The 72,089-nt window shown below is 42.7% G+C and overlaps 1 long non-coding RNA gene across 1 annotated transcript; it reads left to right on the top strand.

The window, feature by feature from the left end:
• Positions 1 to 32,439: 32,439 nt before the first annotated feature.
• LOC133366302 (uncharacterized) lies at positions 32,440 to 63,624 on the top strand. Its single transcript, XR_009758376.1, has 3 exons — positions 32,440 to 32,516; positions 54,192 to 54,375; positions 63,083 to 63,624. It is a non-coding gene; the product is annotated as an uncharacterized LOC133366302 (long non-coding RNA).
• Positions 63,625 to 72,089: the final 8,465 nt, after the last annotated feature.

Below are 72,089 nucleotides of genomic sequence, written 5' to 3'. Positions count from 1 at the left end.
AGAATCAGATACTACTTTATGACTCAGAATGAGTTTGGGATCACCCAATATGGATTGCAAAGGGTGGTGGCTCTCTCACCACTGAGGCGGGTGGGAAGAAATTCAATTCAGTTAACATTTAAAGGTGACTTTGGTTTGCACTGTCTGAACGAATACATGAACTGAAACCCAACCATCCTTTGAAATTTGCATTTCTACCAATTTTGCAGCGCTGTTCTCCAGCCAAGTACTGTATGCACAAATGCCTATTCTGGGGTAAAGTGTGCAAATTAGTGCACATATTAGTGAACATAATATAAAAATGCATTATATTAGGGACCACCGCATACAAAATGTGCATATTAGGAGAAATTCACACTAAAATGCTGATGAATGTTCACAAGGGCTTCTTTTTTAAAAAGTGCAAACTGCTGTGGAAACATGAAATAAATTTAAGAATGGGAAAAGGAGAAACAGAGAAGCCAGAACTCATCACCTCCCATTTAATGAGGATTAGATACTTGTCATAGAGGCTATTACATAAATTCTGCATATTATTCCTTTGGGGATAAATCATTAAACCATGTGCTTCAAATGTGTCCCTGAATTAAAAGCGAATGTGTAGAGGTCACGTAATCCTGATGTTCCAAATCATGATTTGTTTATTTTGGAGATTTTAAAAAATAGACCTGCAACCACTTCCACTTCCTTTTGTGAGGAAAAAAACTCAGATATACCATAATCTCTCTAACATATAAAAGTCTGGTTAACTTCATATGAACCTAAGATGTTCTTTAGATAGGCAAAGAACAGGTGTAGAGATTACATGTATATTTTACAAGGAAATCCTGTCGGTTCTCTGAACAAACAACATACCTCCTGCATATTTCTAATGTTGTCCATGGGGGTGGGGATACTTCTATGAGTTTCAAATGTTATAGTACTGCTGTTTCTCACCCAACCTGTATACTGAGGGAGGGCCTTTTGTTTTAATTAGAACCTTATGCTGCAAACCAGTTCAAACATCCATGTACATTCCTTGATCTCTGTCACTTCATTATGCAACACTCAAGTACTCATATATCCAAGATAGCTAGTGGGTGGGACAACACCAAGTCTATAGTCTTATTGCAGGGGACTTAGAACAATGTAAAGAGTTCACTCCAGGCATCAGTGGGTGGGTCCTCTTAGTTCCATTATACTTGGGAAGTGCTGACGGATCATTCAAAATCACTTTTTGGCCAGATGTATTCCCTGGATCACCAGTTGGCCTTCTCTGTCCTACATCATGGCTATGCACCCAAGACCTCAATAATATTTAATTATCATGCCCAGCATCACCACATGATGTCATTGGGCAGCTGTTGGGAGCTTCATCAAGGGTCACAAATACCTGCCCTGACTCCCTTAATTTTTTCCCGTTTTCAGTATTGGGGAACCAGGCAGACTCCATTTTAATTTTCTCATACAATGTTCCTGCGGTAGTATTGTTCTGGCAGCTGATGGGTGATGGTCAGAAGGCTAGAGGGGACATTGATGTAGGAGAGGCCAGTGTCTAGGGCTCCCTCAAACCAGCATCAGACCCTGCTATCTATCTATCTATCTATCTATCTATCTATCTATCTATCTATCTATCTATCTATCTATCTATCTATCTATCTATCTATCTATCTATCTATCTATCTATCTATCTATCCAACCAACTCTTCCTCTCAGTAGGAGTCCAGGGCAGCAAACAAAAGCACTGAAAACTAAAACATCATAAAAAAAAGATTTTAAATATATTTAAACAAAACATGCTTAAAAATATATTAAAACAAAACATCTTTAAAAATTTTTTTTTTAAAAAAAAAAGCTTTAAAATAATCTAGAAACAAACAAGAAAAAATATTTCTGCTGTTCCTCTAGAAATATTTTAATCCAACACAAAACTGGCTCAATGCTTCTAAGGAGCTATGAGAGCTGGTGTAACATATTGATACATAGTGAGCCAGGAAGTTTCTGGCTTAAATCTCACCTTAACTGCAAATCACCAGGTGGCCTCAGGCAGCTCATTCTTTCAGCAACAGTCACAACCTCCATCAGCAATGTAGGAAAAATGGTACTGATTTATCTTACAGGGTATTGTAAGGATTACTGAGACATGAACGTGAAATGTGGTGCCTAAATGTTATGACCCTGTGTATGGTCTAAAAGTATTTCTTGAAATGCAGAGGAAGGAAGGAAGGAAGGTGATTTTAGTGCAATATTTGATAGCAGCTCATCTGCCATGATGCATTGTTCTTTATTTACATTTCTTAAAAAATCTGCACAAGCTAAGGAGGATGTATGCATCAGCAACTCCATTTGTGAAGCATAAATCCTGTTCCAATTACTCAAGAGCAGTGGAGTGTCCCTACTAGTGTCAATATTTTACCCACACTATAGACAGGATCTACAATAGTAAAAAGAGCATTGAGGTATGTTCTGTACTTCTCAAACAGCAAGGTCATTTGTTTTGGAACTGCTAGCCATGTGATGCCAAAGCGGACAGTCTGTCAAATTTCCACAAATGAGTTAATGTGCAATGGGGCAAACTTAGTAAGGTGAAGCTATCAGGGACTGGGGAAATGTACTTGACCCAAAATGTCAGCATGAATTTTGACCTTCTGAGTGAATGTGTGTGTGGGGAATGTGTAATAAGAATGTCCTTTACCCAAAAGTTCAATAGATCATTGTATTACATTTTAGAGGTTTTGACTAGACGCCATTGTGGAACTTAAAACTAGACAGAAGCTAGGATTCAGAGAAAAGCAAGCTGAGCTATGTGATCTGAATAGCACTTTCCCTCCATGTCTCTTAAGGCAGATCACATGTCATTTTGGCATCAATTCATTGGAATAAGAAGCCCATCCAACCTATGAAGATGCTTCTCCTCCTAAATGCTTCCCCCTAAGATCTCCCATGGAGATCTCACTTAGGGTGTACTTAGACTGAAGTTCAGAAATTACAAGGGTAAGGGCCTTCTTAGTGGTGGTGACCTTACTGAAACTCTGACCCCCTTCTGTCATTCTCATTAACACTTTTTTTAAATTTGTTTAGGAGGACTTTAGGCTTCTGGCGTATTGCTGTTAATCTTATGGTTGGATGCATTTGTTCATTTTTCTAAGTGATTTATAATTATATATATATTTATTTTTGGCAAGTAGCTGTGAGAACCCACTGGGTTAGATGGTGGGGTATTAACATTTAGGAATGAATAAGAGGGACCTGCAACAGAATGCTGCAGTGTGTTGCCACCTGCTAAAAAAAGGATCCCTGTTTAGGGAGCCAATTAGCTTGCAATGGAAGGCTTGTAGTGCTGTTCAGGCTTGTGGGATGGGAGTGTTTTAGGAGGCTTGACTCTGCTGTGCTGTGTAGCGCTGGAACAGGGGTTGTCAGCGTCTTGCCTGTGGGCACACATACCCCTGCATAGGCCTTCCCCGATGCCCACAAGCATTCTGTAGCCTATTTAATAGGTTGTGATATGTATGTAGTGCCCACAATTGCTTCTCCATTTGGCGAATGTGCCCACAGGCCCAAAAAAGATGGGTAACCCCTACACTAGAGGCTGGCTGCTTTGCTATATGGTGATGGTGTCCGGAGAGAAAGATCATTGACCCAAAATGGCACACACACACACATAGACACACCATTTGCCACCCCTGTTTCCTGAATTAGAGTTCACTTCTTTTGGGGTGGGGATAAAGCCATTGCATAAAACATTTTATGGAGGTGGGGGCACTTAGGTTTATGAAAGTGGCTGGCAAATTCCTTCTTTCCTTCCTGTTCAAAACGTTTGCTTTGGCGCTAGCAGCTCCGTAAAAAGACACATGCTGGTGTTGGACAGAGCAGAACAGATGATCCACATATCCCAGTGCTTTATATCTTACCCAAGATTCACAAAGGGTCACTCCCCCCCTCCCCCAGCAGTAGACCTATAGTTTCAGACAGTGCATTGGTTTCTGAACCTCTTTCAGTATGTAGGAATTTATTTAAGATGTTTTGCTCCAATCTTATAGAACTATATTAAGGACTATATGGATTTCATAAACAAACAATTTGGAAGTAGTAAAGGACACAACATTGTTAGCCACATTTGATGTACAGTATGTTCTAAATATTCTAAGTATTCAATAACCAGAGGCTCTGGAAGTTGTTGAAAGGGTGTTGGATCAATGTGTGGATAGTCTGTATCTTTCTACCCATTTTATAGTAGAACTGATATAGGTTTATGTCTATATATCTATATATCTATATATCTATATCTGTCTATATTTCTTTTTGTGGGTCGTATTATTGACAATTAAAGGGGCAATTGTGGGAACTCCTATGACAGGGTTTACTAACCTTTTCTGGACCAGAGGGCACATTCCAAATTTTAAGAGAGTGCTGGGGACACCAGTCACAAAATGGCTGCCATGAGGGAATGGCATAATGCAAAATGGCTGCCATAGGGTGTGTGGCATAAGACAAAATTAGAGAGTAGTCAGTGGTGAAGAGTTTCCCATAATTGTATTTCCATACTCAAATAGACTTGGCATATTGAATTTCTGCCTGCCATACTGCTGTTAAAGACACAACAGCCTTCCCCCCCAATACCAACGCTAAACAGAAAGAGGCTTATGTCTGAGTAGAGGTGTACTCACTAATAGGAAAAAACCTTGCAGTTTAAGAATGTACTTATAGCCAACAAATATTTCTATCGAACTTTTAAAAGCAGGGAAATTGGGTAGCAATGGGGAATGCACCAGGGGAGCAGGAGACCTGACCTCCTCTCTGAGATATTGTACTGTCCTACAAATTTGTAAAAATGCAAACACAATTTGGGTTGGTCTTTCACAGTCCAATCCATTTCCTGTGTAGCTTTGAAAAATTTGGTAACATGTGCCTCTGAGTATATGTTGTGTGGTGGCAACACCTGCAATCAGCCCAAATAACAGAAACAAAACCAAAGCTGTCCCTGGCCACATCCACACCAGACCTTTATTTGACTTTAGACAGTCATGGCTTCTCCCAAAGAATCCTGGGAAGTGTATTTAGTGAAGGGTGCTGAGAGTTGCTACGAGAGGCCCCGTTCCACTCACAGAGCTTCAATCAGAGTGGCTGACTGTGAAACCACTCTGGCCACTGGAGCTCTGTCAGGGGAATAGGAGTCTCCTCTCAACACCCTTCACAAACTACACTTCCCAGGATTCTTTGGGGAAGCCATTACTGTATAAAGTGAAATAAAGGTCTGATGTGGGTGTGACCCCCCCAGCAGCTATGAGTCTGGCTCTTAGAAAACTGAGTTTGTTCTTACTGAGCATGCTGGACATTATCATTCAGTTCAATGCTAAATTTCTTAAATTAATTGAAAATCAGACAGGCGTTTTTAAAACTTTTAAACTGTAGAAAATGAAGGTCAGAGTATAATAGGATTACTGGTACTCTGTGAACATGGCTGATTTTTAATTAATTTCAACTGATTATGAGAACTCTGACAGAAAAAAGTCCAAAAGGGCTCTGGGGTTTTTTTCTCTCTTTTTAGACTTTGAACTCTCAATTCTCTCTGACTGTGTTTTGTGAAAATTAAGAGGGTTGTTAAGCAACTGCAGTGAGCCGGGCAGCTTGGTATCAATTACATCTGATACGGAGACTGCGTCCCTATCTTCCTGTTCACCTGCTCCCTCAGGTGATACATGCCCTGGTCTCCTCTCGCTTAGACTACTGCAATGTGCTCTACGTGGGGTTACCCTTGAAAACGGTCTGGAAATTACAGCTGGTACAGAACGCAGTGGCACGCTTGATTACACATAGCCGTCGCTGGGATCATATCACCCCAGTGTTATTAGATCTTCACTGGCTACCAGTTGTCTACCGGGCCCAATTCAAGGTGTTGGTGTTGACCTTTAAAACCCTATACGGTTTCGGCCCAGTATATCTGAAGGAATGCCTCCAGAATCACCGATTGTGCCGCCTGATGAGATCAGCCTCGCAAGACCTTCTCTCGGTCCCACCGGTGAAAACAGCTAGGCTGGTATGGACCAGAGAGAGGGCATTCTCTGTTGTGGCCCCCACCCTCTGGAACTCTCTCCCTTTCGATCTCAGACATGCTCCCTCCCTGTCCAGCTATCGCCGAGCCTTGAAGACCTGGCTGTTCAGGCAGGCCTACAAGATTGGGACAGATTAACTTATGTTACAATTGAATTAATGAATGGTTTTTTAGCTTAAAATTTGATTATGTTGATCTATATGTATTGTTTTTATTCTTGTTGTTCGTCGCCTAGAGTGTCCCTAACCCAGACAGATAGGCGGCTGAAAAATAAAATTTATTATTAAATTTATTAAGCAACTGTTTCTGATTTCAGGACTATAAATTTTGTAAGGTTTTGTTTTAAAATGAGCTTATGGGAAGGATCAGAATGGCATGGGGGGTATTTTCAAGTTAACATTGTGGAATGCAAAAAATCCACGCTGACTATACTATACAGCCACTCTTGTGGCTATATAATATTCCAGTAGGGCACTTTCTGAGAATAAACAGATATTGTGTTGGGATGAAAGATTTTAAAAGAGAAGTCATGAGACTTTAGAAAGAGCAGAGCTTGGAAAAGTTACTTTTGTGAACTACAACTCCCATCAGCCCAATCCAGTTGCCACGCTGGCTGGGGCTGATGGGAGTTGTAGTTCAAAAAAAGTAACTTTTCCAAGCTCTGAGAAAGAGGCACTACCTGAAGGATGTCATCTTCAGTGCACACCAAAGAGGTCTTTCCACCTTGCATAGGGAGATTCTGACATCTAATGATAGACCAGGAGTGATAAATCAGAATGGCAAGCATATACAAGTGTGTCCTTTGACTTACAGTAAGGTCAGTATGTCCATCAAAATAAATATTTTGAAATACTGACACATTTCACGGGACATATCTATTTTTCAGGGGGAACTTAACTTTGCTTATAAAAGGACCAACTACATTAAAGATATACAAGTATACTATAATGCTAATCTAAATGATGGTAGAAAATGACAACCAGAATGTTACCAGGAGCTTCATGACTCCCAGCAGCTATTGTCCACTATATACACTGCAATATACAAATAAGAGGATATTTATTGATTTTAGTAGTCAACAGGATCTTAAAAAAACACACCAAACTTTTACTACATTTATCAATTTATTTATTTATTATTTGATTTATATCCCACCCTTCCTCCCAGCAGGAGCCCAGGGTGGCAATTATGGTGTGGTTTGCATTGTGAAATGTTTAGGGATAACAATGACAGACTGTAAACTGAAGATGAGAATTGGAGAACATTATAGTAACAGGAAAGGGAAAGGGAATCCGTCATCGGAAATTGTCTGCAGATATTATGTTTTGAGTGTTGAATTGATTGCTCCTATTGAGAAGGAGGAGACGTTGAAAATATATATAGGAAAAGAAAAGTTACATGAATTCCTTGAGTATACTTGTGCTCATTAGCACACACACATACACACATATTGAGTCACCCTAGCCTTTAGATTCCCTTGAACAACCAATTTTAGACTACGTCACACAGCAGACTTGAAATCAGCATCCATCAGCTGATCTATGCTGACTTCAAGCCCTGCTTTCAGCACAGGTCAGCTGTCCAAGGGAGTCAGAAAGTCAGTACCTGTTAGCTGACTGGCAGTGACTTCAAGGTCTTCTTTCAGCAGAGGTAGGCTGCATGAGGGAGTTCTCAGTGGAAAACTCTCTTTCACAGCCAGTCCCAGCAGACTTCCCATTAGCTGATCAGTGGTGACAACAAGCTTCCCTTGCCAAAGAACAATCGAGAGCAGCCTTTAAGGGTGCCAATTGTTTATTCACAGCTGTGTCTCTATCTGCCCACCTATGACATCACATACCAATAGTTTACAGCTATATACAAAATGTCATATAAATAGTACCAAACAAATTTAATAACATGTTTAAAATAGTATTGAAAATATCTAAATATGAAAATAGATATATTGTACAAATGTATCATACAAGTACACAAATTCATCTTTGCCCATATTATGATTTAAATTAATTGGGAATTAATAACAATTTCTTACCTAACCTTCTTAAAATCTGTGCATTTGTATTCTTTAATGAATTAGAAGCAGGAAACTGACTAGGGAGGTGGCTGAACCTTTGGATGACATAGGACCGAAAGGTGTACTGAAGGAGAAAATGGAGATTGCAGAGAAGCTGAATATAATATTTTAATCTGCCTTCACTGGGGAAGTTGTAGGACAGTTCCCTGTGCCTGAACTAACTTTCTAAGGGAGTCCAAGGAACTGAGGCAAATAGTTGTGATGAGAGTCAAAGTTTCAGGCCATATTGACAAAATAAAAATTAACAGATCACAGGGTCTGGATGGCATCCATCTGAAAGTTCTCAAAGAACTCATGTGAAATTGCTGATCTTCTAACAAACTGAACTGGAAAGTGGCTAATGTAGCAACAGTTTTTTTTAAAAAGGGATCCAGGGGAGATCTGGGGAATTGCAGGCTGGGTACCTTAACATCTGTTCTGAGAAAACTTGTGGAAAGCATTATTAAAGGGAAAATGAGCAGGCACATAGAACAAATCTTGCTAAAGAATAACCTGCATGGTAAGTCATATCTAAGTAGAGACTGTGCACTTGAACTCTGAAAAAGCTTTTGATAAAGCCCCTCACCAAAGACTCCTAGTAAACTGAGCTGTCAATGGAATAAGAGGGAAGGTCAGTAACTGGTTATTTATTTATTTTATTTATTTATTTATTTAGTTAGTTTCATTTATAAACCGCCCATAACCAATGGCTCCCTGGGCGGTGTACAACAAACAATAGTACAATAATAACAATAAATCAGCAAAATCAATCAATATAAAATACAGATGCACTAAACAATATTAGAAACAACAAAGCAATTAACACATTGGAATACATAAAAATATACAAATATATTGAAAATGTATTTAAAATGCATTTAAAATGCCTGGGAGAATAGGAAGGTTTTAGCCTGGCGCCGAAAGGATAACAACGTAGGCGCCAGGCATACCTCCTCGGGGAGACAAGGTTAAAGACAAGAAGCAGAGAGTAGGAATAAATGGACAGTCTGAATAATCAAGGAATATAACAACTAATAAGTGGGATCCTTCTAAGGATCTCTATTGAGGGAGGTGTTATTTAACTGGTTTATAAATGATCTGGAGTTAGGGGTAAGCAGTCAGGTGACAAAGTTTTGTGATGACACCAAATTGTTCAGGGTGGTAGAATGTGTGAGGAGATCTAACCGGAACTCTCCAAACTGTATTCATTTCATTTCTCCAAATGGTATGAATGGGCATTAAAATAGCAAATGTAGTTCAGTGTAAGCAAGTGTAAATTGATATACATTACAGCAAGAACTCCTGACTTCACATATATGCTAATGGGGCCTGCTCTGAACTGGTGGTGACTGGTGGTGGAAAGAGATCTTGAGATTGTGGATAGCTTGAGGAAAATGTCAACCAAATGTGCAGAAATAGTGAGAAAGCTGAATTCCATGTTGGGGATCATTAGCAAAGGGGTTGAAAACAAAACTGTCAATATCATAATGCCATTATACAAATGTATGGTGCAATCACACTTGGAATATTATGCATAGTTCCACTGATTGTATCTTAAAACGTTTATTGTAGGAAAAAGTTCAGAAAAGGGTAAACAAAATGATGATGGGGCTAGAGCAACTTCCCTATGAAAAAAGATTACAACACTTGTAATGAAAAAAAGATTATAGCATTTGGGGGGGGAAGATTACAACTTTAGAGAAAAATGAATCGGGGGCACATGATAGAGGTATATAAAATTATGATGTGGAGAAAGTGTTTCCCCCCGCCTATTACATAATACTAGAGCGTATGGCCACCCAATGAAGCTGGATGTTGAAAGATTCATGAAAGACAAAAGGAAGTACTATTTCACACAGCACATAGTTTAAATTATGGAATTTGTTACTGCAAGATGAAGCGATTGCCACCAATCTGGAAAATGTTAAAGGGAATTAGACAAAGGCATGGAGGATAAAGCTGTCAGTGGCTACTACTCATTCTGGCTGAGTACTGCCACCATTATCGGAGACAGTATGTCTCTGCATATCAGTTGTTGGGCATTGCAAGTGGGGAGATCCTGTTGTACTCAGGTCCTGCTTATGGGCTTCCAGTAGGAATCTGGTTACCGTGAGAACGGATTGTGGGACTTGATGGCCCTTCAGTCTGATTCAGCAGTTCTCTTATGTTTTTCAACATACATTTTTTGGTAAAGTTGGAACAGGGAAGGCTTTGCTCATTTCTCCCTTCTTAGATGGGGGAGAGAAGTTCTATTACCACTACAAAATGGTAATTATCTGATATACATATTGTACTATCATGTAATATACATATTGTACTATATTATGTGTGTGTGTTGGATCTGTATTGGATTTGAAAATGTTTTTATATATGCAGATGTTTAAGTTTATATATGCAATTCCTTTATATATGTTCTGAGGTCTTCATAAGAAGCGATTCATAAATGAAATAAATAAAGTATATAAACACTTGTGTGTACATATAAATAGATATAAATATAGATATATAGATATAGTGGTGTACTGGAAATCATCATGGCTTTCTGAAGATATAATGGGAGAACTTAAGACATAAGCATGTAAATTTGACTCGGTGTAACTAAATTTTCTGCACTGTCATGTTTTATTAGCACAGAAATGTTCATTGCTATGACATCTGAAGAAGACCACAAAGACCCTTCATGAAGATGATAATGAGAATAGGTTACATTTGTACCGATTTCCACATTCTCATTACAAGCTTTTTAATGAGAAGGGATTAATTTTCTGCCATCTTCCATTCTCATTACAACTCAGTCAAGAGAATGAGGTATCAGGAGTTTAATGCTTAATTTATATTCAATGAATCTTTGTAGTGAGTTATACTCCTTTGACCTTTTCAATATTTCATACTTTGATTGGGTGGCCATTCAGTTCTTGCCTTGTTTTTTACCTTATTAGAGTAACCTACAGCTTTGTGGGGAAAATAGTCCTGCAACACAGTGGAAATTGAGAATATCAGGAAGGACAGTGTAATATAGCATTATGTACCCCACTTCAATAAATACACAAAATGTCCTGCCGAGAGTCCAAGAGAGGAGACGGAGATGAGACTGGAATTAATTCTTGTTTTATTAGAGTAACGGTTATATCGAAAGCAGTGCGCTTCATAGACCTCTCTATGCTGACTCACTACTGACCCTAACTAGACTACCTAAGCATGCTCTTCAGCGTGTGGAGTAAGTTGACTCAGCACCCCAATGAGGGGTGCGCCTCCTTAAATAGGAGAGGTCTTCACCTGTAATCTCTGACTCCTTCGAAGTTCTACCTTCTGACTGACCTGCTTCTCATGGCGTCTCATGCGGGGCGAGGGGGGGCGAGCCTCCACCTGCTCATCTGACAGGTCAGGCTCGCTAGGTGCTGGCTCGACTTCAGGAACCCGCTGGCAGGGAAGTGTTTGAAGTGCCAAGTGGGGAGTCCTGGGGGGGTGGAGTTGGCGCATGCACAAGGTCATTCCCCAACAGCTCTGTTGGGGTGCTTGTAGGTGGAGCGAGCTCTGCGTTGATGGGAGGACTGTCCATGGGAACTGGTGGGCTGTTGACTTCACCCCCTCCCTCAATGCCCTCAAAAACCTCATTCACCTCTGGCTCCTCTCCCAGATCTATCTGGGGAGGCTGGGGCTCGACCGACTCCTCTCCCTGCTCCTTCTGGGGGAGTTGGGGCTCAACATGAAGAATTGACGTATTGATACACTGCTGCTAGTATAACAGCTAAAAACAAAGAATGCCAAGTTATTCAGTTTGGAACTTTAAGAAGAACTTGGAGTTGGAAAAAAGAGCAATAATCATACCCATCATTTAGACAGTGCATTTCAATGGCATGATCCATTTCCTCTCCTAGAGTGCATAGGTCTGTATGGACATGCATAGGAGCATGCATGGACAGGGATCCCCATCAGGCAGCATTGAACCCTTCCTTCCTTGGCTGATGGCCTTTGTCTGGGTGTGTATAATGCTGGGAATACTGCATTGCATGCTATTATTACTCAATATAGGGTCAGTTTGAAGTGTACTCCAAATAGAGAGATCCATTCTTCCCCAGAAGTCCACCTCACAAACTGCTCATGCTCAGAGTAACCCTAGGGAAGTATATTAGTCTTATTGAAATCACTCTTGTGTCCTCTGAAATTCCACAAATGTTCTAAGCATAGTTAATTTATGAAACTCACTGGCACAAAAGATGTAACAATAACTATTAGCCTCGATGGCTTTAAACGTGGATGAGACAAATTCATGAAGGATAAAACTATTAATGGCTATTTATCATGATGGCTATACGGAAACTGCAGATTCAGTATGCCAGTCAATACTAGATGTTGGGGAACAAGGGAGGGTTGTTGGCTTCAAGCCTGGCATGAACTGACTGGCCACTGTGGAAAACAGGATGGTGAAGTAGATGAACATTTGGTGTGATCCATCAGGGTCTTTCTTATATTTCTATGCAGGAACCCTTGAGTTTGTCTTGAATTTTTCTTTGCTTTAGTTGAAATTTTGTGGCCACTTTAATCCTCTGCTGGATTCTTCATTGGTCTCAAAAGTACTCCAATAGCTATGAAAGGCTGAGGATCTCCACAGTACAAACTGAATGAACAAACTGCATCAATGTTTGCTGTGGGTCCCAAATGTTGAAAGTGTTATGGAAACCCTCTTGAAACATCCCAACCCCCACCCAAGAAGGAAGCTCAGCATTTGTCTCCAAGCTGATCTTTAAGTGAAATTTGATAGAAACTCTTAATTGCAACAGATAACTGGATGGCTACTACTGGTGACATTGGAGAACTCGGGGAGGTTTTCTTTCCCCTAAATTCACCCATAAGTGCCAGCCCTCAGAGCCCCAAAGCCCCTTGTGGCAGCTGTAAGTGGCGGGGGCGACATCATTGGCTGCTGCCACCACCACCGCCACTCCTCTGTTGTAGTGGCAAAAAGGGATGTGTCTCTTTCCCTCCCTCTTTTCTCCCCATTCTGCACCCGCCACAACTGAAAAAATCCTGCTATGGTAGCATACAGATGTGGGGAATATAGTTCATGGGGGACCCTAAGAACATTGGGTGGTATTCACTGAAGTAAATAGACATGACTGACTTAGGTTCATTAATTTCAGTGGTTCTACTCTGAGTAGGCCTTAGTTGTATGCAACCCATTCCATCTCCCAGGATCTCTGTTGCCTGGAAGGCTGACAGAGCCATGTTCATTGTAGGTGCTAGGAACAGCTTTCTCCACCCTTGCGGTATGATTTCCACTTGCAATACTATGCAGCTGGGAGCTAGAAGTGACATATTTTGGCCCTAACGTACCTGATGCTAAGTCCCTGCTCTAATGTAACACAAAGTTGCCACTATACGCAGAATAAGCACAAGAGAAAGAAAGAAAAGTGCTACTTCACCGATCTGAGAGCTCTGTAAGGAATGAAAAGACAACCTATTAGAAGCCCTGGCCAAATAAAAATAAACTAAAAATCCTCCCAGTTCTGTCAATCCTAACAGAGCAAACCTAAGTATGGGAAGCTAGTGTGACTTCGGCTGGTGTAACTTACACCAGTATAAGTTATTCAGCTATTTCAAACTTGGTTCAGGAGCCTCTGGGAGGAGCTACTGCCAGCTGAGTCAGGAGGTGAGAGTGGGCCCAAATTTTTAGGAGTGGCTCCCAGGTAACATGACTGAGCTGAACAGGGTTTGGAATAGGTGTAAGTCTCTCCTTGCCTTATAATGCCCCCAGAACACCCCTTTATGTGACATTTATTTATTTAGTGTATTTGTATACCGACCCATAGTCGAAGCTCTCTGGGCAGTTTACAAACTTATGGCAATGTAAATTATGCTGGTTTAAGTTCCAAAAGCCATGCCTGAGCCGGGGTGAGAGACTAATGCCAACATATCTCCTGCTCAGCTGGGGTGAGGGATATTTGCTGTCACAGTGCTGGCTCACCTGGGAAACCCCAATATCTGCCAAATCCAAACTTTCTCATCTCAGAGCATCTTGTATTTGGATTGCTCTATAAATTTCGGAGACAGCCAGCATGGCGTAGTTAGAGTGTCGGACTACGACCTGGGAGACCAGGGTTTGAATCCTCACAGAGCCATGAAGCTCACTGGGTGACCTTGGGCCAGTCACTGCCTCTCAACCTCAGAGGAAGGCAATGGTAAACCACCTCTGAATACCGCTTACCATGAAAGCCCTATTCATAGGGTTGCCATAAGTCGGAATCGACTTAAAGGCAGTCCATTTCCATTTCATACATTTCAGAATATTTTCCACAGTAAGTAAGTACATTCCACAGAATGTAAGCAAAAAGACTAAAATATTTGCTAATTTGAAGATAGATTTCATAATAATGATGAAAATGTGTACTTTTTAAAGGTTTTGTGAGCATCTATTTATATAGTTCAGATAATTACCCTGGTTAAACCTACTTTTGCTTTCATTAAAATAATCTCAGTATGCCAAATAAAAATAAATTGTATGTAAATGCAAATATAATTGATGTGTAATAGTTCTATGTATGTAATAATCTGGACTCAGTATTCATTTCTTAATTGTTAATCTTCAGAAATGCTTTAAAAAATCAATTGGAATTAATTTGCCAGTGAAGTGGTCTTATTAAAAGTAAATTAAATGCATTTTGAAAACCATCTTTTAAAACATTACTCTGATAATGATTTCTTCATTCCCCTGATGAAACAATTATTAATGCTGCTGATTTTTGTCTCTGGCTTAGCCACTGAGGAGCACTTCAGGGCAAGAGAAGTCTGCATAAAAGACATGGGCCAAATACGAATTGACATGTATTTGGTTGGAGATGTTTCGTCCTAAGAGCAACTTCCTTATACTTTGTGAAGCCACTAGTTTAGATAGCATTTTAAAGGATTTTTAAAAATCATGGAGGAGTGATCTATCAACAGCAATTGGTTGATGAGTAAATGTATTGTTTTATTATTGTAAGTTGCCTAGAGTGTCCATTAACCTGGACAGATAGGCGACCAATAAATAAAATTTATTATTATTATTATCAGTGTACACAGGTTGAAAAAGTGGGGACCTGCTACAAAATGTTGAGCTATCCCCAAACTAAAGGATGTAGCGCTGCTGCTCAGGACTCCGGCTTGTGATTTTGCTGAGTGTGTCCCTCCTGAAACCACCTTTGAGGAATTCTTAGTCACAATAGTGGAATGAGGCCATGATATAGACATTATTGTCATTCTGCTTCAGTGCCATCTCTCCTGCTCCCCAGGATTATCCCCTTTCCTGGGTTAAATCATACAGGTGGAAGTAATCTCACACATTCAGGGACCACACAGTGAACAGGATGATCTCAGTATGCTGGATACCCAGGTTTGACATCAGTGAGGGTAAGCCTTGATCAGTTCCAGAATTCTTCTGAGCACCCAGTGCCATCAGTTGCAATGGGCACACAAACAGCATTGTATGAGTGGCTTTTTTAAACAAAACAAAACAAAACAGAAATGTGTGTGTCCAATCCAAATAGGAACCTTAGCAGGGGGTGGGGTTTAACCCTCCCCTTGCTGTAATTCCAGTCTGAACTAAGGGCCCCACATCTCCTATATGCTTTGGAAATAAAGTTCCCATTCACACACATGGATTTGATTTTCTCATTAAAAGAACAGGTTAAAAGGGTTAAAGCCCCTCGCCAGGGTTCAGATCCAGATTGGGTCCCACACCTGCTTTTTCATTAAAAACAACAACACAATTGCTAATTGCATAAATGGTGTCTCGTCCAGTCTGGCCCTTAGTTATGCGGATAAACCTTCAAGGGCTCCTGCTATGTTCTATATTTTTACAGAATGTCAATCAGCAATATTCCTTTGATGTGTGCATATGTGGGAGTGTATTGCTCACAATAACCTCTAAATGAATTTATAGAGTATGATGAGGTGAAAGCATCTGCTTTTCCTTCGTGTGGAGAAGACTGGAAGAGAATTCACTGAAGATCTGCCAGGTACTCCAATGAGCTTGTCATGAGAGACTGGTAGCTGACTTGCCTAATTCAGAGTCCTCTGGGTGAAAGAAAAGAAACTGGCCTGTTCTCGATACTGCAAGTAGGATTCCTTTCCACTTAATGTCAGTGTGCTCTATAGTCTGTTGTTCCTTGAGGTGGATTGATAACAATACTGGTGTATGTGTGTGAGAGGTGTGTGTGTGCGCCCACACACACACACACACACACACACACACACAGATTGATTTGGCTCAGCATTAACATTTTAGCTTCTGTGTCTGAAGAAGTGAGAGCTGGTAAGGAAGTTAGATCTATGGAGGCTCATTTAACTCACACAACTCATCCTTCCTCATGTGCCAATTTGTGCTGTAAGCTTCCTTGAGAATAGAGGGCTTAATGCCCTTACCACCACCACCACTTTAGATGGCACTGAATGTGACTTACTTCACAGTGTGGTAAGCCAGCCCTGCTATGTGTTGGTGACTTTCCTTGCTCATTCTGCTGAGTGGGGCCCTTACTTCTGCCTTTACAGCACCACTGTAAACCAACACACATGGTCTTCACAGCAGAGGATATAGGGCAGATCCCCATGCCTGAACTGACTTTTGCACCAAGGGAGTCTGAGGAACTGAGGCAAATAGTTGTGATGAGAGATGAAGTTCTAGGCTTAACGGACTAAATCAAAGCAAACAAATTGCCAGGTCCAGAGGGCATCCACCCAAGAGTTCTCAAAGAACTCAAATGTAAAGTTGGTGATCTTCTAACAAAAACATGCACCTTGTCCCTCAGACCTGCCTGCATACCTGAGGACTGGAAAGTGGCCAATGTAACACTGATCTTTAAAAAGGGATCAGCTGGATCCTTGAAATTACAGGCAGGTTAGTTAACATCTGTCCAAGAGGAAAAAACTGCCAATATCATAATGCTATTATACAAATGTATGGTGTGGCCACATTTGGAGTACTGGGTATGGTTCTGGTCACCTCACCGCAAAAATGATATTATAGATCTGGAAAAGGTTCAAGAAAGGGTAACCAAAATGATCAAGGGGATGGAGCAATTCCTCTACGAGGAAAGGTTGCAGCATTTGGGGCTTTTTAGTTTAGAGAAAAGGGGAGTAAGAGGTGACATGATAGAAGTATATTAGCCAGCATGGATTTTTCATGTTCCATCGTGTTAAATTGAAAATACCCCCCTGCCATTCTGCTGCTTTCCATAAGATCATTTCAAAACAAAACCTTACAAAACTTATAGTCCTAAACTCAGAAATGCTTGCTTACACTCAGAGAGAATCCAGAGTTCAAACTCCAAAGCAAGAGTAAAAAAATCCAGACCTGTTGGACTTTTTTCTGTCAGTAGTCTCATAAGTTGTTGAAATTAATTAAAAATCAGCCATGTTCACAGAGTACATGTAATACAATTATGGACCTTGCCCCATACTCTGATCTTCATCTTCTGCAGTTTAAAAATGCATGTCTGCTTTTTAATTAATTTAAGAAATTAATATTGGGGTCTATGATAGTGCGGGCATGCTCAGTAAGAACCAACTGTCAGTGTTCTAAAAGCCAGATTAACAGCTGTTCGGCTTGGCTAATCAGGGGGCCACACCCATGCCAAACCTTTATTCCACTTTGGACAGTCATGGCTTCCCCCAAAGTTTTTGATTTATATGGAATGGCAGGTGCTAGAGAGTTTTTAAATATTAAGTAGTTTATAAAAGTTTTAAATAAAGAAAAATAAAATACATACAGAAGAACAACCTGGGCAAATCTACCCCAGAGTGGTTTCAGACATTATATAAATCTTCCTGACAGAAGAGATCCAGGAGCTCTTTTTCTAAATGCACAGTAGTCCTTCCAAGCCTCCAGTCTGTGTTTACAGAGCACACACATGGTGGTGGGCTGAGGTTGGGGAGAAAGCAAGCTTCCAGCAACAAGCCAGGACCCCATCCTATGCACACTCCTTGGAAGGTTTGCAGAGCTTTTGTGCATACAACTCTCAGAGCTCCTGGCATGGCTATCAGGAAAAACAGAGCACTGGTACCTTGTTGGTTGGTTGGTTGATTTAAAAATTAAATGGTGTCATTATATGGCTCTGCTTATCTCAGTCTTTCAGACTGATAGAAAGGAACAGCATGTAGAAAAGAAAAAAAATATGTTAATGAGGCTAAAGTATTCCACAGAGTCGATCTCTGGGCTTGTGAACTCATAATTTTCAAATCTGTAAACAAGAGAGAGGACAGAGGGAGAACGTAAGTCTATTCCTTACTGCTTATGTCAAAGACATGTATCAATATGCATGGAGAGACCCTTTTCTTCATTGCAAGTCCCAGGGGAAAAGGACATTGTTCTGCCACCTGTTACCTAGACCAGCATTGTGCTGAAAGTATTAGCCTAATGGCCATAGATGACAAGGCCTTGCACACGTGAGTTCATGGAATTCCATTCAGGTGAGTGGATGGGCTGGTGGAGGACAGATGGAGAGCTCTGTCCCTCCTCTCTACTCAGCATAGAAATGTAACAGGCTTTTGTATGACAGGCAGGGAGCTCTCTGTCTCTCTTCTACAAGCCCCCAACAGACTAGTGGCATATTTGTCAGGCTAGTAACTTTAGTGGACTTATTTACAAGGCTGACCTAGACATAGTCAATTCCTTTTCCTACCATTTCAGGTTCTGACAATATGCCTTCTGCCTGTGCCCATAGGAAATGAACAGGCTCACATCCACTCTTGCAGACATTTGAAACATTATTATAAATATGTATATAGTGCCGTGACTAGACCTGGTACTATACAGAATAACAAATGCTAGAGAGAGAGAGAGAGAGAGATGCCTCTGCCCTCAAGCAGCTTGCATTGTAATTTTTTACAGTGCAGAAGTGAACAAATAATGGGTTGTAAAGACATGAAAAGAAGAGCCAATAGTAATAAGCAAGTCTACCACCCAATTAAATAAATCCTAGTCAATTAATATTACAAATTTAATTTATTGAATGTGAAATCTGCACCTGTTTTTATAAGAATAAATAATTGTTTTGAAGTAAAGCCATGCTTTGAAGTTTTAGATTATGTATGCATGCATTGCAGACTCCAGGCACCACCTACAAGATATCCATCCTTTCAGATGAAAGGAAAGGGAATGCTTCTTCTAAGACAGTACCCGTTGCCTAAGCATTTGTTTCAATAATTTTAATTTGATAAAAAGGCGGGGGGGGGAGGAAATCTGTTGCCTGGTTTAAATTGCTAATGTTTTTAATAGAAAAAAGACCTTTTGACTGATTAAAAAGGTGCTGCTGATTAACTAAAAAACAGATTTCTTTTTTAAAAAATTATGTGGAAATGATGACTCAACTAAACATTGCAGCTATAGAAACAAAGCATGAATGTGGCATTTAAAATTAAACAATTGTCTTGCTAATCAGCAGATGCAATCCAGCCAAAGATAACGACCTGTAAGGCCCAGAGTTAAACTCATGCTTTATTATTCCACTGAAATCAATGAGAATTGCCATTGCTTAACTTTGATTCTATCCTACCCATTCTTTATGAAAACCTATAGTTCAAGCAGATAGACACCTCATTTCGCAATCCTGAAACATCAAGAGAGAGAATAGCTAACTATACTCTGTGAGTAATTTATTCCGCATCCGGCTTCAATCAGTTCCTCTGTGTTTTACTCCCTAGGGAGGACTTGCATCTTTCAAGAAAGGGACAGGAGACACTAATCAAGTATTTACAATACAACAATTTGCAGCAGAATGACTTTGATAAGCTGGTTCCTGGTGACATGGCTTTTAAACCACAAGTATTGTAAATGGAAAATCTATACAGTTGTCAATAGCTCTGGAAAGCTCATTTGTCACCACGGAAAAGTTTGGAATAAGATTAGCAAAAGTTTTCCCATTACAAACTGACGTTACAAAGCAAAAATTGTCAGCTTGTAGGGATCGCGTGAAGGAGGAATCCAAGCTGATACCTGAAATGCAGATGAAAGTGAGCTTCCAATAGCCCCACACATTAGTTTGGGTTCACAGCTCCAACCTGTCTATTTGTTCCTCGGAACATATCTTAAAGTTTGATAGAATGTAATTTGAATAAATGCACAAGCTTCAGACATGTCAATGTTAATTATTTTGCTTCAACAGAGAAATATGTCTTCTGTTTATTAAAAGTTACATTTAAAAATGTTGCATTTTCCAAATGTACAGGTGCACATATTTGCATAAAAATGACTAATCCCATTTGCCAGCCATGTGAAGTCAAACTTGATCCACAAATATATAAAATTAATCAAACAAAAGACAGCCACATCTCATTTTAGTCACACAGACAACACAGGTTGGAAGATGAATGAAATGGGATCTTCCAATGAGCCGCTGGACTCTAAATCCTTAAAATACATACCTGCTTCTAAATAGATTTGCCAGACCATGATACTGGGCATTAGGAACAGGAGAAAGAGAGTAGGTGTCATAACACACAGCAGATGTAGAAGAGTCTTGAGATGGTAGACTTTACCAATTCTGACTGTCAGATGGGCAATACCATTTTTGAAAAACATCAGCCAGGCTCATTGTCAAACTGGTCTGGTGACAAGCATCTCTGGTCATCTCAGTGGAAGATTTTCACTGGGAAATTGATGGAATGGGAAAGTGTGACCCTGTTAGTAGTTCCTGAGTTAGCTGACGATTAGGGAACACAGATACTTCTGACAGGAAGTATCAAGAAGGTAGTGCTGGAGGACTCCTGCACCATGCCCTTTGGCATTTGGGGTCCCTCAGAGTTCTATCTTAACCCCCATGCTTTTTAACATCTTCATGAAGCTGCTGGGAGAAGTTGTCCAGATGTTTGAGCTAAAGCGTTGTCAATATGCAGATGACACACAGTTCTACTTTTCATTTCCTCCATCTAGTCTCACAGAGGCTGTAGAAACACTGAACAGATAGCTGGAGGTCAAAGAAGCTGAAGCTTAATCCAGGTAAGATGGAGATACTGGGGGTGGAGAAATAGCTGGAAATGGTTAACACATGGGGTGTGATAGACATGTGCATTGGGGACTCTTGTGTGGATCTGTCCCCCTCATGATCCCTAAAACATGCTACCCCAATGGTACCTTTAGCTGGAGTCAAAAACTGAGCACTGTCTGTAGGGATGGGTAAGAATTTTGATTCAATTTGCATTTCAAGCAGAATTTATTAAATTCACACTTTCCAAAATAATATGAGAAATGAAACACAGCCATCCTTCAAAATTCACATTTATTAGAATTTTGGGATACAGTTAGCTGACAAAACAATATTTACAAAAATGCATGTATTAAAGGAAAGTGTGCATAAAAATGTATATATGAGTGAAAATAACAGGCAAAAAGACATGATGTGATGAGAAATGGCTTGCAAAATGTGTACCTTTGTCAAAACTGCCTACAAAAATGTGTTTATTTGGAGAAATTTGCAATAAAATGGTGGAGAATTTTCATGAGGATTTTTTTTAAATTTGCAGAAATGTAGAGAACTGAATTTAACATTAGGAAAAAAAGAGAAATTGAGAGAACCAAAACTGACAGCTCTTTATTTATTTATTTATTTTATTTTATTTGTTTCATTTATAGACCGCCCATAGCGAGTGGCTCTCTGGGCGGTGTACAAAAAGGTTAAAATACAAAATATCAACAATAAAATCAGACAACAAATAATAAACACAAGCAGCAACAAAAGAAAAAAAGAAAAAAAGAAAAAAAATAAATTATAGCATAAACGCTTAAAATGCCTGGGAGCATAGCCAGGTCTTAACCTGGTGCCGAAAAGATAGAAGCGTAGGAGCCAGGTGTACTTCTTTGGGGAGGCTGTTCCACAGTTTGGGGGCCACTACAGAAAAGGCCCTAGATCGAGTAACTGTCCTCCGGGCTTCTCGATGGGTTGGTACCTGGAGGAGGGCCTTAGATGCTGAGCGAAGTGACCGGGTAGGTTCATAGCGGGAGAGGCGTTCCACAAGATATTGCGGTCCCATGCTGTGTAAGGCTTTATAGGTCAAAACCAGCACCATGAATCTGGCTCGGAAACAAATAGGTAGCCAGTGCAAACAGGCCAGAACAGGTGTTATATGTGCTGACCGGCTGGTCCTCGTCAGCAGTCTGGCTGCTGCGTTTTGCACTAGCTGAAGCTTCTGAACTGTCTTCAAGGGCAGCCCTACGTAGAGCGCATTACAGTAATCCAGCCTAGAAGTTACCAGAGTATGAACAACTGAGGCGAGGTCATCCCTGTCCAGATAGGGGCGTAGCTGGGCTACCAACCGAAGGTTGCCACCACTTGCGCCTCAAGAGACAAGGAAGGATCGAAAAGAACTCCCAGACTACAAACCTGTTCCTTCAAGGGGAGTGTGACCCCATCTAGAACAGGGTGAACATCCACCATCTGGGCAGGGGAGGCACTCACCAACAGTGTCTCAGTCTTGTCTGGATTGAGTCTCAGTTTATTAGCTCTCATCCAGTCCATTATCGCGGTCAGGCAATGATTCAGCACATCCACAGACTCACCTGTAGAAGATGAAAAGGAGAAATAGAGCTGCGTGTCATCAGCGTACTGGTGGCAACGCACTCCAAAACTCCTGATGACGGCACCCAGAGGCTGCATGTAGATGTTAAAAAGCATGGGGGACAAAATCAACCCCTGAGGGACTCCACAATGGAGAGTCCAAGGTGTTGAGCAATGTTCCCCAAGTACTACCTTCTGGCGACGATCCGCCAAGTAGGAGCGGAACCACTGCCAAGCAGTGCTCCAACTCCCAACTCCGCGAGTCTCCCCAGAAGGATACCATGGTCGATGGTATCAAACACCGCTGAGAGATCAAGGAGAATCAACAAAGTCACACTCCCTCTGTCCCTCTCCCAACAGAGGTCATCGTACAGGGCGACCAAGGCTGTTTCAGTGCCAAAACCAGGCCTAAAACCAGATTGAAACGGATCCAGATAATCGGTCTCATCCAAGAGCACCTGGAGCTGATTGGCAACCACCCGCTCCAGAACCTTGCCCAAAAAGGGGATATTTGCCACCGGTCTATAATTGTTCAGGTTATCTGGGTCTAAGGAAGGTTTCTTAAAAAGAGGTCTCACTACTGCCTCCTTGAGGCTACTAGGGACTACTCCCTCACTCAAGGAGGCATTTATCACTTCCTTGGCCCAGCCGGTGGTACCAGTCCTGCTAGCCTTGACCAGCCAAGATGGACAAGGATCTAGAGCAGACGTGGTCGCCCGAACCATTCCAAGCACCTTGTCCACTTCCTCAAGCTGCACCAACTGAAACTCATCCAATAATGAAAGACAAGACCGTGTTCTGGACACTTCAATGGATTCATCTGTCGTAACAACAGAGTCTAGGTCCCTACGGATGCATGCGATTTTATTTTGGAAGTGCCCTGCAAAGTCGTTACAGCGAGCTTCAGATGTTTCAATGGTATCTTGAGGACCAGAATGTAAGAGTCCTCGTACAACCCTAAAAAGCTCTGCTGGGCGGCAGAGAGATGTCTTGATAGAGGCAGCGAAGTAGGACTTCTTCGCCGCCCTTACCGCTTTTATGTACGACTTAGTAGAGGCACTTACCAAAGCATAATTGCATCCGTCTGGAGTTCGTCTCCATCTGCACTCCAGCCTCCTTCTCTCTTGCTTCATCACTCTCAGCTCCGGGGTATACCATGGAGCTGTATGAGCTCTGCATTGAAGAGGGCGCGCGGGAGCGATCATGTTGATAGCCCGGGCCATCTCTGTATTCCACAGTTCGACCAAGGCCTCGACAGGAGCCCCAGTACTATCAGCTGGAAAAACTCCCAGAGCCCTCTGAAAACCCATAGGATCCATAAGCCTCTGGGAGCGGACCAACTTAATAGGTCCCCCACCCTTGCAGAGGGAAAGAGTCATCGTAAGTCTAAAACTCAGCAGGCGGTGATCTGTCCATGACAATGGAGTAGATGAAAAATACCCCACCTCCAGATCACCATCTCCATGACCAGTGGCAAAGATCAAATCAAGAGTGTGACCCGACACATGCGTTGGGCCAGTAACAAATTGAGACAGCCCCATGGTTGTCATGGAGGCCATGAAGTCCTGAGCCGCTCCAGATAAGACAGTCTCGGCATGAACGTTGATATCCCCCAACATCACAAGTTTGGGGGACCTCAACAACACCTCCGAGACTATCTCTGTCAGCTCAGCTAGGGAAGCTGTTGGGCAGTAAGGTGGGCGGTACACCAACAAGATTCCCAGTCTGTCTCCTTGGCCCAGTACAAGGTGGAGGCACTCTAGACCAGTCGTCATCTGGACAGGATGCCTGGTGAGAGAGAAAATACTCCTATAGACCACAGCGACCCCACCTCCCCGGCCCTCAGATCTGCCATAGTGCTGCATCGTATACCCAGGTGGGCAAAGCTGAGAGAGGGCAACTCCTCCCTGCTCACCCACCCAGGTCTCGGTTATACACGCCAGGTCGGCACTCTCATCCACAATTAAATCATGGACAAGGGAGGTTTTATTATATACCGACCTGGCATTCAAAAGCAGCACCTGGAGATCTAAGGGCTGGCTGATAGAACAACCAGCAGTTCTGTGGTCTTGAGGAGAACCGGAACAAGGCACAGACACAACTTGTCTGGGGCGAGTTCCCCTTACCTGGCACGTTCTCCTCCTAACGCCATACCTCCCATTACCCGTCACTACGCTAATTGGGGCCCCCAGAAGCCCCCCCGTTAAATACAAAGCATGCTCTCCCAGGCACATTTTAAAAATATTTAAATACAAACAAACACATTCACACAACAACGCATAAAAATACACATAAATATACACAAATGTCCACACAATCTCATTCATACACACAACAGACAAAACAAACAGACAATTAAAATGCACCCAAACAGCAACAATAGCAGCCGACGTTAAAATTCTCCTCTGCATCAAGCTTCATCCATAAGTAATGTCACCAAATAAAGTTGTAAAATACCTGCCCGCGACCCAGTAAACAGCAAGTAAGCAAGCCAGAAGGACAAGACACGCCCCAAGCAGCGAACTTGAATGGAGTGGCGGCAAGCAGGCAGGAAGCCACGATGAAACAGCGACAGAGCAGCAGGAAGAAGCAGTGGAACCCAGCAGCATCGATCCAGCGACAGAGCAGCAGGCAGAAGCAGCGGAACCTAGCAGCATCAATCCAGGACTCACAGGCGTGTCGCAGCCGGCGACCGACGACAAGGCCGAACACCGACCAACAGGCAGTCCAGAAGACCTGGAGAGCAGCGGCAGCAACAACAAAAGCCAAGGCAGCAGCAGTTGTAAATCCGAAACAGCCAGAGCCACGCCGGAGACCAAACAACGGGCCCAGAAACAAACGGCCCAAAAGCACTCGAGAAGCACCCGGAGGGCAGCGACTCCTCGAGAACCGCAGCAGCCAGGGCAGCAACGCTGCGGCAACAGCGGCCCCCGACACACTCCAGCCGTAGCACGCCAAAGATGGAACTCCGCAACGGGTCAGAGCAACCCAAGAGCCGCGGCTCCGCCCCGAACCAAAGGCCAAAACAGCAAAACTGGGTCCAGGCAAAGATGTAAAGTCCAGCCACAGTCCAAGATCATACCAACGCCGGCATAAGCATAAGCATAAGCAAAGACATCGATGATAAGGTAAGATGATAAATACCAGGCGGTAGAAAGGGAAGAAATTAGGAGCTGAGGTGCAGAGCTCCCAATCAAACTTCCTCTCTCGTCGCCATCTTTGCGATATTGCCATCCCTAACTCTGGTATGTATATCTGAACTCTCCCAAGTCAGTAAAACCAGCAGGTAGCAGAAAAAGAATGAACTCGAATTGATACTGGCCTGTTAGGTTGACAGAATGCTTTCAAGCCAGCACTGGACAGTGGACAATTCACTTATGCACGTCAATATTTCATGTTGCTGCATGTAAGCCCTCACCTGATGTTGTCAAATGATTAACATACATAGGTGAACTCGCTGCATCAGCCCATCATGTTTAGTCTCTGTGCCAGCACAAATGGTCATCAGGATTGTGCAGCATTGCAGTGGCGTCAATCAGTGTTCTAAGGACTTTTAAAGTGGTACAACTTCCATGAAGTGTTTTTCAGATGCTCCCCCATACATACACACTTTAGTGACAGTAATCTGAATGGGCCCCATATATCTGAGTCTGTTAAAATATTTTTCTACACATCTAATTTTCTACACATCACCCCCCCACACACTTTATACAGCAAATGGCTATTAGGGGTTTTTTGCCTGGTAAATGCCTGATGCTCTCAGTAAATGCAACTAGAAGTAAATGTGGTAGAACAGAGGCGAAGCAAACAATGATTCACTAACAGGCAAAACAAAAAGGAGTTTAAGGACATTCCTATAGCCATCAGATATTTCTATCAAACTTTAAAAAGCAGGGAAATTGGGCAGCTATAGTGAATGCACCAGGGGAGCAGGAGACCTGACCTTCTCTCTGAGATATTGCACTGCCCTACAAATTTGTAATAATGCAAATACCATTTGAGTTGGTCTTTCACAGTCCAATCCACTAACATTTTAACATTTTAACATTTAATATATAATTATTTAATATTTAACATCTTAACATCTTTACATCTTAACCAGTTTAATACTTTTTTAACAGTTAATATTTTAGTATTGAGTTTTGTGCTCGTCTATGTGTTTAATTATGTTTTGGTTTTTTGGTATAATTTTTCTGCATTTTTAGTTGTTTAATAATGTTTTAATTGTATTGGATGTTTACATGTTGTGAACTGCCCAGAGAGCTTCGGCTATGGGGCGGTATAAAAATCTAATAAATAAATAAATAAATAAATAAACTGTGTAGCTTGGAAGACTTTGGTAACATGTGCAACTAAGGTTTCATAGAAGTATCTGTGGGCTATAGGTACATTCTTAAAACACAAGGTTTTTTGCCTATTAGTGAATTTCCCCTGCTTTTTAATCCAGGAGGTAAGAAATCCTGTGCAACTTTGCTGAGAATGGAATGATCATTTACATGCTTATTGAGTTCAATGGGATTTACTCCCATGCAATCATGCTTAGGATAGTTAAAACTGACCATGGGGAGGAGGCCTGGAGTAGGCAGGGGAGGAGGAAAAAGGAACAGGGGAGAGGAGGAAGAAGGGAGGAGGAAGGGAGAGGAGAGGGGAAGGACAGGAAAGGCAGGTCTGATCATTTGCATAGATTGAGTTGAGTGGGATTTACTCTCATGCAATCATGGCTAGAATAGGTAAAACAGGCCATGGGGGAGGGGGAGAGGAGAGCAGAAGGAGGGAAAGGGGGAAGGAGGGGATTGGGAGAGGGAAGGAGGGGATTGGAAGGGGATGGGTGAAGGGGGAGGAAAAGGGCAAAAGGGAGGTGATGGGAGGGAGGAGGAGGGGAGGGGAGGTTTGATCATTTGCATGCATATTGAATTCAGTGGGATTTACTCCCATGCAATCATGCTTTCAGGATAGGTAAAACTGACCATGGGGGAGGGGAAGGGGGAGGACAGAGGGGAGGAGAAGGAGGAAGGGAAAGAAGGGGATTGGAAGGCTATGGGGGAGGGGGAGAGAGGGGTGAAGGAAGGGGAGGGAAGGGGAAAGAGGGAGTGGGATGGGAGGGCAGGTTTGATCATCTGCATGTTTTATGAGTTCAGTGGGATTTACTCCTGTGCAATCATGCTTAGGATAGGTGAAACTGACCTGGGGGAGGGGCAGGGAGGGGAGGAAAAGGGCAGAAATAGGAGGGAGTGGGAGGGGAGGACATTGGATGGGTGGGCACTGGGCAGAGGGTAAGCCCCTTTCCTTTCCAAAAGGAAAACAACAGTATCATTCTTTTTCAGGGTTTTCCCCACCTTTTTATTTAACAGCAGGCACATGTAGCCCCCCACAAAAATTTAAAACAAAGCTTTCCCTGGCCACATCCACACCAGACTTTTATTTCACTTTAGACAGTCATGGCTTCTCCCAAAGAATCCTGGGAAGTGTAGTTAGTGAAGGGTGCTCAGAGTTGCTAGGAGATGCCCTGTTCCCCTCACAGACCTTCAATCAGAGTGGCTGACTGTTAATCCACTCTGGCCACTGGAGCTCTGTCAGTGGAACAGGAGCCTCCTCTCAGCACCCTTCACAAACTACACTTCCCAGGATTCTTTGGGGGAAGCCATGATTGTCTAAAGGGAAATAAAGGTCTGGTGTGGGTGTGGCCCTGATTAGGCAAGCCCAGCAGCTGTGAGTCTGGCTTTTAGAACACTGACAGTTGGTTCTTACTGTGGATGCTCGGCCTTATATTTGAGTTCAATGCTAACATTTTTAAAACTTTTAAACTGCAGAAGATGAAGGTCAGAGTATGCGGCAAGTTCAGTAATAGGATTACAGGTACTCTGTGAACATGGCTGATTTTTAATTATTCAACAAATTCTGAGATCTCTAACAGAAAAAAGTCCCAAAGGGTCTGGTTTTTCTCTCTTGCTTTTCACACTTTGTACTCTCATTTTTTTCTGTTTTGTCACCATGGAAATTTAGAGGGTTGTTAAGCAAACATTTCTGAGTTCAGGACTATAAGTTTTGTAAGGTTTTGTTTTGAAATGAGCTTATGGGAACCATCAGAATGGCACTGGGGATATTTTCAATTTAACATTGTGGAATGCAAAAAAATCTATGCTGACTGTAGTATACAGCCACTCTCGCGGCTGTATAATATGTTAGATACTATGACTGGCAATTTGTTTACATTGAGCTTTACAGTTTCATTTTGTACAAAACTGTTGTTTTCCCCCAGTACAAAAGAAACTGTGACGGTTTCTACAGTAAGCCTCCTCAAACAAATCTGCTCTCTTTGTACTCAATCATTAAACACTCAGTTTGAGGCAGTTCCTACAGAATGTATGTGCAGTTTTTTTCACTTTATTTTGCCTTCCTTCAGCTCAAGTATTTTGTCCAAACACTGGAATATGCAAAATTAGACCATTTCTCCATATAAAGTACCCAATTTTCACTCCCTGCCCCTTTCTGTAGCATACTTTGATCTTTGTTAAATAAAGAGGTGGTTATGGGATGGAGGTAATATGCCAAAGATGCTTTACCTTCCTCCCATCCTGTGTCCTAGCTACAGAAGGCAAAAGAAGAGGAAGGGGCAATGTGGTCCAGATGCCTTGCTCCTTCCTCCCCCCCCCAGAAAAACCCCTTAGGATCTGGTTGAGGAGGAGAAGGAAGAAAGCAGGGAATTTGAGATGTCTCATGTTTACTTTCTGTCCTATCTATCACCGAGGCTGCTGTAGTTGATCGACTATATGATTGCCAGGCTCAGGGCCTGAGAATGATTCTGTATCTTTAAGAGAAGAGAAAGTCAGCCAAGTGCAGGTTTTCTTGCAACACTGTAATGGGAAAAACCACAAGATGGAATTCTTCCTCCCCCCTGCACAACTTTTAAAGATACAGAAGACCTCTTGGAGGCTGGGCCTGGCAACCAAGAGGTCTTATGTATCTTTAAAAGTCGTGCAGGGGAAGGGAGAATTCCACCTTGTGGTTTTCCCCATTACAGGGTTTTGCACTTGGCGGAACTTTCTCTTCTCTTAAAGATACAGAATCATACTCAGGCCTTGAGCCTGGCAACTCTAGGTCAAGAAGATGTCTGCTGAAGCTACTAGTAGGCAGAGACATAAATCTGTACCAGGCAGAGACTTGGAGGACTGTGTGACCTGTTGATGCTGTCCTACCCTAACTCAAAGGACTCAGACACGGCTGTGTTTCTTTCTTTTCAATTCAGTGCACTTCATGAGTCTACCAACAGCTTACTCAGAACTCAACTTTCTAGGTCTTAGGCACAACTTTGCTGCACTCAGATGTTGACTCAGCAACTACTCCTCCCTCACTTGGCTTAAGTAAGGCTGGGAGGGCACCCTACTTCTGTGTGCTAACTGTCATTGTTGGGAGTGTGCACTCAGGTGAAGACTCTGCCTGAACTGTGCCTGTTGAATTTCCTGCCACATTTGCCTCCTGCCACGAGGCGAAGGTGGAGTCCCCATCACCATCCTGTTTTCCCCCTCAGAGGGAGGAGCGCTTCCCGCAGATGACATGGGCACAGGGAGAGGGGAAATGTCAGGATGGGAAACAACCAGCTGGTCAGGTTGACTCTCCAGAGGGAGATCTGGAGCTGCTGGGGTTGAGCTGTCAGAGCTGGGGAACATTCTGAGTCCGACTCCCTGCTTGGCTCCTCACCAGCTCGACCATCCCACTCCAAGTCCTCCTCCTCTGCTTCATCCTTGTCGGTTGTTTAATGTACGTTTAATGGGTCTTACTCATGAGTAAGTGAGTATAGAATTGTAACTAAGCACAGGAGTTTATTTCCAGTATCAGAACTGGGATGAACTCACAGTCTTTCCACACATAGATCCATTCCAAGTTTCCACAAGCTCATTTGTCAAATTTCCACATCTGCCATTGTACACATCTCAGCATCACAACCAGTTGATCTACAGAACAGTTTTTAAGTTGACATGATGCTGGTTTTGAGGGAAAATACATCAGAACTCAAAATTCCCAGTTTTTGGAGAAAAAAAGGACGGAGCATGACTGACGTCATGTGCACCTGGATTAAAAAGGTGGAGAAGCAATGAATAAACAGAGGGTGGCTAGCATCCAAATGGGCACCTTACCCAAAATTCACAAAGGGATTAGGCCCCCTCCTGGCCGCCCCATTGTTTCGGGTTGTGGATCTGTTTTGAAACCCCTTTCACAATTTGTGGATTATTTTCTAAAACCTTTTATACCCTCCATTCCCTCCTATATAAGGGATTCCACTGATTTCATAAATAAAACGCAGTCTATTTGTATAGAATCTTCGGATGTCCTGGTCATGATGGACATTAGGTCCTTGTACACCAACATACCACAAGAACAAGCCCTTGACATTATTCACAGTACTTTAGATAGACGTATTGTAAAACACCCTCCAACGTATTTTCTTTGTGATTTGGCTGACATAGCAATGTGTAGAAATTATTTTAGGTTCCATCACTTGTATTATTGGCAGATAAAAGGAGTTGCCATGGGGTGCCCCATGGCTCCAGAAATAGCTAATCTCTTCATGGAATCCTTTGAAGAGGAAATTAATGTGGCCTCTGGTGCTTTTGCAGAACTGTTGGGATGGTGGAGGTACATAGATGATGTCTTTTGTATCTGGAGGGGCTCAGTTGAAGATTTAAAAATTTTTTTTGAATGGGTTAATGATAGGAGTTCACACATCCAATTTGATTTCCAGCATAGCATGGACAAGATTAATTTTTTGGATTTATTGATTACAAAAGAAAATAATCATTTGCGCACCACAATATATAAAAAACCCACAGATAAGAATACCTATCTTAGATATGATAGTTCCACCCAAAACCCCTCAAACAAAATCTACCTCATGGACAATTTCTAAGAATAAAACGAAATTGTTCCTCAGAGAGGGATTTCCTGGCACAATTACTTGTCTTACAAAAACTATTGATTAAGAGGGGATATCCGTCCCATGTTATTGACAATAATTTTGAGAAAGTTGCTGATAGAAAACGTGTTGACATTTTGCACAAGACAGTATCAAAAAATCCTGTTCGCCTAAACTGCAACCTAACTTTTGACCATATCACTAGTAGGTTGCAGAGCAGCATAAAAAGACACTGGTACATTGTACGTCACATCCCTGGTTGTCAAGAGCCACCTTTGATCTCTTTCAAGAGAACTAGGAATTTGAAAGACATTTTAGTCAGAAGTGATTTCAAGGAAAATTCGCATCCGAGCACAAAGGTCCTTCCAGGTACTACTGTACCTAGGGGTCACCACCCCTGTGGTCATTGTGTTTTTTGCAGATACACTTGCAAAATGACAGAATTTACCAATCCAGTCAATCACAAAAGACACACTTTGAATCACTTTTCGACTTGTAACACTGCAAAAGTCATTTACGTGATACAGTGTGGCTGCTCAAAAATGTATGTGGGTCAGACTTCAAGAATGATTAAAAAATGCATAGGAGAGCACCTTAATAACTTAAGGAATAAAAGGATGGGAGCCCCTCTAGTGGGCCACTATAGCCAATGTCCACATTCCACAGCCGATCTAAGATTTTGGGTTTTGGAGAAAGTGCATGGAGAGAATGAAGATATTCTATTGAGGAAAGAGTTATCTTGGATATTAACTTTAAAAACAATGACCCCAAGTGGTTTAAATGAAGATTTTGAGCTTCTTCCCCTATTGAAAATTTTAAAAATTTCCCTTGGTCCCTCATCTGTTTCTTGCATCCAGGTGTTAGTTGTTCCTAATGCAAAAGAGAACACAATTGCATTCACCTGCACTTTGCTTTGGGTTGCTTGTATTACTCGTTGAGACGTTTGATATTGGTGCAGTACAGAAAGCGATTTGCTCGTCTTTTAATCTTACAAGTTATTATGTGAGTATAAGACTGTTCAATAGATTTATATGTACTATGTATATGCATATTATTTTATATGTGTGTAGAATTAATTTGTCCTCTGTGTTTGGTTTACCATAGCCCCTGATGAAGGCCTGTCTATAACAGGCTGAAACGCGTTGGGTTTTATCAAAAATAAAAGTTCCCATTCTCCAGCATCTTGGTCTTTGACCTTCTTGTTTTGATTGGAGAAGCAATGAAACCAGTATAGCCACAAGTGTATCTGCAGCCTCAGTCTCAAAGGCTGATTAACACAGAGGTTTAGTGTGAGTCTGGTGCTACTTGCATCCGCATTTAATTTGCATGGTTCACATGATGTTGCAGGCAAAGAGAATCTAGGATGCAGCTTTTCCCTTTAAATCTGCATTAAACCAATCTGGGGATAATGTGAAAAGTGAAGGAAAACCCATCTCTGCTTCGCAGAGTTACTCCATGTAGGTGCTTTCCTTTGACATCTTTTGCTGGGTGGGTGGATCCTTGCTTTCAGATACTCCCCTTTCTCCACCCACTAAATTCCATGAATTCCATTTTGTTTCAGGCAGCTTAGCCAGCCACTTCTGCCTTCCTCTCTGTCCTCCTACATCACAGTTTGCTATAGCCTTCCTCCCCCCCAATCAGTTTTGTGTCAATCCTTCCCAGAGGGAAGCTGACTAGTGTGAACAGCAAACAGCAGATTTGAAGGTAGGAAGTGTGAACTTTTCAAATCTATCGCAATGGCAAAAGCTGCGTCTTTAATACGTCTTTTAGCTCCCATGTGAATGAGCCCAAGGCCTTTCAGGGGAATGAAGGTGCTTTGGATCCAGCTGATCTAAGGCCAACTCCAACCCACCCTGTTCTTGGAATGCCCTATTTTGGGACCAATTGCTAGTAGAAATGCCTTCAGTGGTAGATTTCTGTCTGCGGAGCTCTCAGGAAGGACGCTGGAGTCCTGCACAACAAATTCCAGCTCCCCCTCAGCAGAATTCCTCTTTGTCTGCAAGAGGCACTCCCCACCCCCATCCAAAGCCATTCCAGCCAGTGGCTCTTTCGGTGTGAATCACACTCTCAAACTGTATGAAATTGCTGCTGGCAGCTTAAGACTGAAACAGAGTGCAGGCAATGCTAAATACTATGCCTTCTCCCACAAACATAGTTTTTTCCCCTTCTGAAATCAGGCTAAGCACAAAGTCCTGTGTAACTGAAGTCATCGGAGTGGAGCTGAAATATGGTGTCACTCCTGCTACAAATGCATGCCATACACATGAGTAAACACATGGCTAGTGCTTGTCTAGAGGCCTTATTCTTTCTTTCTGGTACTTAGAACTCAGGATCTATAGCAATCCACATTTTCCAGGGCTTCTTGCACTATTCTAAGCATCCGAAGAAAGGGAGAGTCACTGTTGCCACTGTCATTGTACTGCTCCTTGGTACATTTGGGGGAAGACAAGGGAAAGGAATGTTAGAAGAAGAAGGGAAAATTGGCTGCAGTGGCGATGGTGATGGGCAAATCCTAGCACATGACAATAAGAGCCCAGGCCCAAATTTGGAAAGGTTTGAGTTGCTCCCGTATAGGTGGATGCAATTTCTCACTGGTAGAGTTCATATTCTGTATTCCCACAGCTTCACTAGTGATTTTCTGGTCAGTTGGCATCCCTAATGGTCCGAGAATGGGGCTTCAAACCCCAATGTAGCTCTTTATTTCTCCCCATGAACATCAGAATAAAATATGTAAGATAAGAAAAATCATGCAGTTTTGTCCCAGCCAGCATAGCCAATGGTTAGGGATGATGGAATTTGTAGTATAAAACATCTGGAGGGTGTCAAGTTAGGGAGAGGCCGGTATACATAACCCTGCCCATAATTCTGTTCTTTTCTCATCTAAAAACCCACACACACACAATCTAAGAAGAAGCTCACTTTGAACTGTGCAATCTATTTCTTGTTTTGAAAAGAGCCTTGATTTGCAGCCTCAGAGACTGGAATGGGATAACATTGATACCTTATTTTTCTGCTTGACTGCACATTCCATTTACATCACTTGGATGTCTTTCAGTTAACAATGGCATAATACTGTCTGCCTGGGAAATTGCTAAACTGGGACTTGAGTTTGGAAATAATGAAAAGAGACTATGATCAAACCCTCTCTGTAATCCTTCTAACGCTGGAAATAACTTTCTTGGGAATGTGTGTTACTGTTGGCATCAGTAGGCAAGGGTGCATGCATGACATACAGTGCATTCCACCAAACCAGTAGCCAGGGCTGGCTCCAGGAATGCTGGGGCTCTTGGGCATCAGCTTGTCCTGGGCCCCGGCATATGTGCACGTTCGTGTTCATGCGTGCACGCAGCCCACCCCAACCCCCACCCCACCTACCTGTCTCCTGTCTTTTACTGTTGCCATTAACCAAGATGGCAGCCGCAGTTTCCCTAAGGGGATGAAGCCTCTGCCACCATCTTTGTTGATGGCACGCATGCGTGCTACGCGCGCGCATCTCTGCCATCAACTAAGATGGCGGCAGGGGCTTCAGTACCTTGGGAAACCATGGCCGCCATCTTCGTTAAGGGCAATGGTAAAAGACAGCAGACAGGTAAGTGGGGAGATGTGGGGGGACATGGGGGGCACAGATCACAGAAGGGGAGTGGAGGGGCGGCTGAGAGTCCCCCTGTAGCTCCAGGGGCCGTCAGGCCGGTGCCCAACCTGGCCACCCTTTAGAACCGGCCCTGCCAGTAGCCCTGTGCAGGCATTAAGATCAACTTGAAGAAAGGGGAGCAGGGTCATGAATGCTGTCCTCACGCCTGGATTCAGCCGAGTGTCTGAATATAGCCTATATACAATTGTACACACATAAGTTCTGTTCTGACATTCAGTTGACACGTAGAGATTGGGAATGCACACAGGGGGTCCCAAACCTTCTCTGTGTGTTTCACTGTAATGTCTGCAAGAGGCCAGTGCAGTGCAGTGGGATGTGTGCGCAGAGCCAGTAAGCCCAGGGTTGAAATCTTTTTTTCAGACACAGACTCACTAGATGGCCTTTGGCAAATTACCATTTCTCAGTCCCATCTTTACTTATAGAGCTTCTCGTCAGGATTTCTAAGAGCAAAACAACATATTACAAGGGAAGGGTTTCCAATCCCAATTATTTCCCTTGTAATGCTAATGGGAGAGGGATTAAAGGAAGAAGTGGCAGGTGGGAGGAGAAACTTAATCAACTACCTCCTGATTCTTCCCTGCACATGCCCATCAGGTCACTTTTCAAGAGCAGCTGGCTGGGACAGTCCATGGAGCTGACCTCCCAGCAGCAGCATCACTGCCACTTCCTTGGACAGTGTGGGAGCAGGGCCTTGCCTGTACCCTCCCCCACCCTGCACTGTTCTGGTAAATGGCAGTGATGCTGTTGCAGGGAGGCTGGCTCCCGCCATATTATTTTATTTTATTTATTTAAAATATTTATACCCCGCCCTTTTTCCAAGGAACTCAGGGCGGCTTACAAATAAAAACCATAATCAATTAAAAACAAGCAATATACAGTTTAAAACAATTAAAAATAGATTAAATCAGTAAAAGTTAAAAAAGAGAATATTAGTTAAAAGCCCGTCTGAATAAAATAGTCTTAACCTGGGCACGAAAGGATGAAAGTGAGGCAGCCAGTCGAACCTCGCTAGGGAGGGAATTCCACAATCTAGGGGCAGCCACTGAAAAGGCCCTATTCTGTGTTTTTACAAAGCAAGCTTGTGAGAAAGATGGAATATTGAGCAGGGCCTCACCAGATGATCTCAAAGCTCGGACAGGGTCATAGAGGGAGACACGATCTAACATTTAACAGTTTCTCTCTCCGTCCCCGCCCTGCCAGGTAAACTTCAAAACTAAATGTAAATCCAGCTTTGGGGGTGGGGAAGCAGCCATGAGGGCCATTTGCAAAGGAGAACTGCCAGAGGTGATAACATCCCTCCCTCTTGTGTGCCAATATTCCCCTGCAAGTGCCTCATCTCATGTGACGAGGTGTGAATTGCCAGGTTGTGTTGTTTTAGAGTGCACCTCATTTAAAATTCATATTTTTATTTTGAGAAACTATTCCCTTTCGCCTAGTCTTATTTTCCCTAAAACTGGGAAGTAGCTCAGGAGAAAATGAATAGATGCAAAGTTGTACAAGGTATTCATGTCCATACTAATTCTTTTTAGCATCACTTTCCAGAATAGCAGAACCGTTGGACAGCTTTGTTGTACTATGCTCAGTTCTATTTATGCCTTATAATGTAACAGGCGGTGCATAGCTTGTCTAATATAAGCATATAAAAATCTTTGTGCCCTTTTAAAACGTGGTTCTAATATGCCAACACTGCTAGACACGGGGGGGGTCTGATGCCCACAGTGCGTCTGACTCCAACACGGCCCGCAGGCAAGATAAAACTTGATTTATGCCTGGACTAAAAGAAAAGTCATTCCTCATCTCACTTCAAGCCATTGATTGGCAATTTTTACATGTGAGTGACACTCCGGGTTGAATGGCATGTCCTAATTAGGCTTTGGAAAGTCATTGGGCTGCTGCCTGGGAAACACAATGGCCTGAGTGCCCACACATGGTGCTCGAGGATGTGTCCTGAATAGCAACAATAGTGCTCCAAGTGCATAAGAATAAATGTGTGGAGGTCAATGTGCAGCTTGCATGCCGAGCAACAGCAGCAGAACTTTACTTTTATAATAAACTTTGGTTATGTGTGAAAAACCCAACCTCGTATGGCGATAACTTCTGAAGTCAGGAAGTACAGCTGAATGCAAACATACAGTATTTTGAAGGAAGGCTCATTTTCACCCAATGTCATTTTTCATACCAATGCAGCTTGAATTGGCTTCAGTGCAGTCGCCATAGTTCACATATGAACATTGCTTGGCATTATAAACCTCGATTCACCCATGAATAGCGATGGATAATGTGTCAGGTTTGGTGTCTCATTTTCCCAATCTTAATGTCTGTTCTCCACGTTTCCACATAATCTGTGATTTTTTTAATGTCCTCATGAATATTCATCAGCATTTTAGTGTGAATTTCTCCTAATATATACATTTTGTATGTAATGTTGCCTAATATACATGTTTTTGCAAAGCAGTGTTCCCTAATATAATACATTTCTGTCTAATTTTCACTAATATATGCATTTACATGCACACATTACCCTAGGGATTCTGTACACATTATTTGGCTGGAGAACAGGATTGCAACATTTAGAAAAGTGCGAATTTCAAAGGAATGAGCTTTGTTTCATGTATTGTTTCAGAAAGTGCAAATTAAGTAAGTTTGCCATTAAATGCAAATTGAATTTCTCCTCCATCCCTACCCATGAAGAATGATGCACTTACTGGGGGGGGGGGTACTTGCTGTGTCTTGAGGCTGTGATACCCATTTTTCTTTCCAGGTCATGTCAGGATGAGGTTCATTTAGCTTTGTATATATAAAATTGTGCCCATTTCCAGATCATCAGCTGGATGTTTGTGTTATCTTGTCTGCTAACAATATCCTCCAGAATAATATTGTTAAATGTCAATTGAAATGAACTTGAAAGGAGAAAGCTGTCAAGGCAAAGAGTAAGAAAAGACGATGGGATACAGAAGGGAAATTTGATTCAAGAGATATGAACTGTGGTGTCCCTAGAGAATTCCTCTCAATGTCACAGGAAGATACTGTATATATTTCCCTGCAGTTTCTAGTAGTAAAGGATGATTGGAACAAGAAAGAAAGAAAAAAGATGCTGTATTGGAGAGCACAAACTATCTCCATTTCTTGCACTTCTTTTCCCCATAATATGTGAGAGTTCTTTAAAACAGGGTTAATACTACAGGTCTGATGACCTATGGTGAGTTAGAGCTGCTATCCGGCAACCAGGCAGGAAAATGTTACACAAGTTGTTTTTTTTTCTTTTATTTTAGTCCAGTGATGTCCATCATGCAGGCAGGTGAACTATCAAATGTATTGGGGCATTAGTAGTATTTGTGGGCCTATTGCGTCAATGGAAATTCAATGGAAAATCAAAGGTTTCCTATTCTAACTTGAGAAGATCAACCTAAGCCCCCAAAACCCGAAAGGGAGAATGAAGGTGGACAGAGAGAGGAGACAAATATTTTAGGGGGGGAAATTACACTCTTCTTAGAGGTCTTCTACTAATTAAGTGGTATTTAAATTTTGTTAAATAAATAACTGCAACTTAAATATCTGAACAAAGTAGTGCAGTATTAACGTGTTAAATCGGGGTGGTTAACCTTTTTGACCTCAAGGGGCCACACTCCCTCATTGCTAGCCCTCTGAGGGCCACATACCAGCAGTGGACATAGTCTTTTTTATTTTTGTCACATAGTCTTTTTTATTTTTGTTTTATACACTTATATACTGTTCTTCAACAGGAATTATCAGGACGGTGTACAATAAAAGATAAACAGCTATAAGCTGTATAATCAATGTAAAAATATCAAGAATTGTAGGAAAAAGCAGCATAGAAAGAGGATACTAAAACTGATGCTAAAATTCTATCAGATGTAAAAGTCTGGAGAAATCAGACTCTTCACCTTACCCCAAATCTGCATGTCACAAAAATGCAACTGAATCATCTTTTCTTTCAAAATAAACAAGCTCATAGGTTCACCCCCCGACACCATTTTTGTCACTTGTATTTATCACATTTTTCATGTTCTGCTAAATGAACACTGTTAGTCCTAAATTATCTCAAAGAAACATTGTTTCCGTTGATCTTTGACTCTGAGCTTATCCAAGGGAAGCAATTCTGTTCTGTCATGTTTATGTACATGAAATACAACAAATGAGTACTGTCAGGTCAAAATCCATGACAAAAATAAATTCTCTTTCATTTGCAATTTTTAAAGGCTACTTTCTCAAGCCTTGAAATCCATATTTTTGCATCAAAATGTAGAGAAGGCTGAGCATAACATGGTCGAAGAAGAGGAGCAGCCCCAATACAGTTTAAAGTAATCTTCTGGCCTCATTTTAAGAACTCCAGATTTTGATATTTTAGAGAGGTTTCTAGTCCTGAGTTATGGAACTGAACTTGAATCATAATGGCAGCATCTTTTCCATTCTAAAAGTGGCCTCAAATGCCACTTGCTGACAAACAGGAATCTGTTTCATTGTATCTTATGCAAAATGACCTAGTGGATGCTATCCAAAGTATGTCAATAATGAGATATTTTGGTGTTGATATATTGTCATTAAGGAAAACAGAAATGATTTTACCAGTCCTTGTATAACATTTGATAAGACCAAAGGGAAGAAAGTTATCAAATGCTAATTTGCATGTATTTATTTATATGGAAATTTATATCCTGTCTTTCTGGTCTATGCACCATTCAGGGTAGTTAACAAACATTAAAATACAACGTATTTTAAATATATGTAATATAATAAAAACAGACAAGTGCAGCAGCTAAAACAGAGGTTGTGGATAAAAACTTATGTAGCCAATAAAACAAACATCTGCCTATACAGGAAAGGTTTGGCATATAGTGTGAGGGGGCCAACCAAACCTCCTAGGGCAAAGTGTTTCCTAATATAGGTGCAGCTACAGAGAAGGCCCTTCCCTAATCCCTATCAGCTAAGCCTCGATCATAGTAGGGGTATGTAGAAGATCCTCTTCACTTCACACATTCAGTTGCCAATCAGCAAATGTACAGAAAATGAGTGGCGTACTTGCACATTCTTGAACCAGCCTAAGAAGTATAGAATTTAGCCCTTCCTCATTTTTACACATTTTTTAAAAAACAGACTAGGTGCAAATGGTTTAATTACTCCAATGCTGTCTGGCATACTTGAGCCCTTGATACTCTAGATACTCCTTTAGACCCCAGTTTACATGTTCAGAAATAAGATCCTGCAGTTCAAAATGAACAGAAGAAAACAGAGTCATTTTGTTCATCATGGTAAGGATTGATGCTCTGTTGGCTACATATGTTCCATTGACCTCTCTAAAAGGGTAGACATTACAAAAGATTTTTAGCCTGTTCAATATTAACCTTAATAACTAGCAAAGAGCCCATAATTCTTTCCCAAGAAGAATTATAAAATAACTGATGTGATCTCTTTGACTTTTAGTTTTGGGTAAACACAAACACATACACAGTATAATAAAAAAAGGTAGAGGAAACTGAGATGTAACAAAGACTTAGGAATTGCATAAATGCCCCTGGCACCTTAAATGTATATCACAGACAGAGGAAAATACTGACAAATATCAGCATCAGTGATATATCGATCTACCAAATGCACTTCAGCCGCACTCTAAACAATTTCCCTTAAGCGTACAAATTAAATGGACTGGAGTGGAGAATTAGATGCTCCAGCACAGCTGAAACATATAACAGACTTATTTAAGTTTTAGGCATTTTGATGAATCATTCTTTCCAGTGCTTTCATCTTTTTCTGGATGTAAGGAGCCATTGCAGCTGGAATTGGGAGTTCTTGGAAGGAAGGGCTATAAAGGCTTCCTGTTTGGCCTGAGCTGTTACCCCTTAGGCCAGCCTTTCCCAACCAGTGTGCCTCCAGATGTTGTTGGACCACAACTCCCAGCAGCCTCAGCCAGCATTGCCAATGGTCAGGAAAGATGGGAATTGTGGTCCAACAACATCTGGAGGCACACTGGTTGGGAAAGGCTGCCTTAGGCATTGCCATTCTTCACATGATGAAGGGGGGCATGTTGGTAAACCCCACATTTGTCAGTGTATTGCCTTCTCCATGTTTGCAGCTCACCCCAAGCTGAAGGGCAAACATCTGCAGCAGGGACCTTTCTCTACTCATTCACCTCCCCACAGACTTTAGAACCCCGCAGAATCAGGATTCTGAGTTGCATGAGGGCCCCCACAAGCAGAGATGGCAGCTCTGTTGCAGAAGTTCCTTCTTCCGGAGCTTCTGGTTGAGCTTAACTTCCGGTAAGATGTATTTCCTTCATCTCCAAAGAGAAACTTAATATTATTATTAAAGGACTGCTATCAGTAGCTAATGTTTAAGGAGTAAGAAGTAAGGAAGGGAGAGAGTGTGTGTTGGCATATATGCACATTCCAGCCTCTTTGACTGTGTGCGGAAATGCCGGTCCGCGGACGCTGAAGCATAGGAGGATCCGCCATAAATTTTAAGAGGTTTTACTTGTCAACTTTGCTGTTTGTTGGAGGAATTAGGAACCTGAGCCCAAATTTATGAGGGCTGCTGAAACAAATGCTTATCTTGCTACAGCAGCTAAGTATACCCTATTTTGAACTGGCTCGGGGGAGTCAAACACCGGTGTTGGCCCTTACTGATTTATTTGTTATACGGTATACGGAGTCAAGATGGTAATGACTAGAAGCAGCTATCAGGAATTAGGTCTAACAGTGGAAGATATTGAAATGACAAGCAAAGCCCAGAATAAAGTCAATAAATACTTTCTTCCCATTAATGACCCACCTCCTTCGAGGGCCCAAGAACCTTTAATTAATTCTGTGAACACACAGCTGGGAAATGAATGGAACGTAGCACACCCTCTCTCTGCCAAACTGCACATGATCTTCCCAGCTGCCAAAAGCCTTGCTGAGGAGCTGCAGGACACAGGTTTAAACTTCTCCTCGAGAGTAACAAACGACGAACTGTCTTCAGAAATTAATATAAACTTTTCCTTGAGCATAACAAACGACGAGTTGCCTTCAGAAATCCTTACCATTGACTCTTACTGCCCTCTTAAAAGACAATCAATGACTTTACTTGAGAGCGAAAAGGAGAAGGAAGAACCCTCTTTATCAGATTCTGATCAAGACTGGCACCTCCTTCTGTTTGAGGAAATGAAACTGATCAAGGCATACATCTCAGAAACAAACAAATTACTTACCACACTGGTGGAAGCGTTAGCGACTCCAAGAGCTGAAAAAATAGGAGTAGAAAATTCTACACACAGCTCTGAACCACCTCGCATCGAGACTACAGCCATGGGTAAGAACAGAGACAGAAGGAGGAAGAAAAAATCTTCAATAGCCCCAAACATTAACCAACCCAAGAAATCGAAAAATATCAAGAACAGTTTGCCAACACACCAAGGAAGACTCGTGACACATGTATGGTTGAAATGTTATATTTATTAAAATATAACACATAATCAATCAAATTCCAATCCGCCAATTAATAATCTCAAATCCTTCGGGCAGGTGAGGCTCAACCTATCTATGAGGGTCTAGACCCTCCAAACCAGGAGGCAAGTCAGTCACATCGTACTGCAACTTCCCAGACAAGGATGTTGGAAAACTTCTCCCTCCTTGCAATCGGAGTCAGGTTTGTGGTTCCAACCTCCGCATCCTGGCCTCACCGTACAGGCATTCACCATGATGCACAAGCCGGTCCCACGTGGACACCCCCCGGATCCACACCAGACATTACGCCTTGATGTTTCACCAGGGAGTGCCCTTTACCCAAATGCCTCATCCACCTCCATTTTTAACCCCAATTACCTCACCTGCCCGAATCCAACGCCAGCCAAACCGGAATCACCACAACCCACCCGGAACAAGCCAAATGAATCAAACCCAAGCAGTATGGAGTAGGCAAAACCAAAGAGAATCTGAAATCAGAATCTCCAAAAAAAAATTCCTACTCAGCCCCCGCAGGCGACTAGCTGAGCCCATACTGACAAGGGAGGGGTGGGTGGGTGCCGCAAGGCAAAAAAAAGGTGCGCTCTTAAAGCGGAGCAGGCTATATATAGCCGCTCAAAACCCTTACCCCATTGGTCAAGATACCCCACCTGACCTCTCACACAATTTCTGGAACCTTCCCAAGCCTTCCTAGAAATAGGGTGTAGGCAAACCCGCCCCTACCAAATGGGCAGGACCATCATTGCCAACACACCAAGGAAGACTTGTGACACATGTATGGTTGAAATGTTATATTTATTAAAATATAACACATAATCAATCAAATTCCAATCCGCCAATTAATAATCTCAAATCCTTCGGGCAGGTGAGGCTCAACCTATCTATGAGGGTCTAGACCCTCCAAACCAGGAGGCAAGTCAGTCACATCGTACTGCAACTCCCCAGACAAGGATGTGGGAAAACTTCTCCCTCCTTGCAATCGGAGTCAGGTTTGTGGTTCCAACCTCTGCATCCTGGCCCCACTGTACAGGCGTTCACCATGATGCGCAAGCCGGTCCCACGTGGACACCCCCTGGATCCACACCAGGCATTATGCCTTGATGTTTCACCAGGGAGTGCCCTTTACCCAAATGCCTCATCCACCTCCATTTTTAACCCCAATTACCTCACCTGCCCGAATCCAACGCCACAAGAGGGGATCAGCTGAAGCTTGGTCCCCTCAACCCAAAGAAAACAAAGCCCCCAAACCCAACCTAAAATCCTCCAATAGCAAATCACACCCAATATCCGAAAGATGGACACCATCATCTCGAAACAGATGCGGTGCATGAAAACGGATTCTGTCATGAGGAATATATGCCCCACCCAATGACAAAACTAAACTCCTAACTTTCCTATTTACCCACTTTCTGGATCTGTCGATCCTGTTGGGGTGCATTGCACCCCTCCAAACACGTCGCACCAGCATGTCGGACCACACTATAACAAGGTCCAGGTATGACTGGATGAGAGCATTAAAATCCTGGGTGATCCTAAGCAGCAGATCCATACCTGGCCGCTGCACCAAGTCGTTTTCCCCTAAATGAACCACCAACACATGTGGCCGGTTAAACGATGCCATAAGGCGACACACCAAAGCATGAGCGCATCCCAAAGCATGCCCCTCTGAGCCTCCCAGCCAACCGTTGCTCTAGCGGAAAGCTGCAGCTGTGTCTCAGCAAGCATAGAGAAGGCTCTCCGATGTGCCCAAAATAAAATAGAGTGGCCACACATGACGACCCTTGCAGGCACAGGAAGGCTCAGCACACCTAAGAAAAGAAAAAACAATACATCAGAATCAATACCTGACATAAGACTTGAAAGCGGAAGAACGCCACCTTCCAATCGCCTGAATGTCCTGAACGCTCACGCCCACGAGGGCGGCGGCCATAGCCGCCCCAATCCGAAAGGAATGCAGCCCATAGACTCCAGCATCGCGACCACTAGCCAACAAGGCCTGCCGAACAACGGCCCAAAATTGAAATTGAGTCAGGGCAGAACCATCCGCATGTATAAAGAGGTAACGCTGGCTCGCTGGCCTCATTGACAGAAATAAACGCACTGCAGCCACTGGGCACAATTCAGGGACCTGGCAAACTCTCAATGAAATAATACTGCCACGGCCCTTTTGATCAGTCTTAGAGACTCAAAGGGAAAGCCTAACTATCTCTGCACCTAGCGTGCAATCATCAAAGCAAAAGGCTCGGTAGGACACATCGCGCTTTGAGGAAGCCAATACTTCGCTAGGGCGAAAAGCACCATAGAACATCGTCAGTGTTACTGCGGCGAACAGGTGCGACTCATACTGAGATGAGCACAGAGACCTAAATAAAGGCAGGATCTGAAGGAGTACATCGGGCGTGATTGGCCTCCTTCGGTCAGCGGGCCTGTGAGCGGAACGCGACCAACCCTGAAGGACCTTTCTGACCCTAAAATCTACAGAATGATCCTGCAATCCTCTTGCCTTGGAAATAAAGGCCAGCGCAGAGAGGTGTCCGGCGATGGTAGAAACAGAATGAGATTGCCCTTTCAGATGTAACTTAAACAGCAAATGTGAAACAGGGATAGGCCATACAGGAGGCAAAGCACTACTGGCATGGCCTGAACGTTCCCAAGGCACGCTGGTATGCCCTCTGAGAGCTGGGAGCAAGGGCAGAAGTTATAGCTGAAGAACGCCACCTGCCAATCGTCTGGACGTCCTCGATGCTCATGCCCACGAGGGCAGCGGCCGTAGCTACTCCAATGTGAAAGGAATGCAGCCCAAAGACTCCAGCATCGCAACCACTGGCCAACAAGGCCCGCCGAACAACGGCCCAAAATTGAAACTGAGTCAGGGCAGAACTATCTGCATGTATAAGAGATAACGCTGGCCCGCTGGCCTGAAACACACACACACACAAAATTGCTGCATAGCGGAAACTGGGCATATTTCAGGTACCTGGCAACTAAATAAAGATACAGAACTGCCACGGTCCCATTGATCAGTCTTAAAGACATTTAAGGAAAACCTCATTAAATCTGCACCTAACGTGCAATCGCCAGCATAAAGCACTACAGGACACATCGCACTTTGAGGAAACCAATACTTCACTAGGGCGAAAAGCACCATAGAACATCGTCAGAGTTACTGCGGCGAACAGGTGCGACTCATACAGAGATGAGCACATTGACCTAAATAAAGGCAGGATCTGAAGGAGGACATCAGGTGTGATTAGCCTCCTCCGGTCAGTGGCCTTGGGAGCGGAACACAACCAACCCTCAAGGACCTTTCTGACCCTAAATCTACAGAATGATCCTGCATTCCTCTTGCCTTGGATTAAAGGCCAGCGCAGAGAGTGTCAAGCAATAATTATGACAGAATTAATTTTGCCCTTTTGAATATAGCATAAATATCAGAATACTTCCAGAACGCATGCCTGCTAGGGCAGTTGTCGCAGCCGCTCCTGTATGAAAGAAATGCAACCTCTAAACATAATGGCCATACGAACAACATAGCAATAATCAAAATTAAATCAATACGTAGCCATTAATGAATATGAAAAGATAGTACTGGCCCACTGGCCTAACAGAGAAAAAGCTCTATCCAAGGGAAACCAGAGACAGAGTGGGCGATGGGCAGCCCCTCAGCTTAACCACTCAGTCACTAGCCCACTGGTCCATATTAAGCGTATGCGCTAAAAAAAACAAACAGCATGGCAATATAAGCGCAGGGCTCAAATTTTACAATGACTTGCCCAGAAAGCTAATTTTTCCAGGGCAAAAGGCTCACTGAAAATATTATTAAGGCCCCCGCCCAGGACAACTGTCCTGTAAGGGGGGGGAAACTAAGAATCATCGAAGGCAGGAGTATCGATAGCACATCCGGGGCAAATGGCCACATAGGACCAGGCGGTCTCAGGGTGGAATGCAACTAACACCCTTTGGTTTTCATGAAATGGGTTCCCTAATGCACTTGGCCAGAAAATTAATGACAAAGGCAGAAAGGAGGCAAGATATATTCCCAATGGTAACGTCCTGCCCTCTTTAGTAGATAATAAACTACAACAAGGTGTACATCATTCGTTCATTGGGGGGGGGAATGGCCTCATAAGATCAGGTGGCATTAGAGTGAAATGTAACCAATGATATGGTTACATATGATATTCATAAAATGGGTTCCTGACTGCACGTAAACCCAGACATACCAAGTGATGAATAGATATTGTATTATACTTTGCAGAATAAACGCATGCACAAAGCGCATAGCTCAAATAGCGTTGAGGTTCTGGGGATTTACCCCATAACCATAGCCAAGTGCTGCACTGAACGTATCATGCAGATCTGAAGGGCAGAAGGCCACATATGTACCGCTGGCACTGTAGGAAGATAATCCAAGAAAATAAATTCTACAGTGAGCCCCCAGGCACCTAAAGGCAGCCAGCCATTATTTGGCACGCCCAAACTCCTGAATTGACACCAAATTATCAACTACAGCCTGTATCAAAACTTACCTGCAGTTCAGGCTACAGGAGGAAGTCCTCTGTTCTTTGAAGAAAGAACGGCCGCTGAAGAAGATTGGTAGCAGCGCCCAGTGTACACGAGACTGCCATGAAATAGATGCGATTGAAGAGGGTACCTGTATCTTGTGAAACAAGCAGTATACAATTCGTATTTGTGGAATAAAGTGAAATTGATTTAAAATTCCGTGGAAAAGCGTCATAATAAAGATTTACCTAATGCTAGAGGAGCACTTTAATCAAGGACCAATAAACTGTCAATCTCAAATTAAGCATAATGTTTCATTTTAGATATTTCAGGGATAAAACAGAGCATTTAAAACTACAGGAAAGATATATATTAACCTTAAACATATTGGCTCCCAGAAAGCCACAACTATGAGTTTACCTGGCTGTAGGGCATTTCCTTTCTGCTTGGCTCAGAACGCCACAACAATGAGTTCACCTGGCTGCAGAGCATTTCCTATAAGCTTACATAGCATAGATTACCTTTCTCGGAATCACACCTATTCACATATTTTTTTTAAAAACCGCTAAAGAAATATGAGATGTGGGATTTTTCTATACTCACCTTAAAATAAACTATCGCCCTTTAGAGACGCTATTGTAGAAGCATCTATATACTTTTCCTCCATGCATAAGAAATGCAACAAATTATGAAGCTACATGATCGAGAACATCATTTTAAAATACAAAACATGCATGCAGGAATACAAACAGAACTAAGTATATAAAATAAATGATATGGGGATAAGCAACAACGAAGATCAATCTAAAACCTACATCCGCAATGCTACCCGCCAGAATAAGCTTCATATATCTATATATGATTATGCATATATCTATAAAGATTTTAAAATTAATTTATATATTATCAAAGTATTTAGTCATATAATAATGATCAAATCATTCCATATATAATAAAGAATGTAAGAAATCAAAACAAGCAGACACCCCCCCTTCCAAGCTACTCACCCCTCCTACGCGAAAAAAGCAAAAGGAACGGGGGAATCTAAATACATATCTATAAATATTAAAATGAATTCATGTATTTATTTATTTAATAATAATAAAATGATATTATATATCTAGAAATATCTGAAAATTAATTCATGTACGTATCTATTTATTTATATATTTAATAATAAAATAATATTATATATAATTAATTAATAAGACAAAACAAGCAGACACCCCCCCACCCTTGTGAGCAACTCACACCTCCCCCATGAAAGAGGCAAAAGGAATAAGGGAGGGGGCTAAGGGGAGGGGTAAACAACCCAACTCCCCACAATCCAAAAAGGGGTGGAAGAATTATGTAGCAGGCTGAATGGAGGGGGGGTTAATGAAGGTTACCATCCACAAAGGGGGGTTGCTTGTGCAAAGCACTTGCTTAAAACCCACTCTAGCAAGGCCCCAATAGGGTGCAAGGAAGGCCCCTGAAATAAATGGGGTGGGATTGGTGCTGGAACGCACCTGCAAATAGCCAGCTCCAGGAAGAGCTGACAAACGGAAAGGGGCCAACAACAGAAGGCAAAGTGTGAGAAGTCCTATAGAAAGCCACGTGCAGGCTCAGCGCAGCAGCAGCAGAGCTAGCAAGCAACACTGCAACCGCTGCCCAGCTGACGCGCGGGAAAAGGGGGCCCAACAAAAGGAAGGCGATGAGGGAGAACTCCAGGAAGCAGCCACGTGCAGGCTCAGCGCCGCAGCGCCAGAGCCAGCCGGCAAGCCGCACGGGAAAAAGAGGAAGGCTGCAACAAACAGAAAGAACGCCCGGGAAGTAGGTAAGACGAGGCACTAACGCCAATAGGCAAGCCCCACACCCGGCTCTCAGCTGATGAGAAAGCAAAGTTAAACAAGGCACGAGGGTACTGGCAGTAGAAAGCAGGAAACCTCTACAAGGAAAATTCACCAAAGACGGTCAGCAGCAGGAGACCCAAGGAGCCTTTTCTTAACGTGCCGCAAGGCAAAAAAAAGGCGCGCTCTTAAAGCGGAGCAGGCTATATATAGCCGCTCAAAACCCTTACCCCATTGGTCAAGATACCCCACCTGACGTCTTACACAATTTCTGGAACCTTCCCGAGCCTTCCTAGAAATAGGGTGTAGGCAAACCCGCCCCTACCAAATGGGCAGGACCGTCAAAGCTCAACAAACCAAAAAAGATGAACTTTGAGCCTTTGTTTAGACAGTTGGAGGTTCCAATGAAGAAGAACCCTCCAGGAGTCTACTGTCAGGTTGAGCAGGGAGGATCCTCCTCGCCGCTTACGGAGTCTTTTTCAGACTCTCAGAGTTCTGTTCCTGATGAAGACATGGCAGAGAGTGTGCGCACTCCGAGGAACTACTTAGAACAAAGGACTGAAAGGCATCCAATGAGGTGGAACTTAACATTGCAATCGAATAAGTTGGTTATTTCCTATAAACACAACGCTGGGGAGCGGCGCCCCTCATTTCTGAGCATTTCATTCTTGGACAACTGCTTTCGTCAGTCCATGCACGCCCCATGGTGAACAAATTATATCAGATCAATGATTAATATTTCTAACAATCCACGTGACTGGCATTTGATTATTACCTGTCACTCCAGTAAGGTAGCTAACCAAATTCTAAGAGCAAGGGATGGTTTAAATAGAAGGGGGATATCCGTACAAAGATATTATACCAACGCTGTAGCTCCAATGCCGTTAGCCAGTCTTCACACGCAAAATCTGTCTATTAGCACGGTTGTATCTGAAGCATCTTCAAGGACTAATAATTACAAGAACCCTGACCAGCCGGACCCTGATCTATCGAATTTGCAATACTCCTCTATAGTCATAACATCACTGTTGCCTGCTCTTTTACAGGAATGAGAACCAGAGGAGCTACAACTTATGGAGCTTTATGTCCAACTTCCAGAGTCGGAGAGATTGGCACTTGCCACTAAGTTGCATCTTCTGATTCAACGACTCAGAGCTGCAGACTGTAACGAGACATCGATAGCTTCACCCGCTCCTTTAAATGCTGCTGGAGGAAACCTTTGTACCACTAATACAGGAACCCCTATTAGGCAAAGTCCGACTCCAACAGAAGAAATGATTCCTAGTATTGTTAAATCCAATTGTTGCAAAAGCGGCGCAGTTTTTCAGGATGACATGGGAGTTTTAAATAGAATCTCGGAATCCAACTGACATGTACCTCCTGCTGCCTTGCATTTTCTTTCTTGGAACATAGCTGGCTGGAAAAGCAAACAAAGCGATCCAGAGCTGATCTCCTATTTTAACAACTTTGATGTAATATTTCTCCAAGAGACCTGGGCAACTTGTAAACCTATTTTGAATGGCTTCTGCTCTAGACACTTGCCAGCCACATTTGCGGGCCCCAGGAGAGGTAGAGCAGAAGGGGGTCTGGCAACATTATTCTCCACTGATATGGTCATCCAAGTCAGAGATCTTCAACCTTTGAAATCTATGGCTATGGCAGTGCTCCTGGAATTTAAAGTTTTATCTGTCCTATGCATCAATGTTTATATGCCTTCCAATCATACGCGTACCAACATGGATTTGATCTGGGATGAGTTTTATAATTATTTGTTAGATTTGGAGATGAAATATCCTAGAGCATATTTGATTATCATGGGGGACTTTAATGCGAGGATTGGACCTAATAATAATGCCCTTTTCTCGTCAAGGTTATGGAGGGGAGAAAATTGTGACCACCTTATCCCGAATCTCAACAGACTTTCAAAGGACAGCAAAATCAATTACGGGGGAATATGTCTCTCACGTCTTGTGGGCAATCATAACCTGATTATTTTAAATGGACTTGAACACCTAGATGACAGTGCGGAATACACTTACATCTCCACCCGTGGAAGCAGTGTAATTGATTATGTAATAATTTCTTCCCAACTACTTAATTTGATTTCTACCTTTAAGGTAGGAAACAGAGAAAATAGCGACCACCTACCACTTAATATCGAATGCCTCTGCCCAAAAAACTCCAGGTTAATTAATTACCACAATGCTACCCGTAGTTGCAAGTTATCTGCGGGCAGAAAAGTCAGATGGACAACACAGTTGGCCCTCAAGTTTGAAAACTTCCTTTTCTCTCCATCGGTCAGGGCCATCTGGGAAAATTTAAGAAAAGCGAATAACTCCCAGTTAGCCCTAGTTGAGTATACATCCTTAGTTTTAAATTTAAACGCCAATTTTTTCCCCAGACAGCACGTGGTTAAAAAAATTTCTGGCTGTAATGCGAAATGGTTTGATTCGGAATGTTTGGCCTTGAGATTACAGCTGAGGAATGCATATATTTATTTATTTATTTATTTATTTACATTTCTAGACCGCCCTATAGCATTGAGCTCTCAGGGCGGTGAACAACAGGATAAAACACATTCAAAATACGAGCAAGTGTGAATTTCATAATACAGTTATAAAAACATTTTAAGCACAAGATTAAAAAATTTAAAATAAGAATTACAATTACAAAATTTAAGCTTAAAATGCCATTTAAAATGCCTGGGCGAAGAGGTAGGTTTTTACCTGGCGCCGAAAGGATAGCAGAGAAGGTGCCAGGCATATCTCGTCAGGGAGGGCATTCCATAATTCGGGGGCCACCACTGAGAAGGCTCTAGATCTAGTTGTCGTTCTCCGGGCCTCCCTATGACCCGGAGAAGAGCCTTCGAGGTTGAGCGAAGTGAACGGGTAGGCACGGGTATGCAATATCGCCAGCAAAATCTTACTCAGCTTCCGCCTGAATATTATGATATTAAAAGGAAATACAAATCCCTGCTGGCTACTAAGAAAAGGTTATTCGTACAGCAAGGATGGGAGTCCTTAATTCAGGCATCGAGATCTAAAGACTCTAAAAACTTCTGGGCTATCATCTCCAATGCCTCCAGTACTGAATCTATACCTCTTTGTAATATCCTCCCCCAGATTTGGGAACAGTACTTCACTGATATGTTTGTGGAAGTTCGTCACAAAGATCAAAGCCCTTTTATTCCCCCTGATCTTATGTCTCTTCCGTCTTGGCCCCCTGTCACACAAGGAGAAGTAAAAGATCTAATAGCTGGATTGAATGCGGCCAAGGCACCCGGTCCTGATAATATCTCACCAGAAATGTTAAAAAAATTTCCAGACTGGTGGGCACCCATCCTAGCCAATCTATTTACCAAAATTAATAACACGGGTCAATTCCCGGAGGCTTGGAGTGAAGCAATAGTGGTGCCAATATTCAAAAAGGGAGATAGAGAGGACCCGTCTAATTACAGGCCAATTAGCCTATTATCAGTAATCGGCAAACTATATGCTGCACATTTGAAAGTAAAGCTAGAAGCCTGGATGGAGGAACATGATATATTAGGGAAAGAGCAGGCCGGGCTTAGGAAAGGCAGTTCAGTACTGGATCACTGCCTAGTATTGAGCCATTTAGCGGAAAAATATAGCAAGCTAAGAGGTAATGGTCTTTATGTGGCCTTTGTCGATCTCAAAGCTGCTTTTGACTCAATTCCACGGGACAAACTATGGATTAAACTAGCAAATACTAACATCGATAAAAGGCTGCTTTCCCTGATTTACAATCTATATCAGCACACCTCCCTTCGTGTCCGTTGTGGCCGTGAGGGAGGTTTGACCGACTCCATCTTTTCTAACAAGGGGGTGAGACAGGGGTGTATACTAGCGCCCCTGTTATTTAATTTATACCTAAATGACCTGAGAGCATCTTGCCTCTCTCAGGAATTCCACTCCCCCAAAATTGCAGAAATAAGATACCCCCTGCTTTTGTACGCAGACGACGTGGCCCTTCTCTCCCTTTCAAAAGTAGGGCTTAAACGAATGCTCCGAGCTTTCATGTTCTATTGCAGTGAAAATTGATTGATTATTAACTTCTCCAAAACCAAAATTTTGGTATTTTCCAATCGTAAAACAACCTCTGTCTGGTCAATTAACAGTCATCAAATAGAACAAGTCCCATATTATAGATACTTAGGGATTATCTTTCACTACTCAATGAACTGGACTACCCATATAAGAGCGGCAATTATGAATGCCCGTAACACGATCAAGGGCGTGTTACGCTTCTTCTTTTCCAAGGGTGGGCAGTACGTGCCTGCTGTCATCCAGGTTTTCAAAGTCAAAATCATCCCCCAGCTCTTATATGAGATCCCCATTTGGATACATTCATTTAATTCCTCAGTGGAATCAGTTCTTTCACTTCTCTTATGCAGGGTGCTAGGCGTCCCAAGATGTGTTACCTCTGCAGCTCTCAGACTAGAATGCGGTCTCACATCTTTGGAATGCCAGGCATGGTTGATGGCGGTGAACTTTTGGGTCTCACGAGCGTTTAACCCATGGCCAGGATATTTAACTGCCCTCTGGAATTATGATTTTACATCTAATTGGTGTAAAAAAATTACCGCGAAATTATTACGGTTAGGTTTTTCTGTGGAATATTTAGTATCCCAACCATTTTCCATGGCAAAAGCCCAAATTCGATCTCGGCTTAGAGATTCTGACTTACAATCTACGACCAGCGGAGCCACTAAAGTATGTTCTCCTCTTTTTTTGAAACTAAAAATGGTCCTTGAAAATTATGCTCCCTATTTGGACTACCTTACAGTACTTAAATTTAGACTAGCTTTTACGAAGTCCAGATTCAATTCTCTGCACTCAGCACTGTTGAAAGGAAGGTATGCTGGTCTCCCTGTTGTACAACGTCTTTGCCCATGTGGAATGGGCTCCATCGAAACCCTTCACCACATGGTTTTAAACTGTCCCCTATACTCTTCGTTAAGGGACAGTATTTCCCTCTTGCTACTAAGGTATTCTTCCAAGCCCCCGGAAACTATAGTATCTTACCTATTGACTGGTTCAGATAGGGAAACTTCCCTCCAAGTAGCTAAGTTTATTCAGGCCTCCCAACAAATACAGCTAACCTTGCCCTCTTAACTGAATGCTCTTGCTTCGAAGCAATTTTATTTTGTATTCTGTTTTATTGTCATTCTGTTCCTTTTGTATATATACTGTATTTTGTATCTCTTGTTTTATAGTGGGTCCTTGACCGTAATAAACTTACGATGAAGTTCCTCCTTCCACTCATGAAGGGCTGACAGAAAGGGGGAGGTAGTACACTGGTGGGAGCAGAGCTTCCAGCATGCTCATTCATCCATATTGCATGAAGAAAGAGAATGCCTAACAAGGGCCCTTTATGGTTCTGGAGTGTTTCAGTTAGAGGTGGGTGATGCTGTCTATTTCTGGCCCACATCACTTTTGCATGCTTTAACACAGAATTTCATTCTATTTTCACATTAAAAAAATAATTACAGATTAAAGTACATTTTCTCTCAAAACTTGTATTTAAATATGCATCACATTTGGAGAAGTGTACAACCTCTAGAATAACTACGCTGCAGTCTGCACTTTATTTATTTATTTACCTGCCTTTCTGTTCATGATAGAAATACAAAGCAGCTTACATATGGTTCCCAAGCGGTCTGACCAGACCTGACCCTGCTTAGCTTCAGCAGGGAGCTGGCCTTATGTGCCTTCAGACCAAGGATCAGAATCAGGATCAGAATTTTCTATAGGAATTTGCAAAGATTGAATTCCTCCAACATCTCCATTCTTTTATGTGGAAACCTCAGCTCTGACTCTTGGCTTGGTCTCTCCTGGCTCCTGGTCCCTGTGGCCTACTTACACACTGAACTGGCCAAAATATTATGGTAATCATTGGAGTGGGAATGAGTGACACTATCAGGAGTAACCCTATCAGGAGCTCTTTGGATCTCTGTGCAACTACCCTGTATGGTGAGCCACTGAACATCAGGATGCAGCATCTACCTGGCATTAAGGTGCCCTCAGGCTGTGGGCTGACTCCATCTACTCAGGCTAGTAATTGTCCCTAAGAGGCCTTTCCCCCCCCATTTGATTTACCTAAGCAACAGTGTTCTTGAGCTTTGGTGTGTTCCTGTTTCCTTTGCTTGTTCTCTAGTCCTGACTTCTGGCTTCCTCTGAAGTCCTGCCTCTTGGTTTGTCCTTTGATCAGTAGTGTTGTGGCAAATTCAGAAGTGAAAGGTCCCTTCATGATAGTCTCAACCACCCACACACCTTTTTTTTTGCTACTGGGTTAAGAACGAGTTCCTTGTTAATGCCTTCTTCCACAACAACAGATGTCCCTAAGAACCAATAAGCATGAAAGATGGGAGTGTTCACTACTGAGAAGAGACTTCTCAGTGGCTTACTCACTCACCCTCTTTCATTCTGATTGGCTCCAATCATCAGGAAAGGACAAGGAAGCTTGTTAGAAGACTCTTTTCAGTGGCTAACACACTCCCCTTTTGTGCAGATTGGCTCATAGGATCCTGGAGACATAGCGACCCTACTCCCAAAATATAAGGGGTCTAAGACATCCCAAGACTCCAGGCAACTACACCCCTGCCTTTGATCCTGATTTACTCACTAGTCCTGATTTAAGGCTTTCTCCCTTGTCTCTAATTCTCTGCCACAACTCCTGGGTTCTGGTTCCAGCTAATCTCAGACAGCTGCCTACAGCTCAGCCCTGTGAAACAAGCTGAACCACCTCCTCTCCCCTCCTCTCCTCCCCATCCAGCTTCAGAAGAGATACCGTAGTTACACCATAGTTCCCCATGATCCAAAGCAGGAAATTGTGGGTTAAGAATTTCCCACTGCCTAGGATCACACTGTGGACTGCACTCATGCATCTCAAACATCACAACTGGTTTGGCCCTTTAACGTACATGAATAAAGGAAGGATGAAATAAATGAAGCATGTAGGTCTGTGGGGTAGCGGAGGTATATTGGGTGTGTGCAATGGCTCTGTATGTACCCTGAATAATGAGGCAAATTGGGATAGTCTTTCATGTTTATAGAATCATAGAGTTGGAAGGGGCCTTGTAGGCCATTGAGTCCAACCCCCTGCTCACAGCAGGAAATCCACAGCTAGAGCATCTCCCGCAGATAGCTGTCCAGCCTCTGCTTGAAGACATCCAGCGAAGGGGATCCCACCACCTCCCTAGGCAGTCGGTTCCATTGCCGGACCGCCCTTACTGTCAAGAAGTTCCTTCTAATATCCAATCTGAATCTACACTCCTGCAACTTAAAACCATTAGACCTAGTCCTACCCTCTGGGGCAGCAGAGAACAAATCTGTACCCTCCTCTATGTGACAGCCCTTCAGGTACTTAAAGAGTGCAATCATGTCACCCCTCAGCCTTCTCTTCACCAGACTGAACATGCCAAGTTCCTTCAACCTTTCCACATAAGACTTGTTCTCCATACCGGCTATCATCCTCGTCTCCCTCTTCTGAACCCGCTCTAACTTGTCTATATCTTTCTTAAAATGAGGCGCCCAGAACTGAACGCAGTATTCCAGATGAGGCCTCACTAATGCAGAATATAGTGGGACTATTATTTCCCTCGACCTGGAAACTATAGCTCTGTTTATGCAGCCCAAAACCGTGTTTGCCGTTTTTGCCACAGCATCACACTGCTGGGTCATGTTACTGAGCTGGATTTTGCCATTAACAAAGGGTATCGAGACAGATCAGGGAGTGCCCAACTTTCTGAGTAGCTCTGTTGCCTCATTTTTTCCATGAAGTTTAGCTCCCAGTAATCCCTCCCCCGTTTCTTTTCTTGGAAACAAAACCAAGCAGACTGAGGAAATGCCCAGAGCATGAGAGGGTTATAGAGGAAATGGGAAGGGTGGTGGAGAGGTGGGGGGATCTTTAGTTTTGGTGGATAGATCTAGTTTTCCCTGTGCACTCCAATGACTGTGATTTGGGGGAGAGAGGTTTAAGTAAACATGAATTTTAACTGACAGAACAGGGTGTAAGGGTTTACGAGAGCATTCTTTTTCCTAACAAAGCTCTCTCTGAGAACTTCCAGGAATATTGGGGGGGGGGTTGAGAAAAAAATATGTGACTTTTCTAGGTTTTTTAAATTATTTTGCAAAGAAGTTAAAATCATGTAGCACAATAGCCCAGAACCTATTTGTCTGAAAACAGAGCACCTTCCTCATGATTGCAAATGGATTGAGCACACACACAAACTAGGAGAGGGATCCCACCCCATTCCCCCCAAAAAGAGAAGAGTCTACAGTTTGAGATAGATGCTGCACCTGACTAGGGCCTGCACCCCCTACTCACTTACCCCTGCCTACCCTCTGCCCCCCCAACCCTTTACTCCTCACCAAAGCCATTCCCTCCTCCCTTTACACCTATCGGCCTCCATCCAATCCAGCTTGATTCGGGGGCATATATTCTATTTCACTGGGCTTTGGAGTCACAAAGTCCAGACTTCAAAGCACCTTGCAGGCAGCAACATGACGCTAAAAGAACCTTTTAGCTGGATTGATCTCCCTTAGCATCAAGTGATGCAGGGGGAGGTCAATCCTTTTTCTGGTGCCTGACAGCACTCCTCAAAGGGAGCTCTGTCATGCACCCAAATTAACTAGATGTATCTCCCTTGCATTAGGGGATGCAGGAGGAGGTCATTTTTTTTATTGCATCCCTCCCAGATATTGAGGAGTTAGGGACAAGTCAAAGCCCCTCCCCCGTGCCAGGGGGGGTAGTGGTAGCAAAACTGAGCCCTTTGGAAGCCACCCCCGAAAGCTTCTTTCAACAGAAAATGGGTCTATCGTTGCTCCCCACCCCATCCCTCCCCTTGGGCTCCCCCTCAGCCTCCTCAGCTGCTCACCATTCCTCCTCTGCCTCTTCTCCTCCTTCATTCCCCATTCCGCCTCTTTGTCCTAATTGTCATCTAGCCACCGCCGTCCATCCTTCCTCTTCCTCTTCATCCTTAGCTTCCTTTCCTCCTTCAGTTTCCACTTCCTCCTCCAAATTGTCTTCATGCTGTAGTTCTCAGGGCTAGCACCCTCTGTCAGCAGTCACACAAATTACATTATGACAACACTCTTAGACAGATATATATTAGAGTAGAAATTTGGCAGGCTTCATCTCCATACCTGCGTTTGCATCCAATTTGGGCAGAAAAAAATCCATTTTTTCTTTTTTAATAACTAACTAACTAACTAACTAACTAAATAAATAAATAAAAGTTTCCTGCAAAAACCCTGGACAGATCTGCCTGATATTTGGCAAGCTTAATCTACTCTGGAGGGACTGATTTGTCTGCAAGATTCATCAACATGCAAAAAGGGTGGGAAGGGGAGGTCATTTTTAGAAAGAAGCAAAAAGTTAAAGTCATTTTAGAGTCCCCATCATAGTGAGTGAGGGTGTATGAAACAGCTTTGGATTTAACAGATCAGATTTGGACCTGGATAATGAATCAGATTGGAATAGCTAAGAGCAGATCCAAAACAGATTGTTCTGCTTCAAAACACTACAGATAAAAAATGAATCTTGTGGAGTATTGTACATGCATAATGTATATACCTCATGGGGTCAGTAATGGCCATAAATCCATTTTTGTACAGTTAAAGCAATCAGGCTAATGCTGAAACGGGACAGAACAGACTTATGAATGAACAACTAACACAGATCAGAAATAGATTGACCGATCCATCCCTTCAAAGAAAGCAACCTGCCTGCTACCTTCAAACAAAACATTGACTGAATACTACTACCACTACTACCACCAGTAGTAGTAGTAGTAGTAGAATTTATATCCTGCCCTTCCCTCTGAACGAGCCCAGGTGGCAAAGGCAAGGAATTGCCTCCCAATTTACAGAAACATCCTCCAAATGGTAAAATAATGCATCACTTTCATTTCTTTTAGTATGCATAGCAACCAACACTATTAGCAATCATAAAGTTACCCAGGCCTCTTAAAATCCAGCTAGCATATTTGGTGTGACAACCTCCTATGATGGCAAATTTCACAGGTTGATTATATAAAGTGCAAAGGATCAATTTCATTTATTGGTTCCAAATGTACTGCTTTTTAATGACAGAGAACAGTTTTATTGTCAAAAACCAGTTACATTTGCGTTGGTGAAAATTAGTGTTCTGTTACTGCAAAATCTGGAGGTGGCATGTGTAAAAATTGTTAAAATTTTGTATTGTGTATTGTTAAAAATACACGAGGGTAAGGATGGAAATGTTTAAACCTAACAAAGGCTTAGTAGATCCTATATACTAAGGGCAAACACATTATCCACGTGTGGAATCTTGTGTACCCAAAACGGCACCATCCATAAGAGGGAGGTATAGCAGAACTGGGGGTGGGGGGAGAGAGACAGACAGACAGAGACAATGGGAATTGAGTATGCTCAGTGGTCTGAGTATGCTGAGGATGTTGGTGGGAAGGGGGGATGGTATGAAGTATTTTATTTATTTACTTATTTATTTAAAATATTTATATCCCGCCCTTGTACCATATAATGGGCACTCAGGGTGGCTTACAAAAATAAAATCAGACATGTACATAATAAAATTGTAAGCAGTAAAATCACAAAAAACATTAAAATAAATTAAAATACATAAAATACAATTAAAATACATAAAATAAAATATATATCCTGGAAGAGAAGTATCCTGGAAGAGACTAGCTGGATCCTGCACAGGAGCACTCCACACTGCAACATTTTGTTGCAGAGCTTGTAATATAAAGATTATCACCAAGATGTCCATCTGAATAACACAATTCTGCCATGCGACTGTGGGTGCTGTGCACAGGAAGGCATATTACACCTTCCCCAATGTGAACTTGCTCTATGAATGCCAGGATATCCAACGAGAGGGATAGAGGCAGGTTTCTTTCCCACAGAGATAATGCCCCATATAAGGGAATGCAACCATTAACTTAAATGGGAAAAAGTAAAGGGATGCACGTAGGGACATGCAACTTGGATGGGAGCCATATTGGTGACCCCAATCTCTAGGATCAATGGAGTAAGGGTTTGCAGCCACTAAACTGTGTTTTCAGAATACAGCCTAGCCCACAGAAATAAATGGAAACTACTGAAAGCTGTATCTGTTCCTATTTGCATAGTTTTGCCCTGGATTCCATTTTTTTGTCTACACTGGAACAGGAAAGAACCCTGGAAACTATCTTCTATACGTTTCTGAGGAATCTGACATTGTTAACGTACATTAACAAAAGAACACTTATTAGAAGGTTTAGTAGAGCATCTGACTTGGAAATATTGTGTGCCTTCAAAGCCCCCCACTCCACCCTGGGCCCTTGATCTGGGCCCCAAAGATTGGGTTGACCCACTGACCCCACATCCAAATGATTTTGGGGGCAGGGCTAATTATTAATTAGGTTTTTTTAAAAAAAACCTAATTAAGCACACAGTTGGGAACAGGAGGGTTCAATCCTGCAGGGTGCTCCTTCACAAGCAACTTCTCTGCAGGGAGGGCACACATGTGAAGGTAAACTCTGAAGGATCAAATACTCTGTGCAACAGCTGTTGAACAGAGGCATCAGTCTTGCGGGGTGCTGCTTAGCAGCTTCCCCACAGAGAAAACATTTGCCAAGGCATACCCTGCACCCCATAGGATCAAATCCCCTGTGCAGCCACATAGGCAAATGACCAAGACGTTGAGGATTAGTCTCCCAGCATCACCTTCTGAGACTTATCCCCAGGAAAGAGGTAAAACACTTCAGTACAGTGCCCCTGATCCCTGTGAGCCACTTTACAAAGTTCCAGTGGTTGATGATATCAGTCAACAAGGTCAAACTCCACCAACCATATCTTGGTGCAAGTAATTCACCAAGATGATCAAGGCAATTTCTAGCCTAAGCTGGACCAAAAACTAGACTGAAAGGGAACCGGTTTCAGCCAGGAAAATCGGGAGCATGGCATGACATGCCTGGGTACCTTGCCAGACATGGAATGTTACAAATTGGAAAAATTGTTATTGAAACTAGAGGACTCCTAAAATGGCATTTCTAGCCAATGGTATCACTATGGCTTCCATTAGACCAATTGGAACAGACCCTCTCTCAAGGAGACATGAATAACATCAGTCATCTAGACAGATAATTTTGACATCTTAAGCAACCGGGATGGTAATGGGTCGATGGTCAGGCACATTTCTGCAAGAGTCTCATCCACGACATCAGGATGAAGAAATTGAAAGGTATCCATATAAATCAAGAGCAAAGACTAGACAACATCAGCACAGTCCCTGTAGCAGTCATCTGAAAGCAGATTAGATGCAAGTGATTTTGTCCAAAGTGTCTTGCAAATTGGTGACAGCAGGCTTCTGAGGGTTTATATTTATTTTCCTGCGGAAGCCAAACTGTACAAGGCCCTTTCTGCTGGCTCACACTGAGCAGGCACATTGCTGATGGAAAAAGAAGTAACTTTCTGCTGCTATCATTGCTACAGAACAGGCCCTAAAACAGGCTCTACCTCATGTTTGGACAGTCTTGTCTGTCATGTCACAAATTCCAAAAAGAAAAATAATCCTGGGGGGGGGAATGCAAAACACATGTTGGGTGGGGGTGCACCCATTCCCTCCGACTACAGGGCTTCTGCCAGCCCAGTCAAGTTCCAAAACCTTCATTGCCATTTTAATCTGCCCTTGCTATAGCAGCTGTACCTAAAAGAGGGAGGAGAGGGCAGAACAAGAGGTGGAGAAGGAGGCAGAGTAAGCAGCAGCTTCCTGTGCCTCTCATCTCCCTTCAGAGACAGGCAGAAAGCAGAGGTGGCAAGCATACCCTCCGAAAATGAAAATCTGCTCCATTTGAGAAAGATGGGTGTTCCACATCTTATAATGCACACAGCGAATGGCACTCTGGTCAAAATGACTCGTGTGTGTGAATATGGGCTCTGAAGTCTATGCAAGTAGGAATGACCCTTCTCTTAGTTTTCTGACTCTTTGTTTTGCTGTGTTCATATCAGTTCACTATTAATCCACTCAGATGTTTTACAAATTTAAAACCACCTGTTCTATTAATGTTGTAACTGTTAAAGGAAACGAAATGCATTTCCAGTCCCCAAAGATTAGAAAGGGGCCAGATATCAGACAAAGCTCTCCAACACATTCCATTCCATCTCCTTCAGTTTTCTCTCCTCCCTCTGATCTTCCAGTCATGAGATTTGACTCTGCCTCCTCTGTGGAACTTCAGCCTGCATCTTGGCCTTGCCTCCCTCACAGGCTCATAAGCCGGCAAATCTAAGACAAGATTTGAGGATGAGCAGTACTTGCAGTTGTTACCTGCTCGTTCCTGTGCTCCTTTCCTGTCCCTGTTAGGAAGGGCAGGGCCTTGCTGCTGCCACCCTGTCAACTTGAAGCTCCCGGTGGGGTTTTTTCATTAACTGTTAGCGCCTGGCAGCACCCCAGGCAGGCCTCCAGATCACATGCTCACAATCTTTCCACAATTAATTAATTAAATTTATATCCTACACTTCCTCCCAGAAGGAGGCTAGTGTGGCAAACAAAAACACTAAAAGCACTTTAAAACATCTTAAAAACAAAAGACTTTAAAACATATTAAAACAAAACACCTTTAAAAAACAACTTTTAAAACATTTTTTTAAAACAATTCCAGCACAGAGTGGGATAATAAAGCTTGTTGAAAGAGGAAGGTGCCAAAAAGATAACAAGAGATGGCATCTGTCTAATATTTAAGGGGAGGGAATTCCAAAGGGTAGGTGCCACTACACTAAAGCTTCCTATGTTTGCTTGTTTACTTATTTATTTATTATTTGATTTATATCCCACCCTTCCTCCCAGTAGGAGCCCAGAGTGGCTCCTTCCCCCCAGTAGGAGCGGCAGGGAGTTCCACATGTTGTGTGGAATGGACCTCCTGATAAGATGGTATCTGCAGGAAGCCCTCACCTGAAGAGTGTAGTCATTGACTGGGTATATAAGGGGTAAGATGATGTTTCAGGCGCGAGATGTATTTCATTTCTGTTTACATTCCAGTAATTATTTCTAAATTTTCATCCACACTTATAAGTTGGCACATATGTATCCTCTTTTCTTTTCTTTTTTTGTGATCCATATTAGGTCATCCTTTGGGTGAGCATTCGCGAGTGAATCATTTCTAGAAGCAATGCAAATATAGACAACAAGTTGTTAGTTGTCTAACTAACAAGAAGGGTATCTTGCTGGTAAGCTGCAAAAGATTGACGACAAAGAACAGCTACAGACATTTATGTAGTTTCAAGTGCATACAAAAAATGCACACAAAATAGACTCTCTCTGGTGTAATGAATGTGCTACTATATGTGAACATATTGAGGAGGTTGTGGAGGGAGATAATAAAATGGCATATGTAATCAAGTTTACTCTCAAGGATTTTGAAATGATAGATCTGTAGTTCCAAAGAAGACTGGGCCAGCCTCTCCTTACCACGCATGAAAACAGCTATAGAGCAAGCTAAGTTTTTATATTGTCCTTTACTCAACAAAGCAATAACCAACTGTCACTTTTAATGCTACATCTACAGGTTGAACATGTGTACATGTTGTTATTGGAAAGAATAAACATAGCAACATTTTTGTCCATGGAAACTGGATTCCTCTGTGCAATAAATCATTGAAATGGCATCGTTTTCCTTTCCTTTATCTAGAATTTTCTAATAGCAGCTGTGGGTAGGGGAGACTGCAAAGAGAACAGCTTGAGTACTCCCCCCCCCCTTTGATGCAACTGAGAGTCATATTTGCAGAGTAAAAGGGGCTGACAATAAAATGATGCATCCAGAGGGAATAGCATGTTTTTTCCTCTGATTGCAATGTCGGTAGAAAGTTAGGCTATAATCCTGTACATCGTTACCTGGGACGGGTGTTGGTTCCATTGAATTCACTGGAGCTTACATGTATTGGATTGCATGACTACTTAGTTAGTTTATTAAATTTGTTAATCACTTCTCACAACCAGTTGGAAGTTCCAGGCTGATTTGCAGAATAAGAAATAAAGAAGCAGAAAATGTAATATATAATCAAATATCAATTCAAACAATTCAATAAAAATATACTGCAGTGTTCACATATCAAACAAAATCCAAAAACATGTGATAGTCACCCTCATCCAACACAAGAATGAATGTCAAACAGTTACCAAATACCAGGCTGCTAGTGCTGTTCAAATGCCCAGGTGTCTTTGTCTGGCACCAAAAAGAGGACAATGTCAGTTTCCCTGAGAAGACCATTTTGTAACTGGGGGCCATCACATAAAAGCCCTGTTCTCTTGTTGCCACCCTCAGTTTTCTTGTGAGGTGAGAATATTGGGGACATTTTATTTATTTATTAGATTTATATCCCACCCTTTCTCCCAGCAGAAGCCCAGGGCGGCAAATCATGCCTTTTATAGTAACTATTTACAAATATACAAATTGAATAGATAGAAAGCAAGCATGTACACAGAGGCTAGTCTAATTCCCAACTGGGAGGGGGATCAATTAAAGGGGGTTATTTTCACAGGGGGCAAAGGTTTTCACAAAAGACTAATTCATCCCTGCCCTAAATTAAAACAGAGAAGTTAAAATCTGCTACAGAGAGAGTATTTTTTGAAGGGTCAGTTAGTCAGCATGCTGCTTGCTGAGCTGGCTTCCCAAGGCTGTCCATCTGCTGGCTGCCAAGAGGGAGAAGGAGAGGTGAAAGGCAGCAGGGAGCTTGGTGCGATGAGGGTGCATTGTTGGATTGGTTCTTCTTCTGTGCCCACACCATACCCAGCTCCCTGATACATTGCCCCTCTTGGTAAAAGCCAGCAGTGTGCAACTCTGAAAAGTCAGTTCCACAATGCAGCCATGTCCTCCCTGCCCTGGCAGCCACTACTGGTGATACCTCTTCCTATAATTTAAAGAAGTCACCAATTCCCACAATCACCTTCAAGTGAATGTGCAACCATCAGCCTTCTACCCTTCTTTCTCATTAGGACTCTAAAAATTTTGTTTCAAGTAAATTTCACACATGTTCATCTAGATATAAGGTATAACCAGAATTGTGGCCATTTTGCCCACAGTGGTGAATCTTCAACCGTTTATGGAATGTGTCCCACCGCTGTTTTTGATTGATTGAGTTGTTCATTCATTCACTTGGTAGTTTATGCTGTTTTACAAGCTGTGAACAAGTTTGTGTAAATGTTTTACTATCACACCATTATTTGCATTCTGGTACTATCAGTCTTCAGATGCTGAAAAAAATGAACAGATGAAATGGAAATGCAGCTCAGAGTCAACACCAGCCTAAGGTTTACACCCACACTTTCTGAAGTCTAAGTTCCATTTAATATGCTCTTGTGGAGAAGGTGTAAATTAAAACAGAACCCATGCTAATTTAATTTACACCTTGCTAGAGTTCCCTGAAATGCAATTTACATTCACTCAGACTTCAGTGGAATAGATAAGTGCAAGGGAATGTAACTGGGATTTATTCTACAGGAGAATAAAGACACATTTACACGGAGGTATAATTCTTTGAGGAATCCTGAAAAATAGAGTAGCCCATAAATTTTCTATCGATAATAATGGATAGAATGGGGGCAGCCATCTTTCCCCCCCTATAAAATAGAAACCACATTACTTCATCATGCACCAATGTTCCCAGTGCCATTCTCAAGCAATTTTGAAACCAGGTTGGTTTAAAAGCTTAGTGTAGCAGCATGTCTTTCTTTAATATTAAAAGGAAAGGAAAAAAGACCCTCTGGCCACCTTGTCAGATAGTAAGCATCCTCCCACACACAAAAATGTTGTGGTCTTCACAGAAACGCTATGACAAAGGTCCAGGGAAAGAAACAGGTGAGGTCATGTGTTCCCCTAGCTTCAAGGAATCACAATAGTGATGGAGAACTTCGATTACCCTAATACCTGCTGAGAGAGAAACTCCACTAAGCATGCAGCCACCAATAAATTCCTGACATATCTTGCTGACAACTTTCTCTTTTAGAAAACGGAGGCAGGACCAAAGAGATCAGGTCTCCTTGACTTGTTCCTAACTGACCAGCAACTAGCCATGACAGGCTGCAGCTGAGGAAGGGTCAGGCTGGCAAGATGCTGCAAACCTCCAGATTGCTGCTGATGGCTCAGGAGCCTCCTAAGGAGCTAGGGGTTGGGGAGAAGAAGCCTGAGAAAAGTAGAAGCTGCTTCTGGAAGGAGGGGTGCTAAATGCTGTTGAGTGCTAGGTGCATTTTTTTAATTCCCCCCCATTGAGGAGGTCTGACAAAAAGACTGAAAAGAAAGACAGTGTGTGTCTGAAAGAAGCAAGGACAACTGCCCAATGTCTAAGGGGCTTGGACCTTGGTATTGTGACCCAGTCTGTTAAGAACTGAACATGCTCAATGGCCACCATATGCTTGCGGGCTGGCTGATGGGAGTGGGGAATACAATGGAGTGGCTGAAATCCTGAAGAGAGGGCACGCCACACTGTAACATTTTGTTGCAGGTCCCACTTGTATATATCTTAATATGGCATTGAATGACACTATCTTGATTGATATCGATGTTCTTCAACAATTCATCTCACAAGTGTCCTTTGAAGACTTAGTAATAATGGAATCAGGAATTAGTAGCTCATTTAAGCTTTGTGCATGCAAGGACAATTACATGATGTAATATCCAAAGTTAATTAGAGTGAAGCATGTGCATATTACTTAACGTTCACAGTGAAATTAGTTTTATGCATTTTGGATAGATCATGCCCATTATTGTTATAAAAAATCAGTATTGAAAAAGGCTGTCATGCCACCTGCAGGAAAGAACTACATTGCTAATATTGTAATGTTAGCATAAATATCAGTAATGCCCCTACAATGTGGATTGAACAACTTGGGTTACAATGTGGATTAACTGACCTGGACAACCACTAACTTTCGACATGGGCCATTGTGTAGATCCCACCCTGCTGCCACCATGCTGTGGTGATCCCACCCCACCACCTCCAATAATATTTATTTGTTTGTTTATTATGGTGAGGTTATTGTTCACATTTGGTGATATTACCTAACAGAACATTCTTTCTGGTAGTGGGATACATGGAGTGCTGGAGTGGTAAGTAACATCATCTGCCCTCCTTGATGTCTGTTAAGCCATTGGCCTTGGGTTCATTATCTGTTGGTTTGTCTGAATCTCAGCTGCATAGGCAGCAGAGTGCGCAGTTTGAGCCATAACACCTGTGGCTAAGGCATCCAATTGGTGGAGGGAAACTCTTCTTGCTTTAATCCAGCTCTTTTGAGAACTGCCCTCAAAGGGAAGACACATAAGGGGATTGGCCCTTTGGGTTGTTATGCGGGTGATGGTTCTACCCTCTTGCTATTCTTTATCTGGGAGAATTGATTTTTTTTGTTCAGCTTTGTGACTGCTAGACCATTGTGGTTATTTTGTTGTGGGTAGTTGTATGCAGTCTGTCATAGCAGATCATGTACATGTCTGTGTGCTAGTGACAGAGAAGAAAGGACGTGTTGCTGGGCCCACAGGGTGAGAACCTGCTGGCATAAAATCATTTCTCCCCAGGGTGAGAGAATTACCTGTGTGATTACTTGTGTTTCCATTTTATCTCAGGTGAAGATGGGATGTGGGGCCCAGTAATATTGGAAGGAGTCCAAGTAAATCGGATGTCCTCCATCAGTGATATTGACTGACTGGGGCTCTTATACCTGTGGTTGGGAGTTGTGTGAGTGATAGTGGGTTTTGTGAGAAGGATGAGTGGGTTTGAATTGCATGAAGGGGTGTGGCTGTATTTTTGTAGCAGGATGTGCCATGGTAGTATATTGGCTCCCAACAATGGTCATGCTGCACCTATTGCCATGATTACAGCCAGACGGCAAATAGAGCATTGGGTGTAGATGGATTCATCACATTCCCGTTACTGCATCATAGATACTTGGTTGCTCTTTCATTGCTAAGCCCCTGGTCTGACAGTGATGCTGATGAATGTCAGGTAGGTTCAAAATAAGACCTCACTCATCCACAACTTAATTATGGATGAGGAAGCCGACATGGCATGAATAACTGAAACCTGGGTGGGTGAGGAAGGTGGGCCTGATCTCACCCAACTCTGTCTACCTGGACTCACTGCAGCTGTATCTAATCTATCTATCATATTTATGGAAATGGAAATGGACTACCTTCAAGTCGATCCCGACTTATGGCTATCCTATGAACAGGGTTTTCATGGTAAGCGGTTTTCAGAGGGGGTTTACTATTGCCTCCCTCTGAGGCTAGTCCTCCCCAGCTGGCTAGGGCCTGCTCAGCTTGCCACAGCTGCACAAGCCAGCCCCCTCCTTGTCTGCAACTGCCAGCTGGGGAGCAACTGGGCTCCTTGGGACTATGCAGCTTGCCCACGGCTGCACAGGTGGCAGGGCATGTAGCCCCTGAGCCACTCACTGTGGGGGTGATCTTTAGCTGGCCCTTTACACCCAGGAGACATGAGCAGGGATTTGAACTCACAGACTGTGGACTCCCAGCCAGACTCTCCTCCCCACTGTGCTATACCAGCAGTATCATATTTATATATCACCCTAAATCAAAAGACCCCAGGGTGATTTGCAGCTTAGAAAATAACAAACAATATATGCTAATAGTTAAAACAATATCTATACCATACAAAATTAAAGCAATTATAATGATAAACAATATATAATAAAATACAAAATCATAGATACAACTGTAAAAATAGTACATATATAACATACACATCCTAAGGAATAGGAGAGGAGAAAATCAGGAGCAGGGTACATAAAATACAAAAATAATGTACAAGTACACAATCTCTTCTCTATTTGTCACTTTCATGTGGGTGAAGTCCTTGTCCCAATGGCATCCCAGAAGGGAAGATGCCACAGGGGTAATAATCCCCTGTGGTATCTCCCCTTGCAGTGACCACCACCTTTCTTGGTGCATCACTGAGCAGCCCATGCCTGCAGCATGACTAGCTTCTCTCTAACCATCATAATCAACACTGTCCCATCAATGAAATCAACAGCAAATTAGTGTAAAACAAAACCCTCTTAGAGGGTAGCTTAAATCCTTAAAGGGCAAAGAATAAGATGACTGAAGTTCACCTTCCTTTTCTTTCATGGATAACTATGGCGAGCCAGGTGTGGATGTCACCGTGGTCTCTGACCATCACCAGGAAGCCATGTCAGTTAGGAGCTGGACTGAAGGGCCTGCATAGAATCATAGAATCATAGAGTTGGAAGGGGCCTTGTAGGCCATCGAGTCCAACCCCCTGCTCACAGCAGGAAATCCACAGCTAGAGCATCTCCCGCAGATAGCTGTCCAGCCTCTGCTTGAAGACATCCAGTGAAGGGGATCCCACCACCTCCCTAGGCAGTCGGTTCCATTGCCGAACCGCCCTTACTGTCAAGAAGTTCCTTCTAATATCCAATCTGAATCTACACTCCTGCAACTTAAAACCATTAGACCTAGTCCTACCCTCTGGGGCAGCAGAGAACAAATCTGTACCCTCCTCTATGTGACAGCCCTTCAGGTACTTAAAGAGTGTAATCACCCCTCAGCCTTCTCTTCACCAGACTGAACATGCCAAATTCCTTCAACCTTTCCTCATAAGACTTGTTCTCCATACCGGCTATCATCCTTGTCGCCCTCTTCTGAACCCGCTCTAACTTGTCTATATCTTTCTTAAAATGAGGCGCCCAGAACTGAACGCAGTATTCCAGATGAGGCCTGACCAATGCAGAATATAGTGGGACTGTTACTTCCCTCGACCTGGAAACTATAGCTCTGTTTATGCAGCCCAAAACCGCATTTGCCTTTTTTGCCACAGCATCACACTGCTGGGTCATGTTCAACTTGCGATCCACTACAATTCCAAGGTCCTTCTCACACGCACTACTGCTAAGCCGGGTATTTCCCATCCTGTACCCGTGCATTTTGTTTTTGTGGCCTAAATGCAGAATCTTGCATTTGTCTTTATTGAATGTCATTTTATTAATTTCAACCCAATTTTCTAGTCTATCCAGGTCCCTTTGGATTTTATTCCTGTCTTTCATTGTGTTAGCTATCCCTCCCAGTTTCGTATCATCCGCAAACTTCATAAGGCTTCCCTCCACCCCATCATCTAAGTCATTGATAAAAATGTTGAAGAGTATCGGCCCCAGGACAGAACCCTGTGGCACTCCACTCGAGACCTCCTTCCAGTCCGAAGCAGAGCCACCGACGACCACTCTTTGAGTACGGTTTTCCAACCAGTTGTGAATCCACCTGACAGTATTTCCATCTAGTCCGCATTTGACTAGTTTGCTAATCAAAAGGTCGTGGGGGACTTTGTCAAACGCCTTGCTGAAATCTAGATAAGATGACATCTACAGCATTTCCACTATCTACTAAACTAGTGACCCGATCAAAAAAAGAGATGAGATTAGTTTGACAGGATTTTTTCTTGACAAACCCATGCTGGCTCCTACTAATCACAGCATTGTCATCGAGATAGTTGCCAATGGACTCTTTTATTATCCGTTCTAATATCTTTCCCGGTATTGAAGTCAGACTGACCGGCCTGCAATTCCCCGGATCTTCTTTTTTACCCTTTTTAAAGAGCAGGATGACATTTGCCCGTCTCCAATCCTCCGGCACCTCTCCCGTTCTCCAGGATTTCTCAAAGATGATGGCAAGAGGTTCCGAGAGTACATCTGCAAGTTCCTTCAATACTCTGGGATGCAGTTCATCAGGCCCTGGAGATTTGAACTCATTTAGGTTAAATAGGTATTTCCTGACTATCTCCTTATCAATCTCAAACTGCAGTCCCAACCCCTTACTGAGATTGCTACCGATGCGAGGTTGCACACTGTTCCCTTTTTGGGAGAAAACAGGCAAAATAGGTGTTGAGCAGTTCTGCTTTTTCCTCATTATCTGTCAACATTTTGCCATCCTCATTGAGCAGCAGTCCCACCGTTTCCTTGGTCTTTCTCTTGCTTTGAACATATCTGAAAAACCCCTTTTTGTTGTTCCTCGCTTCCCTCGCCAGCCTCAGCTCATTTGGGGTTTTAGCTTTCCTTACGCTATTCCTGCAAGCCCGAGCCGCTCGTCGGTACTCTTCCTTGGTGATGCGTCCTTCTTTCCATTCTTTATACATGCTCTTTTTTACTTTTACCTCCTCCACCAGTCTTCCATGTAGCCACATTGGCTTTTCCGATGTCTTCCATTTTTCTTCCTCTTTGGAATTGTTTGCGATTGCGCTTTTTGTAATACGTTCTTCATGAACTCCCACGCTTCTTGGGCTCCTTTTTTCTTTAGTCTATCTAGCCACGGGATCCTACCCATCATTTCCCTGAGCTTGCTAAAATCGGCTTTCCTGAAATCCAAGGTCCATGTTTGACTATATTCTTCTTTGGTTTTCCCCAGAATCCCGAATTCCAGCATTACGTGGTCACTTTCCCCCAAGGTACCGACCGCTTTAATTCCCGTGACCAATTCATCCGTGTTAGTTAAGATCAGGTCCAGGATTGCCGATCCCCTTGTTCCTTCTTCTACTTTTTGAAAGAGGAAATTATCAGCAAGGCCCATCAGGAATTTGTTGGAGGCTTTGTGCTTCACAGAGTTTGTCTCCCAGCAGATATCCGGGTAGTTGAAGTCCCCCATCACTACTACTTCTTGCCTCCTTGAGATTTCAGAGATTTGTTTGAGAAAGGCCTCGTCTACCACCTCTTCTTGGCTAGGGGGTCTGTAGTAGACACCTACTACCATGTCGGTTTTATTTGTTTCTCCATTTATTTTTACCCAAATGGTCTCTATCGGACCCCTTTGTTCGCTCTCTTGGATTTCCATAGAGGTGTATTTGTCTTTGACGTATAACGCTACTCCCCCTCCTTTTCTGTTGCTTCTATTCTTTCTGTAGAGTTTATATCCTTGATATCCGCGATAACGGACTGGATGAGAGCTAATAAACTGAGACTCAATCCAGACAAGACTGAGACACTGTTGTTGAGTGCCTTCCCTGCCCAGATGGTGGATGTTTATCCTGTTCTAGATGGGGTTACACTCCCCTTGAAGGAACAGGTTCGTAGTTTGGGGGTTCTTTTCGATCCTTTCTTGTCTCTCAAGGCTCAAGTGGCCTCG

This window comes from Rhineura floridana, chromosome 11 (assembly GCF_030035675.1).
Source record: "Rhineura floridana isolate rRhiFlo1 chromosome 11, rRhiFlo1.hap2, whole genome shotgun sequence".
Classification (NCBI taxonomy): Eukaryota; Metazoa; Chordata; class Lepidosauria; order Squamata; family Rhineuridae; genus Rhineura; species Rhineura floridana.
Note: the sequence above shows the minus strand (reverse complement) of the source record. Positions and strands in the feature narration are given on the sequence as shown.